Below are 72089 nucleotides of genomic sequence, written 5' to 3'. Positions count from 1 at the left end.
TTCTTTGAACTCATCAATTTCGAAATGTTCATCCGTTCAATTGATTAGGAATTCTGTTGGAATAATTTCTGAAATCATTGCGTTTTTTAATGCTTCCTCTAAGCGGTCTTTTGTATTGAAGCAAATAAATCAAGGAAAATTAAAATCTCTGTGTCATACTCGATGGATAGATAGGCATGATGCAGTAATACTTTTCAAAAGTTCCTTTAAAAACATTATAGAATGTTTGGAACATATAGCGGAATGGCGTGAATCAGAATCTTCTTCAAGAGCTGAATGTTTCAAGACTTCTATATTGACCACACATTTTCTAGTTTCCCCTTATTGCTTGAGCGAAGTTTTGAGCATTACTGTGAATGCAAGCAAAATTTTACAAACCATGGCCATTTCTCGACAATATGCAGCTAATTTAATAAAATCCATTATTGAAACATTAAGAGACAAACGTCAAAATGCAACGAGACATTTCCACGTTATTTTTGAACAGGTGAGGAATATAGCATCCGAGTTAGGTGTATCAATAATACTGCCCGAAATAACAAAATCACAGGTTCATCGGTCCAATCCAGAATGCAATGACCCAGAAGATTATTATCGAATATCAGTATTCATTCCACTCTTGGACAATATAATTGATGATCTTTGTACTTTCGATTTTAATATTTTGGTACCAGAAGTGGAAAATTCAAAAAATATTGAAGAAATTCAATCAGCAATTGGCAATATCTCCAAATATTCATCAAAATTAGAGAGTATATAAGACGACTATATAGTTTCAGGTATTTCTGGGGAAATTGATCTATACAGACAGTTCTGGCAGAACGTTAGTGAGGTTCCCACTTCCATAGATGACGCTTTTAAAAAGTTTGATTCTGACATTTTTCCTTTAATTAAAAAATGCATGATGTTGAATTTGACCTGGCCAAGCAGTGTCGCTTCAGCAGAGCGAAGTTTTTCAGCCTTAAGGCGCCTCAAAACTTGGCTCAGATCCACAATGAGTCAGGATCGTTTAACTGGTCTAGCACTATTACATGTACATGTCTGGGACTTACCCATAGAAGCTAATGCAGTATTAGATCGATATGTCAATAAGAAAAACCGAAAACTAGAATTTATCATTTGATTTATCTGTTGCATTATCTTCCGTACCATTAGTGAGATATACTTTTCAATTAACCTACCTATATTGGGTATGTGGTATGATAAGTACAACGAATATCATTGTTTATTTTTACTCGCCTTGCCAAAGACAAAAAATGTTTTTCTCTGAAATCTTAAGTTTATTTTTATTGAAATTTTTAGTTATTCATACTTTCTAATTTTATTTATGTTAAAATTGAAGATTTAACAAATCTGACGTTTTTATTTCACAGTTTTCTAATAATTCAAGTCTTTGTGAAAGGTGAGTTGGTGAAAAGACCAGTATGCATTTTTTTCTTGTTGAAATGGTGGTATGGTGAAAATATTTTTCTCCGCAATTACCCCCCCTGTAAACGAAAGCTGTATACGCGCCTGATCATCCACATAATCAATTTGATAGGAACCAGTGTAATATTTCATTGAAGAAATAACATATGAGCAGTAGGGGAAGGGTGGGTATAGTGGCCACTGCGAGCATAGTAGCCACTGGCTATTACTGCACTATACGATGCTGTTACATAGCGACGGACGCGTCAACTATTCAATTAGTACGCCATCTGACAAGTGTTGTAAGTCGAAGCTGTTCTGATCACGAGTTTAAAAATTATTGAATATTTTCGTATTTTCAACGTTTTGATTTAAGGTAAGTGTAATAAATTGACTATTATATCTAAACTTTCATACATAGTATTGGCAACTGATAGTAACGTCTTGAAAGAGGTGTATTTAGGCTACAAAATGATGTGTCTGTATAACGCGTTGCTCGATTCGTTTAGCAGGTAGTGTGACATATATGTAATGGCGGCGAAGAGGGCAAAGTAGCCACGTATATGGCCTCTATGCCCGACATAAAGTAAAATATACAATAAATTACCATTATTTTATAAGATTATTGCAGCTTCATTTTAGATGAAAACGCTGTGTTATTTTCGTATGTTAATGCTATTTAAGATATACCTAATACCTACCTAAAACGTTGTTTTTTGCCAGGTGTAGAGATGGTGTCAAAATATCAGAGGAAGAGTCAGCAGCAGTCATGGGACCCCGCAGCGATGCAAAGAGCAATCGATGCCGTGAAGAAAGACGGAATGCCATATCAAACGGCTGCTAAAACTCACAATGTACCCAGGAACACACTGAAACGTCGTGTACTAAATAAAAATCAAGACGCGACCAACAATAAAAAAGTATTAGGCCATTTTCGAGCTGTTTTCAATGAAGACCAAGAACAGCAGTTGGTAAATTATCTCTTTGATATGGAAGTACGTTTTTTGGAATTAATGTAGCTGAATTGCGCAGCCTTGCTTGGAATAACATACATCACAATTTCAATAAGGAAAAGACATTAGCAGGCAAAGATTGGGTAACCGGGTTCAGAAAGCGCCATCCTGAACTTGTGTTGAGAAAACTTGAGGCAACATCAGCAGCAAGGGCGCGAGCATTCAACAAAACAAATATAACCAAGTTTTTTAACATTTTGGAGGATGTTCAAAAACAACACTTGTATCCTCCTCATAAGGTTTACAATGTTGATGAAACTGGACTTGACTGTCCAGTCGAAGTCTTCAAAGGTTTTTGCTCTAAAAGGGCGACGGCAAGTCGGCTCTCTTACATCTGCAGAGAAAGGTGTTCTCACCACATTTGTAATTTCTATGTCAGCTGGGGGAGTTTTTATTCCCCCTTTTATCATCTTTCCTAGGCAGCGAATGAAAGTGGAACTTCAAGACGGTGCTCCACCTGGAACAGCTTTTGTTTGTCATCCTTCAGGGTGGATGCAAACTGAGATTTTCACACAATGGTTTGACCATTTCTTAAAGTTTGTGAAACCATTCGAAGACGACCCAGTGTTGCTCATACTTGATGGATATTTCACCCACACCAAAAATCTAGATTTCATTGAAAAGGCTAGAGAAAATCACACAACTGTAGTTTGCATTCCCCCCACTGCAGTCATAAGCTGCAGCCACTCGACGTTTCTTTCATGGGACCTTTCAATACTTATTATATCCAAGCGATTGAGAGATTCTTACGTAATAATCCTGGTAGACTAGTGACACAGTATCAGGTGTCTAAACTTCTTGGAGAGGCATTTCTCCTTGCAGCTACTCCAACTATTGCGATAAAGGGATTTGAAAGATGTGGCATAGTTCCAATAAACAGACAAACTTTTACCGACGTGGATTTTGCTGCAGCCATGGCCACAGAAATCTCTGTTCAAGCTTCTTCCTCTCTTCAAGAAGCTGAAAAGCAAGAATTAGGGATTGAAGACCAACAGGAAACTTCTACTGTGGTGCCAGAAAAACAGTTTGCAGATTGACTATACAAGATTGCTGGACGTCACGAGACACAACCTGCTAGTATAGAGAATCCGCCTTCTGGAGAGATAGATTGCCGACCAGCAACCTCGCCAAAGCCAAGTACTTCAACATGCCAACCCAGCCCACTGCCTCATTGCAGTAGGACTTCATGTGATTTAATCATTATCTCCAAGACCATTAGGCCTAATACGTTTGCTGTAAGCCCACAGGATATTGTTCCAATCCCTAAAGCAAATTTATCAAACGAGAAAATAGACGAAAAAAAAGAACAGCTGCAGTTTTGACCTCAATTTCAAGATGGAACTAGTAACCGCAAAAGCAGAAAAAGAAGAAAAGGAAAGACTCAAGAAAATAAAGCTGGAACTGAAAAAAGAAAAACAGAGTAAGAAGAGGAATGAAGGAAACAAAAAAAAGTTAAAGGAAAGCAGGAAATGAAATCAAAATCAGCGAAGCGTGCTTTGTTTAATGACTCGGACAGTGACGTGAGTGATACTGACTGCCTTTTCTGCGGGGACTTATATTCCAAGTCAAGGGAAAATGAAGGATGGATAAGGTGTTCAGGCTGTTTACGATGGGTACATGAGGCTTGTGCCGGCTGTGAAGAAGAAGACAATGACTTTCTTTGTGACGTTTGTAAATAAACTCAGTGTGAAACTTTCTTTTCCTACGACGGTAATAATGTTTTTATTTTGAAAATACACTTTCATTTTGTATACAAATTCAATTTAAATTTTGTATTTTATATCGGACAAAGTGTCCACATCATGGCCACATATGACCCACATAATCAATTTGACAGGAACCAGGGTAATATTTCATTGGAGAAATAAAATGAGCAGTACAAGGATTCACGCCTGCTTTCCTGAAAGAAAGTTATGAATTCCTGCTATTTGAATACATCTTCTATAAATCATATTTCTGTATGACCCACGTAATAGGTTTGATAGGAACCAGTATATTATTTCATAAGAGATAAGATACGAGCAATACAATTCACATCTGCTTTCCTGAAAGAAATTCATGAAATCTTGCGATTTGAAGACATATTCTATAAATCATATGACCCACATAATCAATTTGGTAGGAACCAGGGTTATATTTCATTGGAGATATAAAATACGAGTAGTGCAAGAGTTAACATCTGCTTTCTTGAAATAAATTCATGAAATCCTGCGATTTGAAGACATATTCTATAAATCATATTTCAGTAAGACCCACATAATCAATTTGATAGGAACCAGTGTAATATTGTATTGGAGAAATAAAACATGAGCAGTACAAGGATTCACATCTGCTTTCCTGAAAGAAATTCATGAAATCTTGCGATCTGAAAATATAATGTATAAATCATATTTCAGTAAGAACCACATAGACACTTTCATAGGAACCAGAGTAATATTTCATTAGAGAGATAAAATATGAGCAGTACAATTCACATCTGCTTTCCTGAAAAAAATTCATGAGATCTTGCGATTTGAAGACATATTCTATAATCATATTTCAGTATGACCCACATAATCAGTTAGATAGGAACCAGAATAATATTTCATTGGAAAAATAAAATATGAGCAGTACAAGAGTTCACATTTGTTTTCCTGAAAGAAACTCATGAAATCTTGCCATTTGAAGATATATTCTATAAATAATATTTCAGTAAGACCCACATAATCACTTTGATAGGAACCAGTGTAATATTTCATTAGAGAAATAAAATATGAGTAGCACAATTCACATCTGCTTTCCTGAAAAAAAATCATGAAACCTTATTATTTGAATACACCTTCTATAAATCATATTTCCGTATGACCCTTATAATCAATTTGATAGAAACCAGTGTATTATTTCATAAGAGATGTAAAATATTGGCCTCTGTTTTCTTGTTTCATTGAATCTTGCCATTTGAAGACACATTCAACAAATTGTATGTCATCATCATCCACATAATCAATTTGACAGGAACCAGTGTAATATTTCATTGGAAAAATAAAATATGAGCAGTACAAGAGTTCACATCTGCTTTCCTGAAAAAAATTCATGAATTATTACTATTTGAAAACACCTTCTATTAATCATATTTCTAAATGTCCCATATAATACAATAATAGGAACCAGTGTACTAGCTCCGTAAGAGATATAAAATATTGGCATCTGTTTTCCTGTTTCATTAAATCTTGCCATTTGAAGACACATTCAACAAATCGTATTTCATCATCTACATAATCAATTTGATAGGAACCAGTGTAAAATTTCATTTAAGAAATAAAATATGAGCAGTACAATTCACTACTACTTTCCTAAAATAAATTCATGAAATCTTGCGAATTGAAGACATATTCTATAAATCATGTATGACCCACATAATCAAACTGATAGGCACCAGTGTAATATTTCATTGGAGAAATAAAATATGAGCAGTACAAGAGTTCACATCTGCTTTCCTGAAAGAAATTCATGAACTCTTGTGATTTGAAGATATAATCTATAAATCATATTTCGGTAAGAACCACATAATCACTTTGATAGGAATCAGGGTAATGTTAGAGATATAAAATATGAGCAGTACAATCCACATCTGCTTTCCTGAAAGAAAGTCATAAATCCTTACTATTTGAAAACGCCTTCTATTAATCATATTTCCAAATGACCTACATAATAATTTAATAGGAACCAGTGTACTATTTCGTAAGAGATATAAAATATTGGCATCTGTTTTCCTGTTTCATTAAATCTTGCCATTTGAAGACACATTCAACAAATTGTATTTCATCATCATCTACATAATAAATTTGATAGGAACCAGTGTAAAATTTCATTTAAGAAATAAAATATGAGCAGTACAATTCACATCTGCTTTCCTGAAATAAATTCATGAAATCTAGCGAATTGAAGACATATTCTATAAATCATGTATGACCCACATAATCAATTTGATAGGAACCAGTGTAATATTGCATTGGAGAAATAAAACATGAGCAGTACAAGGATTCACATCTGCTTTCCTGAAAGAAATTCATGAAATCTTGCGATTTGAAGACACATTCAACAAATCGTATTTCATCATCATCCACATAATCAATTTGATAGTAACCAGTGTAATATTTCATTAGAGAAACAAAATATAAGCAGTACAACAGTTCACATCTGCTTTTCTAACAGAAACTCATGAATACTTGCGATTTGAAGATATATTCTATATATCATATTTCAGTATGACCCACATAATCAATTTGATAGGAACCAGAGTAATATTTCATTAGAGAGATAAAATATGAGCAGTACAATTGAAGAGGTGAGTGCATGAAGGGGTTATGTACCAAAATGTAAAATTTCCGGCTTTCAGAGGGAATAAAGGAGTTATGTGTTATACTTTTTTCTGCGCTGAGTCCTGCTCTGTAGAACCTGTATTAGCAGAGATCCTAGAGCATGAAAGAGGTATGTTTTTAGAGCATTCGTAGTTTGCAGGGGATGAAGGGGATATGTAACATAAAAAAGCACATACTTCTAGTATGCACAAGTAACAAGTGTTTTCCTAGTGAAAGAAGGTGTTATGTTACAATAAATCGCACATACCTCCTCCATGAATTCATTCAATTATTCTAATATACTTTCCTCTCAGTGAATAAAGGGGTTATGATACACAAACACCACACATACCCCCTTCATGCATTAAAAGGTAAGACAGATGAATATTAAGAAAGAATGTATGTGTCAAAATATTGAACATAACCCCTTTATGCGCTATGAATTGCAATATTGTACTAAAGAGAAATAGGCATGTGTGAATCATACCTCCTTCATGCACCAGTCAGCTGCTGATAACCCAATAAACTAGTAACATGATGCTTGTTTAGTGTTGCTAAAAATTTGTGATTTTCATTGGTAGTTTCATATAAAATTGGTGTTAATATTGTTATAATGGCTACAAGAGGCCAACGTATGTTAAACCTCGTTTTGTCATCTACTATTAACACTGAAAATGAAATAAATGTTGCAAGTAACAGTAATGAACCAGATCCTAACCTACAAAATCAGAAATCAGTAAGATTGGAAGTAGAAACAAACAATAATATTCAGCAAATAGGTAAGTACAAGTTTTATTCATTACAATATTTCATTGAATAATGATCAAATACTTTACTATGATAGGCTACAGTGAAACGATCCTTTTTCGCAGCTTAGGCCTACCTAGTTTCGTGTTATGCCGCTAAAAATATCTTAAGCCAATTTTTACTATTTTCAAGTGACGATTATAGACAGAAGTTTAGACATAAACGTGTTTTTTTTCAGAAATAGTGACACCATCCACATCATTGCCTACAAATGAAGGAGATTCACGTATCACGAAAAAATCAGAAAAGAGGTCATTTCCAAAGAGGAAAACGACGAGAAATGTTGACAACTACAGGAAACTACGTAAGACTATTACTTTACTTTCCTTCAATACTAGTATGTGAAATAATAGTGTACAATATAAGTTGAAATGAAATTTGGTTAAAGGGATTAGCGGTCCCTGAAAACAACGTTCAGGTGAGAAAAGTGGGGAAAGCGAATTTTCCAAATGTTATTAAACTTTTAATCGTGATTTTTTTTGTGGTCCTCCATCACGAAAAATGGACTATCTTTTTTGAGTTGATTGAAAACTGTTCAATATTTTAAAGTCTTACAAGAAAAAAAATATCCCATTACAGAAAATGCAAGATCTTCATGTGTTTTGCTACCATAATAAAAACATGTGCACTCTTTTTCGTCTGTTGTAGATAGAGGAGACGATTCTGAAGAAAGCGACACTCTTTTTGGTGATCCTTCCAGCGATGAATATAGCCCGGATGATAACGATCTTGATGAATCAGATTACGAGGACTCTGACAACCAACCGAAAAAACAAAAAATTCAAAAAAAAGTGGTGCGACAATCAGAAAATGAAGTTTGTACCAGACAATGTGACACTGATGCAATTGATGATCAAGTCGATGTAGTCCAAAGTGGAGATGGAGATCTTCTAATGGCTAATGAAAATTTTATAAATTCTGAGGAGCCGCAAATTCACACTGTAAAGCGAAAGAAGAAAATATTTTCTCCGAAACTCAAAGTAACTAAAAAAAGGAAAAGAAATCCTAATGAGTGGAAGAAAATCAAACGAATCTTAAACAGAGAAAGAGGCGAGTCCTACATAAACTCGAAAGGTGACCTCAAACCAGCTAAAAGCGTCTTTGTAGGGAACCTGTGTCCTGACAAATGTCGCTTGAAATGCTCAGAAGTTTTCACCTTGGAAGAAAGGGAACAAATCTTTTCGTCATTTTACAAACTAGACATTAATGCTAAGAACTCTTTACTATTTAGTTCAATGCAAAGAAGCATTCCACAAAGGAAGCGAACTGGTGCAGTCAATCATAAAACTGCGACATTCAAGTATACTGTAACTGTCGGGGGAAAACAAACAACTGTTTGTAAAAGGGCCTTTGTCAAACTATATAATATAGGCACAAAAAAGGTTGAATTAATCCAAGCCTCTATAAAGAGTGGTTTGGGAGCTCCTGCACCTGACAGACGGGGAAAACACAAGACCAGACCAAACAAAACACCAGATAATGTAGCGGCTTACATCATTCAGCATATCTCTAGTTTTCCTGCCGAGGAATCGCACTACTCAAGGAATAAGAATATTCACAAGAAATACCTTCCTCCATTACTTTCAATTCCAATAATGCACAAGCTATACCTCGAAAAGTGTTTAGCGGATAAGGTAGATGAACAGTTTAAAGTTAAAGAGTGCACTTATCGCTTCATTTTTAACAATGAATTTAACTTGTCTTTTGGACACCCTCAGAGCGATACCTGCAGTACGTGCGATTCAGGTGTTGCTAATGAAGAACATGTGGAGACCTATAAGTTGGCTTTCGAATCTCAAAAAGCAGACAGAGAAGAGGCCAGAAATTCATCCAATACTGTGTACATGACATTGGATCTGCAACAAACAATGCCTCTACCTAGACTTAGTACTTCTAAGGCATTCTATCTACGCCAGATGTGGTTTTACAATTTGGGATTGCATATCATAGCTAAGGATATTGATAGAACAATATGTTGCACATGGACTGAAAATCAAGCAGGCAAAGGTAGTAATGAAATTGTTAGTAGTCTTCTTAGAGCAATAGAAGTCGAAACTAATTTCAAAGAAAAGGATCACTTGATACTCTGGACTGATTCCTGCTCAGGGCAGAACAAGAACTTTTTGATGGTGTGTATTAATCAATACCTTGTTGGAAAAGGATATTTCAAGACGATTGATCACAAGTTCCCAGAGGTTGGTCATTCTTACCTAGATTCCGATAGAGATTTCGGGCGAATCGAAAAACGTTTGAGAAAACATCAAAATATTTACACTCCAGATCAGTATCGCGAAGTTATAGTATCTTCTAATAGAAAAAATATGGTGATTGATATGAAGGATCATTTCAGGGACACAGAAGATTTATCAAAAAGAATGAAGATTTTCAACAAGAAAAAAGATCTCTTAAAAGAAAAGGTCTGTTTCAGAGATGGCATCAAATGGTTTCGAACAGAATCTTTTGGATCATATCTCTTCAAAGAAACTTATGACGCCCACACACCCTTCAAAATGGTCATTCTTCACAAACAACCCAGAGATGACGATCCACCATCACTCCCGAATGATTTCGTCATCCCCAGGATCTTCAGAAAATTCAACTCAATGACAAAAGAGAAAATACAAAACTTGAAAGAACAGCTCTGTTTTGTTCCAGATCAACATAAATGGTTCTATGAACAAGTGTTGAATGAACAAGATGGAAACGTAGAATAATAAGTATGTTGAAAAGTGCTATGGTTTAGGAAGAAAGTGACAAGAGACTTGTGTCACTTTACGTTTTGATATTTCCAATGAAATGTGTTCTCTATTATACTTTGTTAAAATATGCATAACAAATACATTTTTCTGAACAGTTATCTAGTACTTATTTTTTCCTAACTACTAATCACATCACCCATAAGATAGCTAAAAATGTACATCTGCGTAAATGTATGAAGGAGGTGAGTGAACATACCTGTCTTTACAAGAATAAAAATAAATGAAAAATAAAATTTCCTTGTGAATAAAGGAGGTATGTACAAATTCTTTTTTATTTATACTTCAATAAGCAAATATTTAAGTTGATCACCATGCCAACATAATTTTATACTATTTAGGAGTACAATAATGTAATTTAGAGCAAAAATGTACATAACACAAAAAAGTTCCAGCCCTTGAACTTTGGGACTATTTATCTCAGAAAGACCTTTTTGTAACATAACCCCTTCATGAACTCACCTCTTCAATTCACATCTGCTTTCCTGAAAAAAAATCATGAGATCTTGCGATTTGAAGACATATTCTATAATCATATTTCAGTATGACCCACATAATCAATTTGATAGGAACCAGAATAATATTTCATTGGAAAAATAAAATATGAGCAGTACAAGAGTTCACATTTGCTTTCCTGAAAGAAACTCATGAAATCTTGCCATTTGAAGATATATATAAATCATATTTCAGTAAGACCCACATAATCACTTTGATAGGAACCAGTGTAATATTTCATTAGAGAAATAAAATATGAGCAGCACAATTCACATCTGCTTTCCTGAAAGAAATTCATGAAACCTTATTATTTGAATACACCTTCTATTAATCATATTTTCGTATGACCCTTATAATCAATTTGATAGGAACCAGTGTATTATTTCATAAGAGATGTAAAATATTGGCCTGTTTTTCTGTTTCATTAAATCTTGCCATTTGAAGACACATTCAACAAATCGTATTTCATCATCATTCACATAATCAATTTGATAGGAAGAAATGAAATATGAGCAGTACAACAGTTCACATCTGCTTTCCTGAAAGAAAATCTTTAAATTTTGCTATTCGAATACATCTTCTATAAATCATATTTCCATATGACCCACATAATCCATTTGGTAGGAACCAGTGTATGGTTAGAGAAATAAAATATGAGCAGTACAGCAGTTCACATATGCTTTCCTAAAAAAATTCATGAAATCTTGCAATTTCAAGATATTGTGTTCATATTTCGGTATGACCCACATAATCAACTCAAAGGGACCAGTTTAATATTTCATAAGAGATATAAAATATGAGCACCTGTTTTCTGTTTCATTAAATCATGCCATTTGAAGACACATTCAACAAATCATATTTTATTATGATACACATATTACATTTCATAAGAACCAATGTTACATTTCATAAGAACCAATGTTACATTTCATAATAGTTATATTAGTGATACCATTCTCTGCTCATCAGTTCTCCAGAATAAAATTTAATTTTAGTATTTGTCCATCTGGTGAATACACAAAACCTAAATATTTAAAATGACCCACATTTCTAGACTGGCCCTTTCCTATTCAGACAAAAAGTAACAACTTAATCTGCAGACTCGAATTGATGGAAATGAAGACCAGAAATATACAATGAGGTGGAAACAACAAAGAATACTGATGAAGAAGCGACAAACATTCATGAACATAATATGAGAAATAGTAGCCTCCACATTTAGAAAATCAAAATGCAGAAATATATTGAACAGAGTATATGATGAAATACTGATGAAGAGAAAAAAAAAAGCAAAAAGAATAATCATATTTAAAAGTAGGTGATTGCTAGTCCATTTTCATATACTGATATAAATTTTTCAACAATATTGAATTACATATATCCAAAGCTGATTTGAAAATGATTGAAACTTCTGGCTTTAAAAACTTATGGAAACACATAAGAGTGATGCATGAATTATTCATTTTAAAATTTTAAAAAATAGCATTAGCTATACAAATAGGTATACTTCAATTAAGTTATACCAGTTGAAACCATGACAAATTGTTCTTTATCAGTAACTTCTTTCTTAGTACTTATACTTACTACTCACTTACTCATAATGAGAAATACCTATTCTCCAACAACTCCCACAATTGAGGATATTAGGCATATATTATATTGGTCCTCAGAGGAATGTTATAAATGGATTCCTGATCCAATATTTGACCAATATCCTTCTTTGTAGGATGTACTGACTTCCAAGCAAATTCGTGTACTTTTATTTCAATCATTTACATGGGAAAATATGTCACACTAAGATCAAGATAAAATATTTACATCAATGAAAAAGAAAATTACACTCTAAGTGACTCATCTGCATCCTTAATATACTACCACCTGCTGCATCCAGAAGTGTATCTTCATGTTAATCCTTCTTTCCGTATTATAGGCCCACAATCTCATCAGTTCTTGTGAAAGAATTCTGAAAAAAAATATTGGTTCACTTTATTCCACTAAAAATAAGTCGTATATACATTTTTTCGTTATCACTCCACAAAATAAAAAACGTAGATGAAACCTTCATGGGGGAAAATACTAAATTTGAATCGAAATGTTACTGCTCAGACACATTACAGACAAAATAGATACACCGTAATTTATCAACACTTCTTATTGAAAATGTTTCCTGAATATTTCACGAAACAAGGATTTTATGTATTTCAAATATTCCCCTCATCATCAAACTGACAGAAAAACGCTAAAAAACACAATTAGTTGTCAAGTATGTCAATTCAGAAACTTTAAAAATACTTGACAAATCACTTATTTCTGTTTAGTTCTCCATAAGTTTTCTTTTAATTCAAAGTATCTGCACCATCATATCTTAAAATATATTCAGATACCACGACTATTTCCGGCTTGATTGGTCACGGTATGCAGGCTTGACGTGTCATCTCCAACTGCAGAAGATATTATAAAAGGCGGTAGGGCAAAAGACAGTGTTCTAGTTATCATAGTACTAGTGTCCGACCGAAAGTTCGGTTTCGGTCGAGTTTCGGCAAAAGAACGGGTTTCGGTTTCGGCAGCAAACTTGCCGAAACTACGACCGAAACTGCATTCGGGAGTTCCCGCGCTGTGATTGGTCATGTTGGGCGCGTTGAATTTCATACAAGCGACGAAGACGTTTTGCCGCGTCCACGTGCCCAATAATGTCATGACTTACTTACTTTGTGATTTACTTTGTTTATTACATAAATATCAAGTACCTATTTTGATATTAGGTAACAACTCAAATAAGTAATTTTATGTTTAATATTTTTGAAAACCCATCAATAATATTCAAAAGAAGGATCTACACCTACTCAAATAAACACCTCACCATATGTATTTTTAAAGTGCAATTAATATTTTTTCTTAAATAAGGGTTTGTTATGTTGATTATCAATAAGTAAAAATGTCGAAGACTGCATAACGTTGTGATTTAAAGATAAAAACATAAAGATTGACTGATTATAATAACGTTTTCTTTATTTTCCCCTCAAAACGAAATCCTTGTAAGGAATTTTCGGTTTCGGCCGAAACTGAGATCGTTGCCGAATTTCGGTTTCGGTCGTAAAAACCAGTTTCGGTCGACACTACATAGCACATATTACCGAACTGTTTGTATGTGCTATGAGGACAAGCAGAGCCCTTCGTCTATTGCCTCATTGCTTTCGATATTTACAGTCGTTGTAGGCGAAACGTCAGTTGAGATAACCTAAAGACCAAGTCGAACAAACCAAGAAAATGGCTTCAATCCAGTTATTCCTAGCCATGAAAGCTCACACCCTTTGGAGTCTAACACAAATTATTATGGCGAACCAAATGAAATTTAAAATAAACTGTAAAGGTTAATTTCTTTCAAAAATTTGACAAAAGAAACAAAAGTAATGACAAAAACTTTCTACTTGAATTCATAATCACTAAAGGAATTGTTTATAAGAAAACGTATTTTAGACGAGTTTTATGAATCAATTCTTCCTGAATGTATCTGATAATGACACATTCATTGAGAAATAATGAAGTTCATGGTTACAATATGAGAAGAAATAACAATTTTTATATTATTAAAACTAACACTAAATTTGGAATCAATAGTTTATGTCGTAAAGGCTTGAACGAATTTAATAAACTACCACAATTTGTAAAAAAATCTGATTCAATAAACCAATTTAAATCATCATTAAAGAAATATATTGGTGACAGCTCATTCTATTTGTTATTTTTGTTGGTGTTTCTTTATACTCCACTTTCAAATTAGAAACAGACGATAGAAATGAATTGAAACCGCTCATGCAAAAATTCCAAGAGCATGTCGAAGGCAAAGAAAATACTAATTACGAAAGGTACAAATTGTTCAGCACCAAACAGGGGGAGGCCCAGTCAACTGAACAGTTAATAACTGATTTACAAAAGCAAGCAGCCAAATGCAAGCTAGACACCCTGCAAGACAGCTTAGTAGTAACGATGATAGTCTGTGGGATCAAGAATAACAACGTCAGAGAAAGACTTCTACAGGAAGACAACTTGACCCTTGACAAAGCAATAGAACTGTGTAGGATAATTGAAACATCCAAAGTAAGAAGCGAAGTCATGTCGGGAGTTACGAACGGAGCAACGTTGCAGAATGAAGAAGTGTTAGCGGTAAATAAGGTTAGTAGAAAGATAAAGACAATAAAAAACTATACCAAATGTGGAAGATCACACCCAGTTAATAGTTGCCCAGCATATGGCAAAAAGTGCAATTTCTGTAAAACAATAAATCATTTCGAAACAGTTTGTAGAAAGAAAAATTATAAGCGAGTAAGTGCAGTAGTAGAAAAAGATACAAACGAAATGCATGAAATAAAAACAAACTTAGATAATAAGACCGATTTTCTATTTATAGGCTCTATTTCCGAGATAAATACAGCAATGGTAACCAATCTGTGGGAGACTGAATTACAAATAAATGAGAAAACTATTAAATTTAAATTAGATACGGGTGCTATGGCAAATGTATTACCTATAAAGAGGTTAGAGTCATTAGGGATTGCTAAAGATAAAATAAAAAATACACAGGTGAAACTACAGTCGTATACGGGAGGAAATTTGAAAGTTGTTGGGAAATGTTCACTTCCATGTCTGAAAAATAATAAAATAAATGAACTTGAGTTTTATGTGGTAAAGTCAGATACGAAAGCAATCCTGGGGCTTGATTCCTGCATACAATTGAATTTAATTAAAAAGGTAGAGTCAATAAATACTGATAAAAATAAATATTCAGATTCAATAAATGAATACAAGGAAGTTTTTTCAGGTATAGGATGTATTAAAAGTACCTATCACATAGATATTGATAAGAATGCAAAACCAGTTGTTCATCCTACCAGGAGAATAGCTTTACCTCTTTTGAGTACCTTAAAAGAAACGCTAGATGGTCTTGCGGAACAAAATATAATAGAAAAAGTCAATGGTAGCTCAAAATGGGTGAATGCTCTGGTAATTGTTAGGAAACCTGATAATAAGTTGAGAATTTGTTTGGATCCTCAAGACCTAAACAAATTAATTAATAGGGAATATTGTTCTATTCCTACTTTAGAACAAATCACCCATAAATTAAGAAATGCAAAAGTATTCAGTACACTGGATGCCACCCAAGGTTTCTACCAAATTCCATTAGATAAAGAAAGTGCTGAATTATGCACTTTTTGGGCGTTATAAATTTCTACGGCTACCTTACGGAGTATGTTCAGCTCCAGAGGTGTTCCAAAACAAATTCAAGGAAATATTCAACATCCAGGGTGCCGATACTTATATTGATGATATTATAGTGTGGGTAAAAGATAAAAGAGAACACAATGAAAGACTGAAACAGATCTTTGAAATCGCAAAAGAAAGTAATGTTAAATTTAATTTAAATAAGTGTAAGTTTGGACAAACACAAATTTCCTATTTAGGACACATAATTTCAGGGGAAGGCATTTCTCCCCAGAAAGAAAAAATTAAAGCAATAGAAAATATGCCGAGACCTGAAAATAAATTAGACGTACAAAGAGCACTAGGAATGCTAACATATGTAAGTTTATTAAAAATGTTTCAGTAGCCACAGAGCCACTGAGAGTTCTTATGAAAAAAGATGTAGTTTTCAGATGGGAAAATGAACAAGAAGAAGCGTTTCAAAATTTAAAAAATGCTTTTGTGAATAAACCCATATTACAGTTTTACAATGTAAATGCTGAGACTGTGGTATCGGTGGATAGCTCTCAATCAGGTCTAGGAGCTTGCTTACTTCAAAATAACTTCACTTGTGCTTATGCTTCACGTGCGCTCACTGAAACACAGACTAGGTGGGCCCAAATAGAAAAGGAACTTTTTGCAATTATTTTTGGACTAACCAAATTTCATGAATATGTTTATGGCAAAAAAGTGATACTGGAAACTGACCACCTACCGTTAATTTCTATCTTCAAAAAACCACTAGATAAATGTCCAGCTCGACTACAGCGTATGCTGTTACAATTACAAAAATATGATTTTCAAGTTAAACACAAACCAGGCAAACAATTAATAATTGCAGATGCCTTATCTAGAGCTTTTTTGAAAGATGAGTCAGATAATAGCTTGGACAGTGACATACAGTCACAAGTATGCATGGTAGTATCAGTGTTGAGAATAGCAATTTTTCATGACAAGTTCTCTTTAATATGTGTTCTGTGAGTAGATATAAGCTTCTTGAAAAATAAGTGTTCTGTGTTAGTTGGTTGATGTATGTAAAAAGAGTCAATGTAAGAAATATATATCAAGTATTGGGATAATAAACGAATTACAAGGAAATAAACTTGAAGTATCTTTCTCACTTTTAACAAACAGTGATACCCAAAAGAAAGCAGTTCTTTCATCAATCAGAAATAAATGTAACTCAGGGCAAATTGAATGAATTAGTACAGAAAACTTCGGAAGACGATACATTGAAGTTACTAAAAAATGTCATCCTAGAGGGGTGGCCAAATACCATCAAAAAAGTTGATGAAAAATTAAAAATATTCTGGAAATACAGACACTTCAGTGTCACCAAATTCCAAAACTCTCATGGAATAAAGTGGGTTGTGATTTATTTGAATTGAAAGGGGAAACATACCTTTTAGTAATTGACTACTACTCAAAGTACATAGAAATTGAGAAATTATATAAAAATACTATGAGTTATCGAGTAATTGAAGTTCTTAAGTCGATGTTTGCCAGGCATGGTATCCCTTTAACTAAATTGTACCCCCCCCCCCATCTTTAACTCAGATGGGGGGCCACAATTTAGTTCAGAGGAATTCAAAAAATTCACACATGATTGGGAATTTAATCATGTCATGTCTTCCCCGACATATGCTCAGTCGAACGGTATGGCAGAGCGTAACATTCAAACGGCAAAAAAAATTCAAAAAAGTATTAGAAGACAAAAAAGGTATATACCTAGCGTTACTCTTGTATAGAAATATGGAAATCGATAATAGTCATTCTCCAGCAGAGATTTTAATGTTACGAAAGTTGTGGTGTATAATTCCTTGCAAAACCAACGAATTAAAGCCTAGAGTCATAGACATAAATAGGTATAATAAAGTCTTGAAAAATAAGGCAGAGAAAATGACCCAACAATATAATAACAAAGGTGTTAAAATACTTAGTTCATTGAAAAATAACGCTAATGTATACATACAAAAAAAAGCTAACAGTGATTGGTTACCTGGTACAGTGCTGGAAAAAATTAGAAAAAAACATATAGAGTTAAAATGGAAAATGGTTCAATCCTAATCTGTAATAGAAGGTTTATTCAGTTGAACAAAAACAATTCTATAATTAACTACCACCCTGCCAGTCCTAATGTTATGTTACCTAAAGGATTAGAAAGTAAGGAAAATATTAATTATTATATAGAGCTAGAAAATGAGAAACAAATATTGTAAACAAAAATGTTGATCAAGATATGGGAGATACTGTAGAAAATGTATTAGATAATGAATTTGGAGGGGAAAACATGAATATTGTAAACGAAAATGTTAATCCAGATATAGCAGATACTGTAGAAAATGTACTAGATGAAATACTTGGCGAGGTGAACGCTAGTAATATAGAAATAATAATAGAACCAAGTGAATGTGAAGAAATAGACAGTGAAAGTGTTCATATTGACAAAAACAATGAAAACACAAGCAATGAATCTAGTATCACCTCTACAAGTGATTCAGATTCTGAGATGACATTTTTAATGAAAAATAAAATATCTAAGAAAGGCAGAAAAATAATCAAGTCTCAGAAATTGAATTCCAATCAGCGTCAGCAATAAGTTAGTTTTGTAAAAAGAGGGATGTTATGAGAACTATGTCAACGAACATACCTAGGTTGACGAACAACGGACATACCGAGGTTAACGGGGTCGAGTAATGTATGTGGCGTCGAGATTATGTATCTTATTTTATTATATTAAAAAAGTAGTTTATTTAAATCCAGAATTGTACGATTAATACAAAGAATATAACAATTACAAATAATCTTACAACGCAAAATACTGCTTGGTAAGTCAACAGAAAAATTTTTCAAGATCATTGGCACATTTGACAATTGTGATTTTATTTTTGTGATTCACATATATTTTTGCTGCTTCTGTAAAGGTATTCATAGAAAACCTTTCAATGGCTCTTGACATGAGTTCAACTAGAAGTTTGGTTAGATCTTCTCTAATTACCATCCCAGTTCCTTTAAGTAGATTTTTATTGTGGTAGATTTCTTGTCTGAGCTGATATGTTTTGAGTTTCATCAGAATGCCTCGTGGTTTGTTACTTTTGTTCGGTTTTCCTAAGCGGTAGCATATATCAATATCTTCATCAGAGATTTTCATAGTGAGTTTGTGAGTCAACAGTTCGATCATTTCATGTCTGATGTTTTCATTGTGCTTTTCTGGGTAGTTGAAAATTATTAAATTGTTCTTTTCAGTTTCTTGCTCCATGTGATCCACGGTATCTCTGAGATAATTATTGTCTTTTTCAGTTTATCCAGAGATACATTCTGTATATTTATTTGGGGTCATATCCTTGTTCAGCCTGCTTCATCTCGGTATTTAGTTGTTCAATTTTTTGTTTCATCTCGGCAAGTTTATTTGTTATTGTTTTTGTGATAGAATCTGATACACATGTTGATAAGGTTTTTGTAAACTCTGGGTCTTTCATACATTGTTTGAATGCTAAATTTACAGCATTTTGAATTTCATCTCGGATTTCTCTTGTGATTACCATATTTCTCAAGTTTTGATATCACTATATTGGAGAATAGTATATGATAGAGTGATATGCCAATTTATATTATTAAGCAAGCGGTATTTCTCCTTTTATTGAATAGAATACTAGGAGCACACTGAAACACGTCTACTCACTGTCGGACATTCAAAAATAATAATAATAAAGTAATGATTCATATACCCAAAAAAAACGCAATAAATGGGACAAGAAATCAAGAAAGACCTTCTAAGTTGGTTTCAGCGAAAATGTCAAAGGGTATAGACTTTATGACCCAGAAATAAAAGATGTTGTGATAAGTCGAGACATCATCATAAATGAAAAACACAATGACATCAGAATGACCATTAATGATGAAAATTCAGAATCATCAGATCCAGTGGGAGATTCGGAGGATAATAATCAGTACTTCAGTGGAACATCAGAAACCTCAAGTGTTACTGATCAGTCAGGTGAAAATACATCAGACAGTGACTTTATTCCTGATGAGTTGATATCTGTAAATTCAACTAGGAAATCACAAAGGGTGCCAAAGCCAAAAACATTTGATGACTTTGTAAGTTACTTATGTATGGGAGATGATGACGATCCAGATTCAGTTGAAGAATCTATGTCCAGACCAAATCGAGACTGTTGGACGCGAGCCATGCAGGAGGAGCTACAGTCATTCCAGGATAATGCAGCTTGGGAATTAGCTGATATTCCAGAGGGTTTTCCAATTGTAAAATGTAAGTGGGCATTCAAGTGCACAAGTGATAGTACTGGTGGTGTGAGATATGGAGGTAGGCTTGTAGCCAAAGGCTTCACACAAAGACAAAGTATAGACTTTGATGAAACCTTTTCACCTGTAGTAAAACACTCTACCCTAAGACTATTATCTGCTCTTTCAGCCAAATTAGATTTGAACAATTTTCATCTCGATGTTGTAACAGCCTTTCTTAATGGAGATTTAATAGAAACAGTATTTATGATGAAACCTGAAGGTCTGGAAATTCAAGGTTCTGAAAATAAGGTTCTTGGTATGAAAAAGTTGATTATCTTCTTAATAGGTTAGGCTATAAAAGATCAAACTTGGATCCTGTTTATACACCAAGATGAAAAATAATCTAAAACTTATTATTTCAATTTATGTGGATGATTTTTTCATATTTACCAATGATAAAACTGAGTCAGATGACCTGAAATTGAAATTAGGTGAGATTTTTAAGATCAAAGAGATCAAAGAGAGAAATTCAAAAATGTTTAGGTATGCGTGTAACTAGATATTCTATATATCTTGATCAAGAACGATATGTAGGTCATTCACTAAAAAGATTAAACATGTTCGAGTCAAAAACAGTTAGTACTCCTATGGAGATAGGTTTGAACTTGGAGAGACCAAGTGGTAGTGAAAGTACAGATAAGGTTTCCTATCAACAACTGATCGGAAGCCTTATGTACCTCTCTGTATTAACAAGACCTGATATTTCTTTTGCAGTGAGTTATCTGAGTCAATTTAATAACTGCCACACAGAAACGCATTGGAAGCAAGCCAAGCGAATTTTACGATATTTAAAGCAAACCAAGAATTATGGATTGAATTTTTGTAAAAATGATGCTTTTCTTGAAAGTTTTGTTGATGCCGATTGGGGTAGCAACACATGTGATAGGAAATCGTATACAAATAATTTCTGAGCTGCTGATGATGAACCCCATAATAAGATTCCATATGTGAGTCGTGACTGAATTTCAGCATAATTTTTTTTAGTATGGACAAGTTGAGAACTCTTCGTAGGCATTTCAGTTGGTATATTTTGCTGTTTAGTTTGGACATTGTTTCTCTGATATGGAATTCCCAATATAATGTGTCACTCATAATTATACCTAAAAATTTTATGTTTTCGCATTGTTTTAGTTTTACTTCTCCCATTTTAATTTCTAAGTTTTCAATCCTCTTTTGTCTAGATTGAAATATTGAAAAATTTGTTTTACCAGAATTGACATATAATTTGGGTACGTCACTGATGATTGAATATTAATAAGTATATCCTATACAGGGGAGATAGAAATGCACGAGGAAGGGGTTTATGCATTTATGTAAAAAATAAATATGTTTGCGATTTGATTGTTAAAAATGAAGGTAATGCGTGGGAGCAATTGTGGATAAAATTAACTATAAATAAAAAGAGTTATGGTATCGGAGTGATTTATAAACCTCATGATCAAGCTGAGAATGATTTCCTTGATGAGTTTGAAGATTCCCTAGGATCTATATTCTCAAGTGTTGATGAACTAATTTGTATGGATGATTTTAATATAAATTTTTTTGATGAAAACGCCGTTTTTACGAAACTTAATAATATTTTAGATGTCTTTGATTTAACACAGATTATGGATGAGCCAACAAGAAAAATAGACATTTCAGAGACTCTTCTTGATTACGTTATACTTAGGAAAAAGCATTTGATTCAAAATGGGGTAGTTGAACATGGGATTTCTGAATATTTCATAGTCATTCATGGTTCATTAATGATTTGCGAAATATATCATTTTTCCGTATATTCGATCAAGATAATGTGGATGAAAAAGTATCATACTTGGTAAATTGTTTAATAAATTTATTCGATAGGCATGCTCCAATAGTTACATCTAGAATAACGAAAAATAAAGCCCCATGGCTAACATTTACAATAAAAAAATGATACACGAGAGGAATAAAGTATTAAGGAAATTCAAGCAGACAAAGTCACCAGCTCATCTACAATTTTATAAGGATTTGAAAGATTATACAAATCAAGCTATAATAATAAGGAAAAAAAGGGCTTATTTTCTTCATCAATTTAATAACTCATCAAAAAATATGTGGCAGACACTTAGATCATATAATTTTGTTAATGAAAGGAGTGAAATTCTGGTAAACTTAAAGAATCCTAGTGGGATTAATAATTTACTGGGAGGCTATATAACATGGCCTCCAGTGGTGTTCATACAAATGAGCTCGTCGAGAAAATGTTCAAATGCCGTCAAAAAAGCTTGTAAAAATTGCACTTTGTGTAATATGTGGTAGTGTATTTCACAATAGTTGTATTGAAAGAAAAATATACTTCAGAATTGATGAAACACGAGTAAAATGTGAAGATTGCCGTGAAATTAGTAGCGACAACACCATTTTGAAATCGGATTTGGTAAATGCACTAGAAGAAAGAGTGAATTTTCTCAGAACAGAAAATATCCTATTACGGAAAATAATTGAGGAAAAAGAAGAAAAATGTAATTTTATAATCGAAGCAAAAACCTTGCACGAAGACAAATCACATATCTGCAAGATGAAAACAAAAAATATCGATACAAAAACAATGTAACAAAAACCGTCAAACAATCTATTCCCAAGGATGTAAACAAACCGAAGTTAGCTGCAGAATACAAAGGCACTACTCGAAGTCAAAGTGAAGAAGAAAAATTTATAAAATGTATAGAAAAATTAGATATAATAATCGTATAAATATATATTACCAAAGATGCATCAATTCATAATTGAACTCAATGATTAAACCATCACCCCTTTTCCTATCTGGATATAAACAACTAAATGAATAGCAATGCTCTCGCCTGGCTCGCTCGAGTTGACTATGACTGACTAATTCCCATCCAATCTCTTGGGCCCCGTGTTTTTTTTTGGGTAACGCGTTTTTTTCCACCCATGTCGATAGTGGTTTCTTACAAATGTCATATGGAACCTTCGAAAAACTTGAATCTCCCGTCATTCAGTCAAACTGAAATGTCAGAGATGACAGTAACTGAGGAGAAGGAAAACATTAAAAATAAGGAAGGTGACGGTAGGGGAAAGTGGTCACCATTCGTACGCGGGGCACATTCGTACAGTTGGTATAACAGAAAAACTAAACGGCACACAAACACATCTTTGCTTATGTGCATAGACATATCGACCGCCATGTTACCAGCGGAGTGTCGCGCCAGTCGCACCACAGCGGTTCAGCTGATAAGACTTAACGTGTTTTTGCGGGCGGTGTCTTCTTCTATTCCTGGCCTCACTCCAGTCTTTTGGTTTCTGTTGGTCATTATGTTGAATATATCTTGTCTGTTGTAATTTTTCCATAGTATCATTGGAACTTGAGTTGTTATTAGGATCTTCTGGGTTGAAAAGGTTTATGACCTCTTGCATAACTCTGAGTTGTTTGTTTAGTAAGTCCTGTGTAGTATTAGATTGATGGTTATTCCCCTCAATAGAATTTGGTATTTTGTTTCTCCCTGTATATACAACTACATTCTCATTGTTGATAGGATCCTTACTTATACTTTTTGTAGCGTAGGAGTCCCCTGTTTTTATCTCATTTATTGTTTCCTTTGTAGTGCTGTTTTATACTGAATGTTGTTTTTACCAATAGTTGGATTTTTGTTCAGTTGCAGTAGGCCAGATACTTTCTCGTCTAGTAAAAGTTTATTTTTTAGTAAAATTGCATATTTTGCGTCTTTTTCAACAAGAAGTTCCTTCAGTAGATCATTTTCCCTCTTCAAGGAATTTTTATCGCTTGCGTGTGTGATTTCTGAGGTTTTTCTTATAGGGTGTTATTTTCTTGAGAGACGTCACTGCAACATATAATTCTACAGTCATCGATTTTTTCGTGTGTTTTTTTTCTATCTAGGCAGCTTCTATGGGATATTCTGCTACATTTTACACATACTGTTGCTGATGTTACTTTTGTTTTACAACATTCATAGTACATTTTGAAACGGAGCTCGTAAAAATAGGTCTAACCCGTGGGAGTACTTCGACACACAATGTGTAGATCATGCAAAGAAGTAACTTTCAGACACTTATTGGAAGAAAAATCCTTCCTGCTGGGGACCGAATCAGGTTTTTAGACTTTTCTGACCTGAAAGACTACTCACCATACAAACTAATTGGCTTCGTTAAGAAGCTGGGTCGGGTTTGAATAGGTGTGAGCCACAATAAACCCTTGCGGGTTGCGGTGAAGGGTCTAATAGACCCACTCACTTTGGACTTAATCTAACCTAACTAAGTTGTCTAAAAAAACGAGTTCAAATTGTCTTCTCCAGAGAGTCATTATTATCATGACTTTAAAAATGCTAATTACATAGCTATAAATGATTTTTTGGCAACATTCAACTGGAATATTACTTTCGCATACTTAGATACCAACACAGCACCACAGGAATTTTATAAGATTATTCAACAGGCTATTGACATATTTGTCCCATTGAAACTTTTCAAAACGTCCAATTTCCCAAAATGGTTCTCATCAGAACTGAAACAGATAATTATAGAGAAAAAGCGAGTTCACAAAAATTACAAGATTTACAATCGAAATGAAGACTATATAGCTTTCACACAACTGAGATCACAGTGTAAAATTCTTACGAAAGTTTGCTATGACTCCTATTTAGAACATGTTGAAAATAACTTAATTAATGACCAAGCAGGTTTCTGGAAATTTGTTAATGATAAGAAAAATATTAGTTATATGTCAAATGCAATGACTTATAATGACTACATGTCTACTGATATATCGAGTCCCGTCGACTTGTTTGCTAGATTCTTTTCTACAGTTTACGTGGAATCTGATCCAGATCCTACGCAATTCTTGTATGAAAAAACTTTAGATTTATCATTTTGTACATTAGAATTAGCAAAAATATTTGAAACTATATGTAACTTGAAATCAAAATTTTCGAGTGGACCTGATGGTGTTCCTTCATTTTTCCTTAAACAGTGTGTATATTTTGTACATTAGAATTAGCAAAAATATTTGAAACTATATGTAACTTGAAATCAAAATTTTCGAGTGGACCTGATGGTGTTCCTTCATTTTTCCTTAAACAGTGTGTATATACTTTATCAACTCCTCTTTTCATTTTATTCAATAAATCACTGACCAGTGGCACGTTCCCTGATCTTTGGAAACAGAGCTTCATCTGCCCTATTCATAAAAGTGGATCGAAAGAAAAAGTTGAAAACTATAGGGGAATATGTCTTCAATCAGCTATTCCAAAAGTTTTAGATCAGCTTGTTGCCAAAATATTAATGAATGTCTGAAGACCCTTGATCTTACAAAAGCAACATGGATTTACATCCGGACGTTCCACAGCATCAAACTTATTATATTATCAGCAATATATAACACAAGCACTTGAGAGGTCTGTGCAGGTAGATGCTATCTACACTGATTTCTCAAAAGCTTTTGATAGGGTCAGCCATAACTTATTGATAAAAAAATTATCTGCCATTGGTTTCTCCGGTAACATTCTATATTGGATAAGCAGTTATCTTATTGGACGCTCTCAATCAATTAGAGTGAATAGTACAGTTTCAGAGCCTCTTTTTGTAAAATCAGGTGTACCACAGGGTTCACATTGTGGCCCTTTGTTGTTCTGCCTTTTTATCAATGACATTAGCTCAAATATAACTAATTCAAAAATCTTGTTATTTGCCGATGACCTGAAAATTTTCAAGGTTGTAGAAAGTGTCCATGATGCTAATCTTCTTCAGAGTGATATAAACTCCATTTCTGATTGGTGTGAAGCAAACTGTCTTTATCTCAACACAAAGAAATGCTACTCAATGATGTTCAGTAGGTCTCGATCACCAATCAAATTTAAATATTTTTTGAATGATGAAATGTTGGAATGTAAAGAAGAGTGTAAGGATTTCGGTATATTGTTAGATGCCAAGCTTTGTTTCAACAACCATGTGAATTCTGTTTCTATGAGAGCTCTAAAAATGCTCGGCTTTATTGTGAGATCATCAACCAATCTTTCTCCATTCACAACCAAAGTATTATATTGCTCTTTAGTACGCCCTATCATAGAGTATAACACCATCATCTGGAGTCCCTACTACCATAAGTATAAACAACAATTAGAAAATGTGCAAAATAAATTTCTAAGGACCATGGCATACAAACTAGGGTTGGTTATAGGTGAATACAGTTACAGTGAAGTGATGAGTATATTATCTCTGTCGAGTCTTGAGGATAGAAGAACAACTGCGACATTGGTTTATCTATTCAAAATTATATCTGGTCTCATTGATTGTCCAGAAATTCTATCTCTTATCAACTTCAACGTTCCACAGAGGTTCACTAGACAAAAAAAGCTATTTTTTACACTGTATCACTCAACCAACTATGGTTATCATTCTCCTTTATCTGAAATGTTGAGACTGGGAAATAACTACTGTGATAAAGTCAATTTTTTCTGTGATAATCAAAATACTTTCAAAAAACAAGTCTCTCGCTTATTAGTCATATAAATGTATTTTATTAGTTAATACTGTCTGTTTTTATTGTCTTTTGTAATAGAGAAAAAAGTATTTTGTCATTGACCCAAAACTTCAACTGGAAACTTGGGATCTCTAAATCAAAAGATTTTGTATGTACATGATAAAAAAAAATTTGCTGAAAGAAGGATTTTAATCATCAACAGACTCTTCATGTAAGTGATATGTAGGAATATTTTGTGTCGCTCAAAAATTATTGACTTTTCCATAAAATATATAAGTAATAATGTCATCATTACCACTCACCTCAATTTAACCATTATATTTGACATAAAATGAGATTCCATGTGTCAGGCATAATATTGATACGTTCCCGGGAAATTCAGCTTTTCATCAGAGCACTCCAACCATACATCACAGAATTTTCCAGGAAAATACTCCAACGAAACACCTCACATACAGTGTCAGTAATTATCAATAATTAAAGGGAGTATCTCAATGTATTTTGGCTTTTTGACCTACTACAATCTGAAATACAAATGAATCCAGATAAACATAGAAATGAAATTAGGGAAAACTGAAAAGTTCACCGAAAAAAAGTACTGTCTGAAGAGTCTAATAAGTCGGACAACTTATGTTTATAAGTTCTGCATATTAAATAGATAGATAGATTTTTATTTGATCACGTTATGAAAATACATTTATGACAAGTCATAGACAGTTGGTACAAATTAGTAAGCAAATAGTAGATGTACCCCAAAGGAGTATCCCACATGAAATGTGTCAGTGAAAAATGGAATGATACGAAATGAGAAGTGTTTTATGACTCAATGCTTTTTTCAACTGGGGAAGGGAAAACAACTGTGTCGACATACTTATGATGCACTGTTTGGAACTTTTGGTGTAGTAATGAATATTACTGGAGTTTTTTCCCCAACACCAAATCGTTATTTTCAACACCTCGACACGTGTTTCGATCACCAAGTGATCATCTTCAAAAAGGAAGATTAAAAGAGTCGAGAGTTTTTTACAGAGATGGTCTATATGTGATTCCCATCGAAGCGACTCATCTATAATTATACCTAATAATTTAACTTGAGCTTTGATTGCTACCCTTGTATTAGAAGATATAGTTATTTTCTGTTTTTTCCCTGTAAGGTTTCAGTTGCTGGATGTAAACTAGTATTCTGCTTTGAAATATAAACTGACGTTTCAAAAAGTATCCTTTTCTTTCTCAAAACTTGAAATTTTTTGGGAAAGGTTTTGGCTTTCAACTTCATCTTTATATAAAAAATGAGGAAAACTTTCAAAGGAAGGAAGAAAGCATGATCCACACATCTTTGTGAAGAGTTAATTTCGAAATCATTTGTGAACTTCCTTCTTTGGAAGTTTCCCACATTTATTGTATGAAGATGGAGAAGTGGAAAGCCAAAACCTTTCTTTCCCAACAATTAATCTCTATTAAAAATTTACCCCTTTCAATTTAATTTTTTTTGTTCTGAATAGATATCAAAAGAAATATAATTTCTGACATGCCATTGTCCCAATAATGTGTCGAGTTCGCGATCTGTCAACCAACATGTCTTTTAAGTGTTGTAAATCCAAAGTATTAAGTTACTATGTATGCAAATTGTGCTCAGGCATTTATCATAAGAGTTGTCTGACGAAAAAAAAAGGACAAAATTCGATATTTGAGCGAAAATATCATCAACTGCTGTAATGACGAGGCTAGTTCAATCGTTGAACAAGTTGAAATAAGTACACTGGAAAAAACCATCTGCGATCTAACTGAGGACAGTCTGAACAAAGTAAACTACATAAAAAAACTAAAAGAAGAACATCAATCCTTTTTGCAAGAAGCTGTTAATTCTGAGTATGAACTGAATAATTTAGTTCAGCAGCAAAAAATAATCATCAAAGAACTACAATATAAAATATTCGAACTACAACAAGAAATTAAGAGATACCAGCTACCATCAAAAAATGTATAATATACACAAACAGCTGATAAAAAAATCCACCACAAAGACATCTCTATATCAACGGATTTGTCACTTGAATATTTCAGTGGTGTAGATAGGAAAAATTTAAAGGATATAGCGGCTCAAACCAATTGTGATTTATATATTCCAAACAGAAATTTACCAATGGTCAACAAGAGAGGTTCCAAGGAAATCACAACAAATAAAAAAACAAATATTACCCTAATACCGGCTACTAACGGAAGAAAAATGGCAGAGTTTCTAGTGAGACAAGCTAAAGGACAGTTTTCCGCCCAGTCCATCTTAAAACCCCACTGTAATGAGAGAGAGTTGATAAACACAGCCATCGAAATTATTAAAAAAGGTGGTGAAAATGATATTGTCATACTGTGGTCTTCAAATTATGCTTCCAACTTGAAAAACCTGGCCAATATATTTCCCAATAATGTAACTGCACCACAACTCATTGTTATTACGGAACCTTTCAGATATGATATGAGAAACATCAATGAACACATATATAATAGTAACTTGAAGCTAAAAACGAAACTATATGAATCTAAAATGGCAAATAGTATTATAGAATGCAATGGAGTAATTAAAAGGTTCAACTATAATTCTGACGGATATTCACTCGATAATTCGGCAAAGTGGTTTTTGTGCAAAGCTATACTTCATCATATCAGAACTCACTTTGACTTCGGTTATGGCAACGTTACTGATATCCATCAATTAAAACAAAAAAATCAAAAACCACCCCCAAGATCAACCCCATTGAATCACCAAGGAATGTGTAAAGATATAGCTGACAACCCTACTGATAATACCGATTTACCATATCGTAACCAAAATCAGTCAATATCTCCATTTAATGAACTCCAAAGTGGCAACTCAGGTACCAGTGCAGGGCCAAGTCATGATAATTTTTTATACCCCAGCCAGCTTCTGTGCAGATAGAAGATTGTGTGATCCACGATTCAACTAACATTTGTCCCATTAAGTTTTGCCATGTGAACGTCCAAGGTTTTTTAAACAATTATATCTCAATTGAGTTGTTTGTGAAGGCTGAAGACATAGATGTGTTGTGTGTATCTGAACATTGGGTGAAGGAAGACTATGCAAAAAACAAAAATTATTTTGGTAACTATACAATAGCATCTACATTCTCTAGGAAAAATCACATACGTGGGGGAACTCTGATTTTAAAACCAAGTCGAGTCAAAAAGTTACCGAAATTGAACCTATTAAAGACCTCTCAGTTGAATGTGAAATTAAAATGACTGCAATTTATTATAAAGTAAATAATTATAAAATTGGCATTGTCTCGGTTTATAGGCCACCAAGTGGCAAAATTAATATTTTTACTAAGTGTTTTACTGAAGCTATAAAACTAGCTACTGACCGTTGTAACTTCTTAGTTGTCTGTAGAGACTTCAATATAGATTTTCTGAAAAATGATTTGAATACCAGGTTTCTTTTTGATATCTTTGATTCTTATAAGTTAGATAACAATTTCCTGGGAGCAACCAGAATTTTCTAAAACCAATATGCACACACTAGTTCAAATTGTCTAGATTATATGGTTACTAATCTCCCTCAATCTAGCTACGATATCAAGTTAATGCAGCCTAATATAGCTGACCACTTAGCTCACATATTGATGTATCGAGTACAAAATAATACCACTCACTCCAATTGCAACAATTCCTCGTTAATGAGGCGTCAATTACATCATTCAAATATTGATGAACTTCAGTACAGGTTACTGAATGAGGACTGGAGTCAAATTTATCATTTGCCAATATATAAAGCATTTGAACATTTTTTCAATACACTATTCTGGCACTTTGATGTATCCTGTCCATACAAAAATACTTCCATCAAAAGGGCACGCAAGTGTTGGATATCTAATGATATTATTGAGGAAGGAAGGAATCTAAGGGAAATATTCTGGATAGTCTCAAACTCTGAGGAAACTGAGCCTCATTTGCTCGAAGGATGTAAATTGAGATTGAGAAATCACAAACAAAATGTAAAATCAGCAAAAAAAAGGTTTTTTAATGCCAGAATTTGCGATTCTGAAAATAAAACCAAAGAAACGTGGAAGATAATTGTTTTAGATCACTATTAATTTGAATAGGGCCAAAATATTGATACAACCAACTCAATCGCAAGCTGTTTTATTTCACACTGCGGCTCGGGAAACGATGCCTTATACAAAAAAACATACTTTTTATATTAACACTTTTTACAATCTAAAATATACCCAGTGTTCTAAATAACTTAATATCTAACACCTCTTCCCTAAAAATAATGTCACCCAAAGAAAACTTCTATAAATTCTAATCACATTCTTAACCTATCCGGTTGTTTCAACTGACTTCGACGTCTCAATATCTTAGGGGAATAAGTTTCAGATGTACTTACATTTTCACTAACTATGTTTTCGCTGCCATTCCTGTTTACCTTAGAATCTACATTATTAACAGTTTCTCCTTCGTTCAAATCAGATCGGGGAATGATTGAAACAGGTTCAGGTTTTGTTGCAACTGACAGTCTAGATTTCATTTGATTCTTATGCCTTTTCCATTTCATTCCACAACTTGTTTGAACCAAGTATGTTTTCAAGCCAAGAACCTTCTGGACTATTCCTGAACACCAAGGAGGTGTACCAGATCTGAAATCTCTTACCCATACGTGATCATTTTCATTGAAAAATATGTCTCTTTTATTTTTGTAATATGATTTTTGATAATTTTGTTTATTATTCACAACATTTTTGACAGAAGGCATTAATAGATCGAATTTAGAGCGTAAAGAACGACCTATTAATAATTTTGATGGTTTTTCACCTGTTGTGGTATGAGGTGTATTTCGATATTGAAACAAAAACCGATTTATAATCAGATGCAAGTCAGAATTTGTATTTTGGTCTCTTGCTTTCAAAATAGCATTTTTCATTATCTTTACCCCGCTTTCTCCCAAACCATTTGTTGCGGGATGATAAGGAGCACCCGTAGAATGTTTTATGCCACTAGCTGACAAAAAATTTTGAAATTCTTCAGATGTGAACGTTTTCGCATTATCAGTGCAAAGTTCACGTGGTAAGCCAAATCTGGAAAAAAGTTCCCTGAAAAATTTTATGGTTGTTGAAGCCGTGATATTACCAACTTCTACACATTCTATCCACTTCGAAGTTGCATCTTCCACCACTAAGAAGTTTTTGTTGAACAATGGTCCAAAAAAATCAGCGTGCAATCTCGTCCATGGTTCTCGCGGCCAATTCCAAACTGTTAGGGAAGCCTTTGGAGGATTACTTGAGAAGCGTTGACATGATTCACACCCTCGTGCCGTATTTTCAATTTCCCCATCCATCGATGGCCACCACACATATGAGCGCGCCAAAGATTTCATTTTTACCATACCCATATGTGATGAATGTAGTTCTCCCAAAATTAACTGTCGTAATTTCGGAGGAATTACTAATCGATATCCCCACATAAGGCAGTCCTGTTCTACCGTTAACTCATTTTTACGCAAAAAATACGGTTTCATGTTTTCTGCTGGACATCTATCAGGCCAACCGTTCCGAACATAAAAACTTATTTTGCTCAAAACAGAGTCTCTGAACGTTTCTTTTTTTACCACTGTGGAATTTATGGGTAAACACGATTCTTCAACATATTTCATATATGAAATATTTGGATTTGAACATAAGGTTATTTTACATTCCTTACCTTCGTTTTTTGAAGGTGATCTAGATAAAAAGTCAGCCGTATTATTTTCAGATTTCACGTACTTAATATCGTATCTGAACGCTGAAAGAATATGCGCCCATCTTTGTAAACGATTTGCTGCAAAAACTGGCAACCCTTTTTTATCACCAAAAATAGCTATTAATGGTTTATGGTCAGTAAATAAATAGAAATGTTGTCCGTATAGGTATTGAAAAAATTTTTTTACACCAAATATTATTGCAAGAGCTTCTTTTTCAATCTGGGAATAACCAATTTCCGCCTTATTGAGTAGTCGCGAAGCAAAAGCAATAGGTTTTTCTGATTTGTCGTCCATAATATGACTTAAGGTTGCACCTAATGCATATTGCGATGCGTCCACAGTTAATTTAATTTTTTTTTCTGGATCGAAATGTGCTAATACTGATGAAGATAATAACATATTTTTAGTTTTCTCAAAACTTTTTTGACAGTCCGAAGACCAAAACCAAGTTGTTTGTTTTTTTAGTAAGTTATACAGAGGTCTCATTATTTCAGAAGCGTTTGGAATAAATCGACAATAAAAATTTACCATTCCTAAAAATGATTTTACTTCTGTTATACTTTTTGGAATTTGAGCCTGCCTGATTGCCAAAACTCTATCCTCCGAAGTATGTAAGCCATTTTTATCAATTATGTGGCCTAGATATTTAACTGACTTCTGAAAAAAACTACATTTCTCTTTTTTCACCTTCAAACCACACTCCTGAAGTCGCCTCAATACTGTTTCAAGTCTTTCTAAATGTAAATCATCATTATCCGCGGTTATTAGGATATCATCTAAAAAACAGGCAACGCCCGGCATGACAATCATCTGTTCCATAATATTTTGGAATAAAGATGGAGCCGATGTTATGCCATAGGGTAACCTGGTATATGAAAAAAGTCCCTTGTGAGTACTAACTGTTACAAGTTTTCTGGATTCTGATGTTAGAACAACTTGTTGATAGGCCTCTGAGAGGTCAATTTTTGAAAATTTCTTTCCCCCCTGTAACTGAGAAAATAAATATTCTAACCGTGGCAATGGATAATGTGGTATTTCTAGATGTGGATTCAAAGTAATTTTAAAGTCACCAGTGTTCTAAATAACTTAATATCTAACAATAATACATCATGAACTTGGAAGGAAGAATGGTAAATCAGATACTCAAATTTCTTTGCTTGGGGACAGTGACTTAGTAACGGATCCTCATGCTGTTTCAAATCTATTTGTTGAATATTTTTCCAAAGCAGCTGTTAATGCGGCATCAAATCATTTTGGCCAAAATTTGTCTCTTCCATGTACTACCTCTAAGGCATGTAATCCAACGGAACTGTTTATTTCTCTTCCTATTACCGACTATGAAATAGTCAGTACTCTTGATGGAATGAAAAACAAAAAATCTGCTGGATATGACGAACTATCTGTAATTACTCTGAAGAAAATAATATTTGCTATTATTGAACCATTAACGTTCCTCATGAATCAATCTGTTATACAGGGCTATTTTCCGGAGGCTCTCAAAAAAGCCATTATCATTCCTGTGCATAAAAAAGGAAGTCCAACGAACATCGAGAACTATAGACAAATTTCACTCCTGAGTTCAATTTCCAAACTTTTCAAAAAGTAATTGCAGTCTGAATAACGAATTATTTGGAATATAATAATATACTGTCTGATTCACAACACGGATTTCGGAGAGACAAATCTATCGAGACAGCTTCGTATCACTTACTAAGCCACATACATGATGAAATAAACAAAAACAAGTGTGTTCTATCTTTATTTTTCGACTTATCCAAAGCCTTTGATATGGTGTGTCCCGAGTTTCTTAGCCGTAAACTTCAAGACATAGGTCTTCCGGGTAATATTAGAAATTGGGTCTTATCTTTTGTGAGTGAGAGAAATATGATAGTCAAGTGTAACAGGACATCCTCTACGGCCAAAAACGTTGAACTTGGCGTACCTCAGGGCTCGGTACTAGGTCCACTACTGTTCCTCTTATATATCAATGACCTACCCCAAAATATAGTAGATGCTCACCTAACAATGTTTGCTGATGATACTACCATAACTGTTTCTAGAAATAATGTTGAACAACTCATCAGCAAATCAGACATCATAATCGATATATTCAGTGCATGGTGTCAAAGAAACAAACTTATTTTAACACGAACAAGTCTGTATCGTTGAAGTTTCACTTTAGTAGAGATAACCCAGTAAATCCGATCATAAATGGTATCGAAAGCTCTTTTGAAGTGAAATTCTTAGGTACCTACCTAGACTCACTTAAACTGGGAAAAGCAAGTCGGTCACACTTGCTCTAAAATGAATAAAGGTTACTATGCCCTTAAGCAACTGAAACCAAGTTTAGATGAATCCGGCCTGCTCAGCATCTACTATGCTATGGCCTACTCTCATATGAGCATGAACATACTTGTCTGGGGTATGGCTAAAGATTTCTCTCGAATATTTCTAGCCCAGAAAAGAATAGTAAGACTTATCTATAACATAAGCTACAGGGACAGCTGTCGACCTATCTTCATAGAGAAGAAAATTCTTACAGCTCCTTCCATTTTCATCTTCAAATCCATAATGTTTGCCAGATTAAACCTACACCTATTCAGAGAAAACTCTACTATAATACACGTAATGGTGACCTTCTTAGAATTCCCCAACATAGAATGACACTTTTTAAGAAGTCTCCTCAGTACAATGCCATTACTTGCTTCAACAAGTTACCGACCGAAGTTAAAGGAATTAGAAGCGACATAAAATTTCAGGCAATCATAATAAATATTTTAATAGATAAGTGCTATTATAGTTATCAAGAATTCTTGAATAACAACCTCACAAACAACTCATTGTGAATTTATGTTTGTAGATGTAGATATATATATATATATATATATATATATATATATATATATATATATATATATATATATATATATATATATATATATATATATATATATATGTATGTGTGTAAATATATGTTATATATTCCAATACAATGGGTCTTTTATAACCCTATTGCGCATTATGTATAAAGGTCACCCTGAAACTAGTGCGTCTTATTTAAAAGTGCGGATTCATTTCCTGTGTTTCACAGATGCTAAATCATCACTTGGAAATTTATAAATTCAATTCTTCGAGACTCGCCCGCATTACTAGTGCGGTCCCTGACTAACGTCGCATCTCCTAGAGTCCTGGCGCGATTCAACACGGTTCTAGTACGGTCACTTGCTATCGTAATATCGACTAGTTTCCTGGTGAACCTAACCAGTATAAGTTAAGAAAGCAAACAAAGCAACAAACAACGAAACAATAAAGAAGTAACAAGTAACAAATAAAAAGTGTTTTTAAAAAGTCTTCGAGCAAAGCTACGATACAACATATATACCTATATTTTTAAATGGGTGTGTGTGTTTACGTGTATGTGAAATTTTAAGTTATGCGTTAATAGACCTAGATTTAGGTACCTTATTTTTACATAAATATACCTGTGTGCTTTATATTTCATATATTATATTTTATATTTTAACATTTAAATTTTAGTTTTTCAACTTATCTATGTGAAATTTCTGGCTGACGTACCATATATACAAATTGTATCATAAGTGGTAGATAAAGATATTATTATTATATGATTATTATTAATGTGGTGTAATGAAACAAGACCAGGATATTTGTGGGTTTCATCTAAAATCCATCCATGCATCTACCAAAAGTGTGTAAAAGTGGAATAAAGACACTGAATAACATTCTTAAAACAAAAAATGAAGGTTATTTTATATATTCTTGAAAAATCGTGAAAGTCTAGATTTACAGTAAAAAATTACCTTCACTATTACTTCTGGTATCAACCATGTGGGGAAATATTCAAAGTCATCTGAGATATTGATGAAAATAAGTATGTTCTATGAAGTATTTATATAAAAAAAACACCTACAAGGAGTTGACGATTGAATTGCGTGGAGTCGACATTGTGCTGCTTACCCAGGAGATTTCGCCAATAATAAAATCAGGTGTGCTTAATCCTTACTAATAATTAATCTTTATTTTGATAAATATCATATTTCATAAATTTTATAGGCTGATTTAATTAATATTCATGAGTGTTCAATTGGGTGGCGGATCTCCGCCACCCATAAAAAAAAGGATCCTTTTACTGATGACAAAAACCCAAATAATGATAAGGAAAATGAAACTAATATATCTGAAGAAACTGTTGATAGGGAAGTTGAGGAAATAATGTTCTTCAGTAATTCAAGGCCATCACTATCATTAGAAAAGGAGATGGAGGAAGACAGCCAAGAAGAAAAAAGAGAAATTATTTTTTATAAAGAAAATGACCTTGGACCTTATCTGGTGATAGTAGAGGCTAATATTTCAGGAAACAATATAGGACGATTTAATCATTTAAAAATAGCGAATGAAATTTGCGACCTAAAATTAGATCATATCATTAGGATTGAAAACAAAGGTACCGATAAGATAGGGACAGAATTCAATAACAGATATTCAGCTAATGCTTTAGTAATAAATGAGGATCTCGGGAAGAAAGGATATAATGTTTTCATACCATACAACAGGGTTACATGCAAGGGAATAATTAGAGGAATCACAGCCAACTTCCATGATTCACATTTAAAAAAACTAATTAAAAGTCCTTTTAGAGTTTTAAGAGTTTAAAGAATGAATAGAAAAGTGGTCAATGGAGACAATGTAGAATATCACCCAACAAATACAATACAAGTCACATTTGAAGGTATAAATCTTCCCAAACATGTGGAAATATGTTATATGAGCTTTAATATTATCCCTTTTATACCCCCAGTCACTCATTGTTTTAAATGTTTGATGTATGGTCACACAAAGAAGAACTGTAAGGGAAAACGTAGATGCTATAGTTGTATGGAACAACATGAAAATGAAGAGTATAAAAAGTGTCAAATCAATAAATGTTTTGATTATAAAAGCGAAAATCATAAAACACTTAGCAAAGAATGTCCGGAATTTGATAGACAAAAAAATTAGGGAAAAAATGAGCCTAGAAAATATTTCATTTCATGAAGCCATACAGTTTTATCAGAAAAATAGCCATATAAGTATCAATAATATTAATGAATTCCCCAATTTAAGGAGCACTGTAAGCTTTACCCAAAATAATATAATAAATATGGCGCAAAGAAGAGATACATTGTATAATAATAATAAAAATGAAAGAACTTTGTCGCAAACAACAAAAACCAAAAAAAATAATAATCATAAGATGAAATGCAAAATTTAAAATCTATTATATCCCAATGGACAATTATCTCAGCCAAAAACAGGAGTTATGTTAAACAGGACTCAATTCCAGACAAATGCAGGATCTTCACAATCTTGCCATGATGGCAAAATTCAGATGAAGAATATAATATTTTAAAAAAATTCCAAGATTTACTATCAGGTTTACCTGGAAGTATCAAAGCTAAAATAATAAATTTGATGAATACCTATGAATGGTTAAAAAATGTTCAACATCCTGACTGAGCGAGTCAGGATAAATATTAAATACTTAAATCTAAACTTACAAAGGGGGACAACAGGGGAATAAGAATAATGATAATTATTCAGTGTAATATTAAAAGTATAACTTCTAATAAAGAGAACTTAATTAAATTAATAGAAGAAAATAATCCAGACGTATTAATATTAAATGAGACATGGTTAAAAAAAGATAAACAATTTCATATAAAACATTATAACATTTTCAGAAAAGACAGAAAGGATGGTTTTGAGGGTATAGTCATTATGACAAAAAACAATATTGATGCAATGAAAATTGAATTAAAATGGGATGATAAGGAGGAACAATGTCAATTCATTATAATAAAAATTAAAGATATTAATATAATTAACTCATATATAACTAGTAATGATATGCCAAATATCGATAAAATCAATCACATGCTGGGTAAATTAGAGGGTAATATAATATCGATTGGTGATATAAATGGACATCATCCAATGTGGGGTAGCAGGTATATTAATAAAAATGGAAAAATCACTCAGGAAATTTTAGAAAGAGAAGACTTAGCCATATTAAACGATGGAAGTGCCACTCGGTTTTATTATCCCCAAGATAATAACAGACCATTAGATCTCACAATAGTCTCAGGTTCCATTGCCCTGCAATGCCATTGGAAGGTTTTGGAGGATAACAGAAACAGTGATCAGTGAGGTTGAATGGTATAATCTCTGAACCTTATGCAGTAAAATCAGGAGTACCTCAGGAATCCCATCATGGTCCCTTGCCCTTTTGCCTTTTCATCAATGACATTAAGACTAAAATTCAGTATTCTGATTTTCTCCTTTTTCTGATGATTTGAAGATCTTCAGAGTAGTGTAAAATATGTATGATGCTAATCTTCTCCAAATAGATCTCAATAATATAGCAGAATTGTGTTATGCAAATTGTCTTTATCTTAATAATAAGAAATGTTTCTCAATGGTGTTTAGTAGATCACAATCAGCAATTCGATTTGATTACCAATTAGAAGATAATATGTCAGATAAAAAACAAGAATATTAAGATTTGGGAATATTATTAGACAACAAGCTTTGTTTTAATAACCATGTGAACAATGTCTCCCAAAGAGCGCTCAAAAATAAAAAAATTTGCTAATAATTCAAATTCATATGGTAATAATAGTAAGTTAAATAACATGACAACCGCAATAGAAATTTTGAATAATCTTTCAATATGTGATACAGTTCCTGATTTCACACTACAAACAGATCACTTACAAACAGAATCTTTTACACTTCCAGAATTTAATCTAGCACTGCATGGAAGAAATACCAAATCTAAACCTGAATTAGATGGACTTACATATAATATGCTTATTCATGTACCTGAAACTTTTAAATATAAATTATTAGAAATTTTTAATGAAATATTAAGAGGGGGAAATTTACTTAAAGAATGGAAGGAATTTTTGATAATGAGTTTCCTTAAACAAGGTAAACCTGGTGGAGAACCTAATAGTTATAGACCCATCGCGCTTGCATCCTGTGTAATGAAACCAAATTCAGATTAGAATGGCAAATTGAAAACAAGAATATTTTATCAACCTTCCAATATGGATTTCGTAAGGGAAAAGGAGTAATGGATAGTATAACATACTTAGTGTCATATGTTCAAATAGCATTTGGATTAAAACAAGTTTTGTAGCAATTTTTTTGGATATAAAAGGAGCCTATGATAATGTAAATATTCATAAATTAAACAATTCTCTAATTCAATATGGAATTTATTCTGATATTAGTAATTTATTTATTTATTTATTATTTATTATTTGTTCAATTACAATGAAGTAAAATGCCCAGATGAGCGTAGAACATGTCAGTGTAATAAATATACAGTTAAAAACATTCAAAAATTGAAATCAATTAAATGTGAGACATTTTAGCAGGTAAAATCTGAAGGGATGGTATCTTTAAAATATTCATCAGTTGAGTAGTATGCTCTATTTAGAAGAAAGTTTTTAAGTTTATTTTTGAGTGTTGTTTTAGAGAGGCTTCTTAGTGCATTTGGAAGTTTGTTATAGATTTTTATTAGAGTATACGGTATATTTTTCTGAATATAAGTAAAATTAGGAATATTAGTAACCAAATCTGCTTTATTTCTTGTTGGGTAGATGTGTGCTTTATCAAAGTCGTTAAAAAGCTTTGGATTGCTTTTAATAAACATTATGCTGTCAAGAATATACTGACTGTATAGGGTCAGTACTTTCTTTTCTATGAATAAAGGTTTACAGCTATCAGTTTGTTTGGATTTATAAATAATTCTTAGGCAACGTTTTTGAAGTGAAAAAATTTTTTTAACGTTCACAGATGCACCCCAAAAAATTAAGCCGTATTTAAGTCTTGAGTGGACTTGTGCATAATAGACAGACATTGACGCTTGAACATTTATTGTTTTAGTGATGACTCTTAAGGCATAGCAATGCCTTGCAATATTTTCTGACAAAGTATCCAGATGAGATTTCCAATCCAGTCTAAAATCTAGCTCAATTCCCAGGAATTTTGAACTTTTACTAGTTGTTATTGTTGATTTACCATCCGAAAAAGTATAATCATTTTCAGCTGACTGTGAGAATTTGATTGCCTGTGTTTTATTAGGGTTCAGCTTTAGGTGATTTTGTGCAAACCAAGCTTCCAGGGTACTTAAAGCATCGAACACATTTCTTTCCAAGTCATCTCCATTTTGTTCTTCAAGGATAACGGTTGTGTCATCAGCAAATTGTATAGTGTTTAAGTTGTTGTCCATTTGTAGTTCATTGGTATAGAGAATGTACAGCAATGGACCTAGAATTGATCCTTGTGGTACCCCTCTAATTATTGTTAGTTCATCAGACCTTATAACCTCATTTGTGATGTGACATTTTTCGACCACGTACTGTTTTCTATTATATAAGTATGATTCTATCAAGTTAGCTGAGGTTCCCCTGATTCCATAAGCCTCAAGTTTATTTAGCAATGTTTTATGATTGACATTGTCAAAAGCTTTTGAAAGATCTAAGTTAATCATTAAGCTATGTTTCTTGTTGTTTTGACTATTTATGACTGAACATAAAGCTTGATATATTGCTCTTGTTGTCGATTTACCCTTTCGAAAACCGTTTTGTGTATCACTTAATAGTTCGAATGTTTCAAGGTAGGATATAAGGCGATTATATATGATTCTTTCAAAAATCTTACTAATATTTGATAGTAATGCTATAGGTCTGTAATTTTTTATTTGATCCTTGTCACCCTTTTTGAAGATTGCTTTTATATGAGCTATTTTTAATTTGTCAGGAAATATTCCTTTATTAAGCATCATGTTTATAATAATTGCTAGGGGTGTTGATAGTTCACGTGCAACATATTTCAAGAGTTTTACCGGGATTTCGTCATAGCCAACCGATTTTAGATTTTTTAGTGACATTATTGTAGAGATTACTTCATGTTCAGTTGTTGGTGCAAGAAATAGGGTTATATTTATTGGATGTAAACTTGTATGTTCATTTGTTGTCATGACGATAGACTTAGAACATTGATTTATGTAGAAGCTATTTACTTTGTTTAAGATTAATTTTTTATCTTTTTCTTCTTTATCAATATTTCTTAGAATTGAAACGTTCTTCTTTTCTGTTTCCCCTGTGTACTTTTGTACCAATTTCCACATTGCTTTCCCTTTATTGGTAGCGTTATTAATAAACTGGTTGTCACACAATTTTTTTGACTCTCTAATCACTTTTTTAAGTATTTTGCAATATTTATGTAAATAGTCTTGTGGAATTTTTCCTTGGAGTTTCATCTGATAAAGTTTTCTTTTATTTTTGCAGGACCTTTTAATGCCACTGGTCATCCAGCTTTTACAGTCTTTAACATTTCTCGAGCATTTTTTCAGCCTGAAAATAATGTTAACTAGATTTTTGATTAGGTCATAAAATATGCCATATGCTATGTTTGGGTCGTCGGTAGAAAGTATTTCTTGCCAATTCATGGAGGTCAATTCTATTCGAAATTGCTCCATTTTCGCCCTAGAAAATATTCTTTTGAGTTGTGTGGTACTATGCCCTTCCTCATTTGAAATATCTAATGTTATAACTTGTCCTTCATGATCAGACAGGGCAGTATTCAAAACTTTGGAACCATATGTTTTTTTTGTGCTGACAAAAATGTTGTCTAGATGTGTTCGAGTTTTTTTTGTTATCCTTGTTGGCTCAAAAATTGTTTGTTGCATATCATAAGTTGTTAAGATGTTTAAAAATAAATTTTGTATTGGATTATTATTCAATAAATTTATGTTAAAATCCCCACATAAGATCAAGTCATACATTGCATACTTTGACAAACACACATCTAGTAGTTGGTTCAATGAATTGAAAAATATATCAGTATCTCCAGAGGGAGGACGATATACGCAGGTCAGAATTAACCAATTTGACACACTTACAACTGATGAACATTCTATATGCCCTTCAACACTATATTGACAAATTTCAGTACATTCTTCAACATAAGTACTTGTGTCTTCTCTAACAAAAATACTGGATCCGCCATGTATGCGGTGTTCTCGGGAAAACACTGACTTGAGTACGTAGCCATTAAGTTTCATACAACTTTCTTCTTGTTTTGTATACCAGTGTTCAGTGAAACACATAAAGATAGGTTTCGGGTTTAAGTTTTCAAGTAAAAGTTCTATTTCCAGGGTTTTGTTTTTTAGGCACTGTATATTCTGATGAATGATTGTGACTTCAGTATTTGAAGAATTTGTCTGTAGGTTAGCTGGTACATCACTCTGTGTTCCTTTTTGTTTCATTGTCAAGCCGTTGTAAAGGTTTGGGTTGGTCACTAATACTTCTTGATAATTTTTGTGGTGATGTTTGTGTTTATTTCTTAGAGGCCTATTTGCAGTTGGGAGAGTCGGGGATATAAAAAATTACTAGACTGGGGATGAGTGATGATATCTTCGGAGTTGCAGGGGTTAATGTTATTTATTTCATTATGAATATTTTCTGAGTGGTCTGCCCTTTCCTGATTATTTATTTTTGGCTGAGATTGTACAATGGTTTGCTTCGAATCTACTTTATTGAAGGGGTTCAGTAGTTCTACAATTGATTTACTGATAAGGAATTTCCCACTCTTGTTCAGTGTGATGCCATCTCTATAATATTAAACTTAATATTTAAGTTATTAATAAACGGGAAAAACATAGTCTTGGACAAAAAAGGAAAGAAACATGGCCCATTAATAACAACTAAAGGTCTTCCCCAAGAATCTCCTCTGAGCCCAACCTTGTTTAATGTTTATATTGCATCATTATTTAAAAAAATTCTGACTTATAGTAAATTAATAGCATATGCAGATGACTTAATGGTAATGGTGAAAGGATAACTGATATTAATAATAAAATTAATATAATCTTAGGTATTATACAGCAATGGATGGAAGAACATGACTTGATTTGTTTGAAGGTAATTGACAATATTTCATGATGAATTTCACTAGTTCGGACTTCCATTGTCTACTATATAAAATGATTTGAAATCCCTGAAACAACTAAAAAAGAAGAAATAAAAATGAATAGCTGAAAATAACAATTATATTAAGCAAAATAAACCTGAAATGAAATAATAGTGAAATAAAATATAAGTAAAATAGGTACAATTGAATAAATAAAAATAAAGAAATGAAAAAAGAAAATAAAAATAAAAAGTAGAAATATTCCAAGCCACGTTAGTTCAAGACGTTTCGATTGTTATTATCTACAATCCCCTTCGGGTGATGACTCAGTCAGACGATTGTAGATACCTCTATCAAGTAAACTAGAACCTATTGTTTGTGTCTTTGTCAACCTAATAACCTTTAAAGCACATGAAGAAAAAGACACACAATACTAAGAAGTGGACAAATTGAATAGAAGAACTGAACAAATTTAATGGGTTGTTCATGGGCTTAGCTCAGATAAAGACAACCCCAGGTCACAGCATGTGCCCAGGTATTGAGCTGGACCCAACTGCGCCTAGAGATGTTAAAAAATAATCGATTTCTATTCAAATCGATTATTATTTTCTGATTATCGAATTTTATAATCTTTTTTTGTAGAAAATTTAATAGATTTTTAAGAACTCGATTAAATAAATAACGCCATCTATGCGATGGATGAAAAACAATTGAAGTTTTAAAATTTCATAAACAGTGTTATTTATGAATATGCGGTGGATGAAACAGCCCGAAGTAAGTTCAATATTATTTACAAAAAGCGGCGCCATGTGTAGGTAAGGTACGTATGTAGGAGAATGCAATGCATGTTGTTTCAGTCAGTGTAGTGAGTGAGGTGAGATAATATCGTTGTTGGTAAACAATAAAAATGTCTTCTAACCTTAAAACACCTAAAAGCGAAAGTACTTTATAACGAAAAAGGATTCTTCAGCAATATGTTTGTACTGTTCGAAAGAATCGAAAACTTGTAGTACTATACTACAAATTTGAAGCAGCACATAGTACGAAAACATCTCACTGTCTTACAGGTAACATGAATACTATAATTTATAATGAATATTGTGGTCCTTATGGTAGCAAAACACTGGTGTCTGTAAAATTCCTTAAATAAAACGAAAAACGTCATGCAAATCATACGTTTTATAACGTCAACATTTTCAATAAAAAATGAATTATGGTAAACTCTACATTAACAAGGTTTTACAAACTAAAAAAAGTTACTTTCAGGCCTTGGAAGACGTTGAACAAAACTTAAAAATGAGGTGATTTATCAGAATGTTTATATTTTTGTGGTGACAGATGATGATAAACTTTGTTTTTCTTTAATTCACCAAAAAACCCGATAAAGATAAACTTGACTTGTTGCCTTTTTTTAGTGTTGTCAGGAATAGAAAATAGTTTTGAGAAAATTAATTTTAATTTTTGGAAAATACCTTGTTAATTTTATTGCCGTAGAACTCTTGTGAAGATAACAATCAAGATATCAACATGTCTGGGAATTAAGATGAACCAATGCAATCTCTAGCGACTGAAATTGAGGCTGGACCTTCAATGCCAAAGCATGCCAGATTAAGCATTGGAGCTTCTTTTGCAAAAATTTCGGCATACGCCTTAGATGGAAATCAAAATAAGGAAATAACTCAAAACATAGCAGAAATGATATGCCGGGACAGTATACCCTTTAGTATAGTAGAAGGATCAGGTTTCAAGAAATTGATGAAGACTGTAGCTCCTTTGTACAAGGTTCCCTGCCGTAAAACTATCACAGATCTCATAGACACTAAATATGAAGAAAAAAAACCCTTATCATACAAACATTTCGATTAGGTAAAAACGTTTCCCTTACAATCGATGAATTTTAGGTGTAACAGTACACTTTATAGAAAATTTTGAAATGAAGTCAATTCACATTGCATGTGAATTGCAACTATTCATGATTGAACGTTTCGTGTTAATGAGCTCCACTATAGGATCTGTTTTTATAAATCACCCAAATGCGCCCCCAATGCTTCAAGCAAATGAAATTGTCGTGCCAAAAGAAATTGAAAAAATTTATAGCCTTTTCATAGCGTCACTGAACAAATGAGTGCAGACAAATACGTGACTTCTAGCAAAGCTATACCTATTATGAAATGTTTGAGAACTGTGTTAGATACAGTTACTCCAACAAGTGGTTTGGCAAAACAACTGAAACAATCCTTACTATCGGAACATAATAAAAGATTCGAAAACATCCAAAAAGTGCACCTTTTTTCAGTTGCTACGTATTTGGATCCTAGATTAAAAATAGTTACTTAGATGATGACCCTTTATCCTTATCAAAAACAATACATTATACCAAAAAATGTTTAAACTGTAATATAAATGATAATAATTCTGAAACGGCTGATTCTGAATCATCTGTTTCATTAAAAGTGATGGTTGATGGACAAGATATTTGGCAGGTACATCATGAAAAAATATTGGCCTTGGCTTCAAACTCGTCAATGGTCAAAAATACCGAATTGGATCCATACGTTGCGGCACCGCTATCGGATCTTATGGTAGATCCTCTCAGTGTCTGGAAAAGCTTTGAAGGGACTTTTCCTCAGCTAACCGACTTGGCTCTAAAGCATCTCTCTGTCAGGAAAACACGAAACCGTATTTTAGGAAAGATATTATCAAAATTATTGTTTTTAAACTGCTTACCTGAAAATCTATGGTAATAATTATTGTACTCGAATGTGAAATTTTTGAACATTTTGTGACAATACGTTAAAGTTGCCATTAAGCTTTTGCACGTATCGCTTTATTTTATTTTAATACTACTCTTACGTAAAACAAGACTGAAAATTCGTGCAAATTTTTTTTTTTGCCTTTCAATTGTTCAAATTTCAAAAATAACGAAATATTTGTTTCCCATTTCAGTTTTTAAGACCACAACATGGTTTTTCAATTATCGTTTCAAGTATTTTATTTTATTATTAGTCAAATGTAAAATAGTACTGGACATTTGTGACAATAATTATTTTGAAATTTTATATAGTTTATAAAGTTAAAGGTTAATGAACGACATGTTTCATATTTTGGTTTTTGAAAACACAACAAAGTCATTTTGTTTTTAATTATCGTTTTAACTATTTTATTTTAATACTAGTCAAATGTAAAATAGAACTGGACATTGGGGACAATAATTATTTTGAAATTTTATATTTTATTTATGAAGTTGAAGATTAATGAAAGACATGTTTTAAATATTTGGTTTCTGGAAACACAACATACTTAGTCGTTTTGTTTTTAATTATCATTTAAGTATTTTAATACTAGTCAAATGTAAAATAGATCTGGACATTTGTGGCAATAATTATTTTGAAATTTTATATTATTTATAAAGTTAAAGGTTATTGAAAGACATGTTTTATATTTTGGTTTTTGAAAACACAACATAGTCGTTTTGTTTTTAATTATTGTTTAAGTATTTTATTTTAATACTAGTCAAATGTAAAATAGGACTGGACATTTGTGACAATAATTATTTTACCATTTTTAATTGTTTAAAAAGTTAAAGGTTAACGAAAGATTTGTTTTATATTTTAGTTTTTGAGACAATAAGATTATATTTTTGTTTGGATGCTCATCATTTCATTCTTATTATAATAAAACGTTCAGTGGTAATGTAAATTCCTATGAATAATAATATTGTTTGGTTTTTTCATTCCTTACTTTAAAAGTTAAAATAAACATTCGCTTCGATTTTTAATTTTGAATTGAGTTATTTCTTTATTCATATCATTTCATTTTATTTTCAATCTAATAAACTGTTAATATGAATATCTCTTAGTTTCATTATTGGAATATGAAAAGCATGCAGATTTTAATATAACAGAAAAATCGATTTTTTCGCAGAAATCGAATGTTGATTTTTATTGAAATCGATTTTTGACAAATCGATTAATATTGAATGAAGAATAATCGTTTTATATTTAATCGATTCTTTTCCACTATTCTCACATCCCTAACTGCGCCTGAATAGAAAGCAGCGGCCAATAAAGAAGGAAGGGAGGAAATACCTACAAGGAATGAAAAAACATTTGCAAATGGTGGTCTACTTACATGCTAAAGAAATGTGTAGAAATTCCTTCTGATAATCCATAAATATTATACACCCATAGAGCCCCGAATAATTATTCAATAAAAGAATATGTAAGTATAATTATTTTATGATTTTTAAATTAAAAATAAAACCAACGACGGTGCCCAGCAACTACTGACGACACATGACACGCTGTAGTGTTGCCAAGAGAAAAATATTCTTACGTCATTAAATCAATAACGGTTACATTTTCGAATATATGCATACATTCCAACTGCAATAACTGAAAATGAAAGAAGTTAATTATAGATTCGCTACAGTTTGCTATTCGATGAACATATCTATCTCTTCTCCAACTATTCTCAGTCAAAACTTCAGGAATGAGATATAGTGAATATTTGTCTAGCGACAGCAGCAATTCAGTAGATTCAACTTATTCATGGTTCTGGAAATGTGTGATTTTTCTTCATCTTTTTTATCCTTTCATCGTTATCAACTGGACTTTTTCTTAAATCATAATATGAGTGCGGAGAGTTTCATTTATTATAATAATACAAATCCACGAACGATGAAATTTTGTTAAGCACATGAAGAGTATTGAATTCAGTAAAATTCAAAATTCATAAAAGCTCCATAATTCAGACTCTATTTACCGCTTATATAGGCTATATAATACAGAAACACTTGTAACGGTCTAAATTTACTTGTAAATATTGTAGATATTGTTCGTTTATTTATTATGGAATCGACAGAATTGTCATTTATTGATGACGAACTTTTCGTCACAGCTAGGGACACATCTGGTTTGCCAGTGTGCCCAACCTACATTTTCAAAGAGTTAGATATCCAACTATTCTACTAGATTTTCCTACGATCAAAAATACTTATTTTCTATCTTGCTACCCTATTGGTCCAAAATAGTGACAGCAAGTTGTTAACGTAGTCGATTGTTCTTTTTTTTTAATGAGATTGATAAATCGAGAAAAAGGAAGAAAACCGAGGCCCTCGCACTTTTTTGGAGATCGGTGCCCTATTCTGTACGTGATAGTTAGCATTTTCCAAATAGACATAAATGTTTTCTCAAACATCCTGACGGGAGTAGGTTCATTTGGATAAATAATAAGTGGAAAGTGTGTATTGGGTATTGTTCCAAATATATCGTTGCGAATTTGGAAGGGATGACCCATATTTCCGCACTCTTAGGAGGATTAATAAAGCTAACTATACTGGCTATCGAAATTCCAACGTTTACATAAAATCATAAGAAGATCAGCAAAACAAAGGCGCAAGGTTCTGCCTCTTAACATTTACAAAGTTACGTATACGATCAGAAACAGAAAGGAGGAAAAAAAAAACAACTCTTCTGAAAAGAAGGGAATCTGGGAACTTACCAGCCTTCACGACAGTTCATTCAACGACCAGGGAGGCATCAAGACACGCAAGTAGTGGGAAAAGCTAGACACCTATAGATTATTGTTACTTATTCATTTTAAGAGAAATATCGAATTTAACCTTTTGCGTTCAACCTATATAAATAGTTGTATTTATACATGTGTGTTCAAACATTTTTGCGGCGTCTGCGCTCTGGGCCCAAAGCTTCTGACGTATTAATGCACAATATTATCGTGTAAACCTATATAGGTTGTACGGTATTGAATCTTATATTTTCATGTCCTTGTGTGTATATATATTGAGTTAGTTCTTTTGTCAACGGGAGTTTATTTATTTGGAGAGAACTCTTTCGAGAGTTGATGTGCAGAAATCGTGATTTTTTTTTTTTCTCATTTGTTATTTTTTTTTATAGAAATTATATTCCGGTGAATTTATTTGTTTTGTTTTCAAATGTTATCCATCGGTCACACCGTTGTACAAAGCCATAATAAGAGATCTTGTAATACAAGTTTGGTACTGGTACGTTGTCATTTGTTTTTTTATTTCACTTGGTAAATTGTTTGGTAGTTTAATACTCAGGCATTTTATATCGGCAATTAAATTTACCTGGCGCCCAAATATTGCTATCAACATACTTTGAACCCCGTCTCCACTGTGGTGAACCGATAGATGCTTGTCATAAAAATCATGACTGCATAAACCCGTAACTAAAAAGGCACGTTACACACCGAACCCATACCGAACCTAAAAACCCATTCAATAAGAAAATTTCAGGTGAAATTTGTGACTTATCTATAGGTGATAGAATTTTTTTTCTATTTTTTCCGTAATCTGCACCTCGGTTACTTTGGCAATAAAGTTCAGCAATATTTCATATTTTTTATTCTCTTTCCCGAAACAATGAAAAATGTATTTTGAAGGCATCATGAATATTTGAAATGACGGAAATTATAGAAAATTGTGGAAACTAAATGAAGAATCCGAGCAGGGAGCGGTATACCTCTGTCAACATTTCAATCGGACACCCTGCCACCTTTATATTTTGTTATAGCTTTAACAAAAGGAAACGAAGAAATATAGCAGTGACGAAATGAAAAACCGGCCGTCGGAGGCGGTACAAATCCACCAATATTTTTATTAGAGTCTCTGCCACCTTCATATTTTGTTATAGTGGTCACAACTGGAAATAAAAGAACTATGGCAGAGGTGAAATAAAAAAACTGGTCATCGGGGGCGGTACAGATCTAGCAATATTTTCATTAGAGACTCTCCCAGCTTCATATTTTGGTATAGTGTTAAGAAATGGAAATAAATAAATATGTCAGAGGTGAAATCAAAAAACCGATCGTCAAGGGTGCAATACTTTTCCAGCAATACTTTTGTTAGAGGCCCATATTTTGTTGTAGTTTATTGATTAAGTATAAAGAGAAATGGCAAATTGCAGATGGTAAAATAAATACAAAATTATAACCAATGAATGGCAATGCAAACTGAATTATATTATTCATTTTAATCTCAAAAAAATGTACATCACATCCTAAAAAATGCAATTATATTATAAATCAAAGTCAAAGCAAACTAAATTCCACAGCAAAACAATCTCAAAACACTAAATATCTTAAAAATCTATATCGAAAGACATTTGACATACACATCACACAAAATCATAATAAATCAAAAACAATACAAACTGAACTCTATATCACAATATAATAGGTATCAAAAAATCAATATGAATGAAATTGAAATCGGAAGCCTATTGGTAAAATGATACAAATTTTAAATAAATAAGATACACTGCGTAGGTATTGTATTCTATAGTGCTTTTCCTTAAAGTTCCCCGCTTTTATTTTCTGAATGGGTCATTTGAAAAATTTGAAACTTGGGATAATGAAATTGATGCTTGAATACTATATTTTGGAGTAAAATTGACGAATGAAAACTTCAAGATGGCGACTGGGCGCCTTTTGGAAAATAAAAATTGAATAGAAAGGGGGGTTTTGTGACACATCATCTTAACCCTTTTAACGAATACTTTATAACCCCAGAATATAAAGTCAATATCTTCACTTACTTCAAAATGGCGGCACATTTAATAATTACTTGAATACATCGATGTTTAACTTCATAAACATCTCTCGATACCGCGAGCAGGATGGATTGAAGGAGTCGGAGTATGGTAATAACCAATAAAATCACTACATACAATCACCTCCGCTCCACCATTACCATTTGGTTTCATTGATAGTTTGAATGACTTAGAACCCCAATGTTTGCAATAACCATACACTCTTATATAAGGTGAAGCCTTCACATTAACCGATTTAATGATTTATGGACAGGACAGGTGTAATTCACATTCTTGAGTTTTTTACAAAGTAGATAATTTTAAACAACAGATTTCAATTTGTTATTCATCCACATAGGTATAAGCCCATTCAAGAGAAGTAAAACACAAATTAACTTCTAAAATAATGCATTTCTTAAAAGAGAAACGTCTTTTGTTTTCCACTTCATTTTTGACATTCTCTGGAGTCTATAAATTTCTGCTGCCTTTGGGTAAAATTTGTTCCATTCCAATTCTTTGTCTGTCTATTGAGAACACAGAAGCACTGATTTTTTTTTTCACTCTCACTGCTTTGTAGAACAGTCTTTACCTCGTTACTTAATTCCAGTTGAGAATTTTTCGGATTCGAAATTCGAAATGGGAGATTCAAGTTGGTGCCAGTTTTCAATTGGTGTACTAGAACGACGATGAGATCTACGAATTGTCTGACATCGTTGTTTTATATATTTTCGATTTGATTTGGAATTCTTTTTCCCGAGAGGGACGCATAAACGAGCGTACACTGAGTTTTTTGGGCAGTACGATTCTTCCCTTAGTACTTTATCCTTGATACCAAATTCTTTCAGTGCCGAAATAATAACTTTATCTTCGAGTCGACCATTTCTTTCTTTCTCAATGGACGTATCAGAGCTACATACTGAATCCTCCATAAAATTAACTTTTATAGCCTCTGTATTAGATTTCACCAAGTTCATGATAATTCGTCTCTCTTCATAACTATTGGATTTGAGAAAATGTTTTGATACTTCATACACAATTTCATTTTCAATATTCAAATTATTTATCTCTTTCTGAAGCTTAAAACCCCTACCCATCAAAAATTCGACTAATGCTTCGACAGGAATAAGCCGTTTCCTCCCCATATTGAAAATATCTATTAGAATAATGAAATAAACACAGATCCAACATCAAATCCTTCCACTACATGTGAACTGATAAAGGCATGTGTAAAGGTGACCACATGTCAACTATTACCCACCTACGAGAGAGCGAGAGCCAAGCGACTATTGCAATGGGAATGACATCATACAAAACAGTAAATACTTTAATGAAATCAGTAGTAGTAATAGTTCAACTGAATATGCATCAACGAAATTCAGTAAAAGACACGTAATATACGACGAACTTTCAGAAATTCAATTTTTAGACTAAAGTACCTTTATTTTGGAAAATGTTGATTAGAAAATTTAAAAATTGTTCAGTATGAAAAAATAGGTGTAGCTTTGTAGTCATGGTCCATCTAAGTGAAGCTTTATTTTTTACCAATTTTTCAGACAATTAGTTTTCAGAGTTTGCAAACTTCATTCTTCAATAAACCGCATAAGAAATAATCCAGAAATCCGTTAGGGTTAAATCTGGTGAGCACGCTGGCATGGAATACTCTGAGTAAGGTCCTATTCATTTTCCATCAAAGTTTCATTTAGACATTATCGTATTCCTACATTACAGTGAACACTAGTTCCATCTAACTGATGTATAGGCGGCATTTGATATATACTGGGAGATATAATAATAATAATAATAATAATACAAATACAATTTCATTACATTACAGTTTTTATTTTACAAATTGAGTGCACCTGATTTCATAATGAGATCGTCTTGTGCCCAAATATTATTAATTAATTAGTTTTTGAACAATTGATATGTGATATATTATAAGCCTAAATAATATAATAACAAAGAAAATAAAGAAAATAATCTAAAATTATCAGGAGCTAAGAGACTAAACTAATATAAGAAATTGAGGAACTGAGAGAATTATAAATTGGCATTCATTATGAGTACTTCAAGAGCTCTAGAGTTCATGAGAATGAAGGACATCAGCTTTTTCCAGAACTGTTTATATTTATGAATATTTTTGAGGGACTCTGAGATGTAATTGTAAATTTTAGGGCCATTGAATGCTATCGAATAAAGGGTGGAATTAGGACGGGGAATATTTAAATGTTTCCGACCTTTTTCTCTTGTACTGTGATTGTGGGAAATCTCTTGGTGTTGCGTTCTATTTTTGTACATGAATTTCGCAATATGAAAAATATACAAATGTTTTAAATCGAGCATTTTACTTTTTATGAAGAGCTGTTCGCTGGAAAATCTGCGCCTTTCCCTCAGTATTACTTTCAAAATCCTTTTCTGTGTGACTTTCAAACAATTTATCTGATTAGTGTACGCAGCTCCCCATACTATTATTCCATAGGACATCACAGATGTCTCTATCGATTTCTTATAAAGGGTGGAATTAGGACGGGGAATATTTAAATGTTTCAGACCTTTTTGTCTTGTACTGTGATTGTGGGAAATCTCTTGGTGTTGCGTTCTATTTTTGTACATGAATTTCGCAATATGAAAAATATACAGATGTTTTAAATCGAGCATTTTACTTTTTATGAAGAGCTGTTCGCTGGAAAATCTGCGCCTTTCCCTCAGTATTACTTTCAAAATCCTTTTCTGTGTGACTTTTGAACAATTTATCTGATTAGTGTACGCAGCTCCCCATACTATTATTCCATAGGATATCACAGATGTCTCTATCGATTTCTTATAAAGGGTGGAATTTGGACGGGAAATATTTAAATGTTTCAGACCTTTTTGTCTTGTACTGTGATTGTGGGAAATCTCTTGGTGTTGCGTTCTATTTTTGTACATGAATTTCGCAATATGAAAAATATACAGATGTTTTAAATCGAGCATTTTACTTTTTATGAAGAGCTGTTCGCTGGAAAATCTGCGCCTTTCCCTCAGTATTACTTTCAAAATCCTTTTCTGTGTGACTTTCAAACAATTTATCTGATTAGTGTACGCAGATCCCCATACTATTATTCCATAGGACATCACAGATTCTACTAAGGATTTATAGGCTACTTTCATTGTACATGGCGCCATTCAATTGTTTATGAAGTAAGAAATTTGATATTCGGAATTGAGGTAAAAATACATCGAAGCCGATATTTTTTATAATGAAACACTCTATACAGATATATACAGAGTTTAACCGGAAATTAACACAAGTCAAGAATTTTCAATAGAAACCTGTATATATTTTCCAGCCATTTAATTGAATATAAGATAAATTTTTCAACAGTTAGCACGTGTGGGCATCTTTATTTATTCAATATGGCAGCATAGGAAATATATGAAATAAGTGCCACAGTGGCCTTGAAATATAACAGTTTGCTGTTATTTTCAACAAGTCGTCATTAGAAAACAAAATCTTCACTTAGGTCGGGTGTCTGATAAAAATATCTCTGGATCTGTACCGCCCCCGAAGGCTGGTTTTTCTATTTCACCTCTGACGTATTCCTATATTCCCAGTTGTGACCACTATAACAAAATATGAAGGTGGCAGAGTCTAATGAAAATATTGCTTGATCTGTACCACCCACGACGGCCGGTTTTTTTATTTCACCTCTGACATATTTCTTAATTTCCATTTCTTAACACTATACCAAAATATGAAGGCAGAGTCTCTAATAAAAATATTGCTGGATCTGTACCGCCCCTGACGGCCGGTTTTTTTATTTCACCTCTGACTTATTTCTTTGTTTCCATTTCTTAACACTATACCAAAATATGAAGTTGACAGAGTCTCTAATAAAAATATTGCTTGATCTGTACCGTCCACGACGGCCGGTTTTTTTATTTCACCTCTACCGTATTCCTTTATTTCCAGTTGTGACCACTATAACAAAATATGAAGGTGGCAGAGACTCTAATAAAAATATTGGTATATTTGTACCGCCTCCGACGGCCGGTTTTTTGATTTCGTCACTGCTATATTTCTTCGTTTCCTTTTGTTAACACTATACCTAACAAAATAGGTGGTGGCAGGGTGTCTGATTAAAATGTTGACGTAGGTATACCGCCTCTGCTCGTATTTTTCATTTACTTTCCACTATTTTCTATAATTTCCGTCATTTCAAATATTCATGATGCCTTCAAAATACATTTTCCACTGTTTCGGGAAAGATAATAGAAAATACAAAATATTGATGAACTTTATTGCCAAAGTAACCGAGGTTCATCGATGAACCATTAAGATCAATAAACCTCTGAAGAAGCCAGCCATTCGTGCTGGCGAAACGTTAGGAAGCAGTTCCAAACTACGACGGCCTTCAAACCGGAATGAAGTTAGTAACACTCAGTCTAAATGATTAATTTAAGACAAAAAAAATCATGCAAATTCCCTATGTTCATTTTTTATTTATGTAAAATGTGTAATGATTTTTGAAATAAGTTATACATATATTCAACTTAGGGAATCCTTTTTCGTTGAATAATTTTATTGAAAATATATTATTGTTTCATTATGACAACAGTTATAGGTCGTTCACGTTACGAAGTGAATGCAGTCACAAGATGACAAGTTACGGCGTTGCCAAAATGTGCACTATTTCGAACTTTAATTTTTTTTTTGTACTGTTGATATGTTTCATTGCTATTATCCTCACTTACTTTTAGTATTTGTTGGGATTATTTCGACAATGCTTTAGGCATATTGAATATACGCAGGTCTTATCAAAAGAAATGCTTAGTTCTGAAAAGAAAGACTGACAATGTTCGAGTTTTTTTCGATTCGGCAACCTCTGAAATTTTGCTAGCAGTTCAGCAACTTACAAAATGAAATGTTACTAGTTTCATTACTGTTGAACGCATTTCAGTGGGAATTTTGACGTTGTTATGATGGATATACAAAATTACCAAAAATGAAGTCATTCTCTTCTTAACGTGAACAGCCTATGCCTATATGAAGCTTGTTGAAGGCATGTTCTGAAAATTCATTTTTACAGAGCACCAATGAAAAATTTGATTAAACCCAAAACAATAGCAAAAAATCATTGTTTTTCTATGAATAATCAATCCTGTTACCCAACCAATCATTTTGGAAAGAAATAATGAAGCTCTTCGCATGAAAATGTGATCCATCGACATAACCTTTAAGGTTAGGTCGGTGATTTCGCCACGACTACAACGACCCCAGTCGACCGCGGCTAAAGTAGCATTTTGATGGTTTTGAGCGCTTAATGGAATGCACGGAAGCACTGCTCAGAGTAATGACATTACTCTGAGTGCGCACTGTTGTATTGTTTACTATTCTGTGGTTCTGTGCCACGTATGCATATTGGATTGTAGCCATTTTAGTTTTTGAATTCCCGTGGGAGTACATCAAGATTCAACGGAAATTTCAAGTTTGAGATTCCCGTTCACTAATTTGTTTTTGATAAGTGGGAATAGAATATATGGAATGAATATGGAATCACTGCTTCTTCTGAAAAATTACAACTTCTTTTGTGAAATTTCACAGCAACTTCAGCAATGGAATCTTATCCACAGGTGAGATGGGGTGTTTTTCAGTAACTTGAGATTGTATTTGATTTGAATACAGAAGGTGGCATCATTTTTGGTTTCAACTATGCATTTTTCAAGTGCGTACTACAAAGCTTTCTTGAAACGATCCAGGAATAACACAATGTCAATATTATCAAAACCATGTTTCTGTACCAAGAGGGAAAAAGGTTAAAGTGTATTGTATTCATTTCTTATTTAGTTTCAAAGATGCAGATTATTTGAAAAGATGTGCTGTTGAAAATAAAAAATGATCTACTGGTTATACTCAATCCATTCTATTAACCACTTTTTGTTTTCGTGAGAAAAATATGTTTTGAACATAATATTACTCTGAATTTTTGAAAGATTTGATTTGTATTTTTAGCTCAGCAGCTTTTGAGCTACAGCTCATTTAATACAAAAAATTCATTGTTCGAACACTCTGAAGGTATACAATTGTACATAGATATTAATAACAATAGTTTTAGGAACAAATGAAGAGATCTAGAAGAATCAGTGATTCTTGTGCTGGACTAACGTAAAAAATCCTTATCAAGTCAGTCATTTGCGAAGCATTGATCGCTGAACATATTTTTTTCTGTCTTTCATTGCAGGGCAACTAGTTGTAACCTGACTCCAAAAACAAAGCATTTGTGAACAAAAAGGAAGATGAAATTAGGTTTGTCTTTCAAGGAGAAATGAGTCTACAGAGAAATGAGTCTACAGAGAAATGAGTGGGTCAAAATATCACCGCCTGGTGCTGGATCATGAATGCTTTGTTTTTGGCCCAAGGCTTCAACCAGTTGTTTTTAAGTGAACGAGGAAGAATCTTTTCTGCAGTTGAATGTTGAAGCTTGGTTTTGCAACTTGACTGCTTTGGGTGATCTCTTTTATCTTTGATTCATTCTTTTGTTTATCCGACAGATGTCATCTTCACAAGGGGAGATGTCATCTCGCTTACTTTTCAGTTTGTTGGATTTTCCCAGATTTTTCAATGGCAAAATTATATAACGATTTTTATAACATTTTGACAGGTATTAATTCTACATCCGATACTATGACCAGTTTTCGAGATGCAGGGCATTGAATGTGGAGAATTACAGAAATATTAATGATTGTTGTTATTTATTGAACCAAATTGGTTTTTTTCTCCAAGTTGAGTAGATGGATTGTTAGTTGCACTCATGAGTTCAAATATAAGTTTTGTTCAGGTATACAAGGAAAGGTTCAGCTAAAAGGTGAATGTTACGCGTGTCATGATGTCACATATCACTGAAGCCATGTTATAGTCATTTATAAAAACGCAAATGGCAATCTTTGTAATACATGATACTGAAAGAGCTCAGTAGGATCAAAAATAAATAGACCACTTTCTTGAAATTTTGACCATCCATCTCTAAACACTGTCCCTTATTGGGTGATCAGTGATAGTATTCACAGTTGTTTTTGTTTTACTTATGCAAAGATATAATAATAATACTAATATCTTTATAATTTCCACTTGTTAGATACTATTTTAATATTTTAATCTAAATATAAATTGAACTAAAAGGCAGAGTTTACTTTTTGTAGAGACACGTCTCTAAAATAAACTGTTCTTCCACTCAACCTTCATAAATTATCAGTAATGATTTTACATATAGACAGTGTGTTTCATTTTCAGAATAAAATGTGAAGAGAAAAAAAAAGTTTACTGGGGTTGCTGTTGTTCAAGTGTTGCTCTATTACGTAGAGTTGATCTGTAAATTTAGAATATAATTTATTGATATCGTTGATTTATGATAAGTTTGTATATATAAGTGATGGTGCAGAAAAAAAATGATCATATTTCAATGAAATGAAAATGAAAAAAAAAAGAATAAAGAATGACTGGGGACTCACTACCTGATTACTGTCGATTTTGAAGTAAATATAACTTTAGGTGATTTTTTGGAATGTGAGATTCATTTGTGTTTTATCTTCTGGGAGATTTCATTATATATTCTGGTGATTTGAAATGAAAATGAACATTTGAATGTTTCTGTTCTGAAGGCTGGAGGAGTCAAAATAACGTTGAACTTGAACATTGAAACTGTGGATGTCGGAACCAAAAGTAATTTTTTTATGTAGATAATACAGGGTTTCATTCATAATAAGTTTATTCATAATAATGAATTTTGTATAACTCAGAAAAAATAATTAGAGGGATGGTTGAAGCAAACGACTGATCATGCAAAACCTTTTTTTCATTGATCTAGAGAATCTCACTGTCTCATATTTATATATACTCGCAGCTATATTATACGCTCATAAAAATGCATATAAATATACTACTGGGGCGGTGATAGATAGATAGATAAAATTCATTTGTTCAGGATAAAAATACAGTACCCCTGAAGGCATAGAACATGTCAGTATAAATATAAACATAAATCACAATAATATTAGGTTAAAAGAGGAAGGAAAGATGTACAGTATATAAACTGCACAAAAATATATGCATACATATAAAAATATTAATACATGTAGATATAGGCTCTTACGAGTACATGATTGTAGTAAAAGCAGTCAAATAGATCAAATAATAATAGTATCACTTAAATACTCATCAGTTGCATAGTATGCTTTTTCAAGTAGAAATGCTTTTAATTTTATTTTTAATGTTGTTTTATCGAATTCCCTCACTGTAAGAGGGAGTTTGTTGTGAATTGTTATTAGAGTATGCCGTACGTTTTTTTGAATAAATGAGAAGTTTGGAGTATTACAGGTCAAGTCTGACTTATTTCCTGTAGAGTATATGTGTGTCTTTTTAGAGTTCTCAAAAAGTTTGTTGTTTTCCTTAACAAATAGTATAGTATCAAGAATGTACTGGCTGTATAAGGTTAGTATTTTATTTTTTATAAATAAGGGTTTACAACTATCAGTTTGTTTATGGTTAAATATAACTCTAAGGCATCGCTTTTGCATCTTAAATATCTTGGGGACATCTGTCGAAGCACCCCAGAATATTAAACCGTACTTGATCCTTGAGTGAACTTGTGCGTAGTAGACACACATAGCAGCGTTTATATCTACTGATCTTGTTAGTACTCTTAGAGCATAGCAGTATTTTGTAATATTTTGTATTATTGAGGTTAGGTGAGATTTCCAGTCCAATCTAAGATCAAGCTCAATTCCCAAGAACTTTGTACTTTTGCAAGCTGATATTGTTGATCTACCATCTGAGGCTGAGTATTCACATGCAGTTGATTGTCGGGAAAACTTTATTACTTGTGTTTTGTTTATATTCAACTTTAAGTGATTATGTGTGAACCAATCTTCCAATGTATTCAGTGCTTCAAACACACTTCTGTCTAATTCTTCAATACTATGTTCCTTGATTACTACACTTGTGTCATCTGCAAACTGCACAGTGTTGAAATCAATAGCATTTGCTAGCTCATTGGTATACAAAATATATATCGACGGCCCTAAGATTGATCCTTGCGGAACTCCTCTCAAGATTGTTAATTCATCTGACTGTATGTTTTCGTTAGTGAGATGGCATTTTTCAACTACTATTTGTTTCCTATTTTGCAAGTATGATTTTATTAAATCTGCTGAGATTCCCCCGATTCCATAGGCATTAAGCTTGCCTATTAGTATATTATGGTCGACACTGTCAAAAGCTTTTGACAGATCTAGACAAATCATTAAAGTGTGTTTTCTTTCATTTTGACTATTTAGCACTGTCCACAAGGCTTGATAAATCGCTCGTGTAGTAGATTTGCGTCTTCGGAAGCCATTTTGGGTGTCACTCAATAACTCAAACTTTTCTAGATAGGCTATAAGGCGATTATATACGGCTTTTTCGAATATTTTACTAATGGTCGATAGTAGAGCTATTGGACTATAATTTTCAATTCGATTTCTATCACCTTTTTTGAAAATTGCTTTTATGTGAGCAATTTTCAATTTATTGGGAAATATGCCATTACTAAGCATCATGTTGACAATCAGTGTTAAGGGTTTTGAAAGTTCTTGCGCAGTGAATTTCAGTAGTTTTACAGGAATTTCATTATAGCCGACAAATCTGACGTTTTTTAGAGATAGTATTATGCTATAAATTTCACTTTCAGTTGTTGGTGTAAGAAATAGAGTTTGGTTCGCTGATGGTAAGCTGGAAGGATTATTTATTTTATTGTTTGCTGGTTTGGAAAGGATACTAGCAGGGTTATTTAATTTTGGATTCGCAGGTTCCGAGCATTGATTTATGTAAAAACTATTTACTTTATCTAGAACCAGTTTTTTATTTACGTTTTCTGTATCTAGGTTTCTTAAAATTGTATCGCTTTCATTTTTTGCTTTCCCAGTGTATTTTTTAACTAGTGACCATGTTGCCTTTCCTTTATTTGAAGCATTTGAAATATATTGATTGTCAGATATTACCTTCGACTTCTTGATAACATTTTTTAGTATTTTGCAGTATTGTCGGTATTGTTCATTTGATATAAGTTGTTTTAATTTCTTTTGATAGTTTCTTTTTATTTTTACATGATATTCTAATGTCCTTAGTCATCCAGTTTTTTGTGTCTTCATTTTTAGTATTAATTTTTTTTGGCTTGAATAAAATATTTATCAGATTCATTATTTTATTAATGAATATATCATAAGCTATATTTGGATCATCATTTGATACATGAATACAATATCAAACGCAAGGAGATCATTAGAACAGCTGAAATGAATTTGGTGAATACTGAAAAACAATCCGAAGCATTGTATGGCAAAATATATAATACTCTTCCGCAAGAATGAAATGAAACAACTTCTGTTAAATGTGGAACCGTATGATTTGAAAAAATATATTTTGAGGCAAATCACAAAAATTATTATTTTTATTGGATGTCTTTTCTTTCAATGTTTGTGTGTACCATGTATATAATGTGTTGTGTATAGAAATGTGTATGTGAAATAAAAATAATGTATTATATCACGAATGGAAAAACTTGTGAAGCGAGCACTTGTAAGCCAAGCATTTTACAACATAAATGATGTTGTTGGTGCAGTTTGGAAAATTTAACAATTTAACGAAATTGCACCTTTGTAGCTAGTTTTTCTACTTATGTACTATTATATTATGAAGACTTATTACTTATATTAACGATTTGCCAAATATGTTCACCTCATATATCGAGACAATTATGTATGCTGATGACACCACATTTGGCATCAGTATCAATAAAGGGGAGTGTCCGGCTACAATCCTTGGGGAAGTTATGGAACAAGCAAAAACCTGGTTCTTGACAAACAAGCTCATACTCAATGAAAAAAAAACCAAGTCTCATTTTCGAATCCAGGCTATTTTTCAATGTAGAAAACAACCTAGACATGCTGCACACTAAATTTCTGGGTGTAGATATAGATGTCAGGCTATTATGGAACATACATATATATACAATTTGCAATAGAATAATTTGTGCAGTATTTGCTATAAGAAAAGTTGAACAACTTATTAACCAATCCGCTGCAATAACTACTTATTATGCACTGTTCAAATCCATTATTAGATATGGCTTGTCTGTCTGGAGCTCGACAGCTCAGTTTCATTTAAATGCTATATTCTTCATTCAGAAGAGGGCTGTAAGATGTATCATAGGAGCTAATTTTGAAGACTCCTGCAAACCAATCTTTAAAACGTTGGTAATAATGACACTTTACTCTCTGATAATTTTTGTAAAGTTACTATATGACAAACAAAACATTATTAGTTAATCTGTTGTGTCCGATATACACGGTCACACTACTAGAAATGAAGATAATTTGATTTTACCTCAAACCCATTTACAAAGAATGGACGATACTATTGATATTAAAATGTACAATGCCCTACCTCTTACAGTACGCTCTCTGAACTATGGTAAATTAAAAAAACATTTAAAGACATTACTTACGGAAAATCCCCTATATGGTATTAATGATTTTCCATTCACTCTCTGGACCATAGAGCAAAGATGCCTTTCACGATTGTATGTATGTACTGTATTATTATTTTTATTGCACTGTATCTTCTGAAGATTTTATATTTTACTTTTGGCATATGTTAATTTAATGGTATTTTGTGACATGTTCTGAAGTTGTAGCTTTGTTATGACCCAAATAATAAATTTGAATTTGTATGAATGAGATTTGCACTATGTACATGTCTCCTATTAGCCATGTTCAACCGTCTGATGTTGCGTAATGTATGTGATATCCTCTAACGTCTCCAAATTCCAAAAAGAAGTCTGATGTATAAAGATGAATATTATATATATTTATATCAACTCAGGCCAATAAATGCGGGGTTTTTGTTTCAAAAGAGCCAATTCCTTCAACCTACTTCGTCATTTTATAACATAGTCAGTCTTATTGATTTTGATCAATATATTTATGTCCAATATTGTTTTTCAGGTGATTGGCTTCACAAATTTGTAGACAGGGCTGTGTACTATTCACACTTTGATGTTGGTTGAAAGGTTGTTCCATTTCGCAGATAGTTGTAATTGGATAGCTGTCAATTAGACCATCAACGAAATCATTGCCAGATTTTCAATTGCAGAAGGTAACTATTTAATAAGTCAAGTTATGTAGTCTATTTTTCTAGAACAGGGGTCTCCAAACTATGGCCCACGAGCCAAATCCGGTCTGCCAGTGTCATCAATCAGGCCCGCGACAGCCAATGATTTACTGTCATCAATCTGGCCCGCGACAGCCAATGATTACCTAATTGTTTTTACTATTGCTGTGATGAGTTGAAGAACAAAACACAGAATGATAATTACTCGGTTTTATTTACTTGCAAGGTAAAACTTAACGACAGAAATGATGACAAAGAAAACTTAACTTAAGTATGTTAAGTATATTATATTAAGCATATTAATAACTAACAAATAATTGAAATGAATCACAATAAAACAAAAACACTAATGAGATTTATGTAATTGTGATTTTCCACCGACAATACTTTGTAGTTGTGGATCAATTTTACTTGTACCAATTATTAAAAGAGATTTAAGGTGCTCATCGGTTAATTGAGAACTGATAACATTCTTTGTGTACTTATCTTGGAAACCGTTTTCTCACACAAGTAAGTAGTACCAAAAACAGAAAACAACCCACGAGCAAATTTATGCAAATTATCAAATTGTTCCAGTGGAAGACTCTTATAAAATTCCAACAAAGATGAATTTTGATATTTGTTCTTAAGCATATCACTGCACCGTAAATCAATAATTTCCATTTGGACTTCCGAAGCCAGGGTTTCAATGTCAGAATCAAAAGGATTTTGAAAAAACTTAATTTCATTCGCAATGACATCAAAATCTGAAAAACGAGTATCAAAATTTATCTTCAAAGAACTCAAAGTTTAGATTGCAAAATTGACGAGAAATTCAGTCTCTGTAGTGTGGCTGAATATTTCACATGTTTCGAAATGTGTGAAACATTTTTTACGTAATTGCGATTGAAATAGTATGTATGTAGTAGTATTAATTTTTGCCTGAAGGATTTGATATTGGTGTATAAATCAGGGAGAAGCTGATTTTCTCCTTTCAATCTCAAATTCAGTTCGTTCATATGATTTGTCAAATCGACATAGAAGGCTAACTTCCACGTCCATTCACTATTTTCTAAATCGGCAAAAGGGCGCTGCTTCTCATTTAAAAAAATTTCGATCTCTGCTCGAAGTTCAAAAAAGCGCTTAAGGACTTTTCCGCAACTAAGCCAGGGTACGGCAGTATGATATGGTAAATCATTTTCTCCAATCTGTTGAATAAACTCTCGGAATTGTCGGTGATTCAGCCCAGCGGATCTGATGAAGTTAACAACTGATATGACTGGTTTTAGAACTTCAGACATATCCAAACATTTTCCGTACAAGGAATGTTGATGAATGATACAATGTAAGACTAATGGTTTTGAACCACCATCATTTTCTACAGCCTTTGACACAAGTGCAACCACTCCTTTATTTTTACCATACATATTTTTGCCTCCATCAGTTGTTATAGATTTCAAATTTCTCCATCAAAGGTTCTTTTTATAAATGGCATTTTCAACTCCCTTAAAAATATCTGCCCCAGTTGTCGCGCCGTGAATACTATCAATATCAAGAAGTTCTTCATACACTTCATAGCTTTTATCTACTCCGCGAATAAAAATCAACACCTGAGCAGTATCTGACACATCCGTTGGCTCATCCAATGCTAGAGAAAACCACTCAAGATGTCCATTTTTGTCAGACAGACTGCGATGATATATTTTCTGCGATGTCTTGCACCCTCCGAGCCACGGTGTTTGGTGACAAACTGACACTTTTAAATTAATTTACCTTTTCGGGGCATATTTCTTCGGCTACTGCAATCAAGCCTTCTTTTATCATTTCTCCATCGGTGAATGGTTTGCCACGTTTTCCGATTTCAAGAGCCACACGAAAGCTGGCGCGAGTTGCAGACTCTTGTTCAGTATTCGCTTTGGTAAACAAAGATTGCTGCTGTATAGTTGGAGTAACTTTAAAGATGTTTTGATTCATAGTGTCGTTTAATGTTATAGTCTTTAAGAACAGCTGTGGTTTCATTACAAATTAAACATAGCGCCTTATTACTGGACTCATTCACTGTCGATTTTTCGTTTCTTTTCCATACTAACAAATCACACATAAAAACAATAAGTCAAATCAAAATACTTTTATTGAAAGGTGTTACTTTATTTCACAATAGACAGTTTCGCTTCCTTCGCCTTTCCTACGCAGACTAACTCGCAGTTGCGCCGCTAGCCTTTTTATATGCAATTATTACTGTCATCTCGAGGTGATCGGAATACACCACAAACCATCTACTATATAGACTCCCCACGGCAATGGTATTGGTCGAAGATGCTTTTGTAGTTCGTTGTTTCAACCTGTAGATGTCACAGCAACGATTTGTCAAATTATGAGCATGCATAGTTGACGACAATGCTGTCAGCTGGCAACGATTTTCAGCTCCCTCTATAACTTAGAATCGGAACTAAACAAATAAGCGGGAAACTTAAACGCAATCATTGAAACTTTTTCTAGAGATCAATTACCCTAACACCAAACTGATATTTTTTGCACTCGACGCGCGTTTCGCTAACAAGGTTAGCATCTTCAGAAGAAAATTGATATATGAAGATGCTAACCTTGTTAGCGAAACACGCGTCGAGTATAAAAAATATCAGTTTGGTGTTAGGGTAATTGATCTCTAGGAGAAGTTTCAATTTTTCACCAAAGGTTCCAATCTCATAGTTTATTAGCTCAACCGTTGTTTACTTTGAAAGTGTTACATATTCTAATTTGCTACTGAAATCAAAATAAAGTCTTTGGGATTGAAAGTTTTTGGCTTTCTACTACTCCATCTCGATACAAGAAATGTGGGAATCTTCCAAAAAAAGGAAGGAAGCAGTCAATTTCAAAAATTAACTATATAAAGTCATTGCTATGGTTGATTCCAATAGCAAGATAGAAATAATATTCATATGTAACAGTTCATGAAACATAATTCGCATATGAGGGTAAATAATTGTAATGTTATAAAGTTTGGCATAGTAAATAAAACAGGTTAATCAAATAAAACAATAATATAATATCAAGCACCTAAACTATTACATGTGGTGGCTTCTTCAGTTTTTTTTTAATTCTATTTAAATAGATTTTATATGCCTGAATCTTAACTGAATTAGTACCAGTATAGGGTATGGATTTTCCTTGCATAATTCTATTCACACTTTTACAGAAATGGTGCAATATGGTTCTAATTGCAATTCTCAAAATCAAATCAATAACGCTTAATTTATGTTGATTTTCACATGTTAAAAATTCAAAATCAACTTGTGCATTAACAATTTGTTTGATTAAATAAACCAGTGTTCTTGAATGTGGTTGTCTATCAAAACAAAAGTGTATACTTTTATAAATATCATAAAAACATGAAACAAATGAAGGGGATTGGTAACAAAGCCTTCTAGCCCAGCCACCACCATATTCTCTAATAGAAATGAGTCTATTTGCATGAGATTCATAATTGGTTGAAAACATTGTGTTTTTGCAATTTGAACATATTATACTTTTCCTGATTATTTTCAAAAGGAAGCCAGCTACATAACTAGTGGACAACTCATTCAACTTTCCAGATAGAGTGCTACTCTGATTATATGTTATATCTGCATATTGTATAGCTTCAGTAACATTAATGTCAGCGTTACGTTCACAAAACAGTCCCTTCAAAGAATTAAACAAGTTTTCACATTTGTCATCTTCACAATTGAATGAATTTCTGTAAAATGAGAGGGCTGTATTAAAAAGCACAGTTTTATAAATGCTTCTGAATTGGGAAGCTGAAGGATTGGTGTATAAGGCTCCAAAGCTTCTCAATTGACCAAACATATTTTCAAGCGGATCCTGGTTCAGCCGTCTTGTTAACAAATAATCAAAACCATTGGACTTCAGAACCTGCCAAATATTCTTCACATTTTTTATGACGAATGACCAATTCTTCAGGCTGGGAGGCCTTCTTTGATCATTTTTCTTTATTCTCTGAAACTCCATCCCATCCAGCAGTAACAGGGCTTCTTCATTCCAAAAACGAAGGTGATCAGAGGTGTCACTTAAACCACACCGTAATATTTTTCCCTTCTCTGGATTTTTTTTGAACCATTCAAAGAGTCAAATAAACGATCGAAAAAAAACAGTAATTCAGATGTATGCTCCACATGGATTCCGATTTTGTTTGCAGAATCTGCAATAAAACAACAATAAATGTAGTATACACATAAACCTATCAATGTTCAGTTTGATATGTAGGTTTCGTAGTAAAAATTGTATCTGATATAAATATAATTGAGCTATGCACCAGTACTAATCAAAATATTTGAAACTGAAATAATCAGATTTAATCCTTAACAAAAATTATGCAATGAAAAATATAGAAAAAGAGATACTCACCAATCTGACTGGCCAACTGAAGAGTTGATGCAAACCTCTGGCTGAAAATGTGAGCTGCATTCTTCACTTTCATTTTTCTAATTTTATTCTCATAGATGTGTTCATCAGTAATATGTGGCAGAACTTTTAAACCGTCAATTGGTCCGTTATCATTTTCATAAAGCTTTCGTACATGCTCCCATTTTGCTGTTTTCCTGACATCATTTTTTGAATAATGTAAATCCTTTTTGATAAAATTATTTCTCATTCCTTTTAACAAATGAGGAGGATCCAGAATAGGATAGACTTTGAATTCATCAATTTCGAAAGAATCTTCTCGATATGTGGATATGTTACCACATCTCAAATATTTCTCTTTGGTGTCATTCATTAGAATATTGATGACACTAATATTATTCTGATCACATATTACTGTCAGAGGTTTTAGATCGATGTTTATTAATTTTCTTATTATTTCAGTTAATAACTGTTTCATTTGCAAGGTTTTTGCACCCCCTCTACTGGAAAAATGGTAAGAGATAGGAGCTTTCCATTGTTTTTTCAAACCTCTGATCATAAACATTAGGACATGATCTGCAATGCAGCTATCAAAAATATCTCCACCCATGTCTTCAAAGCCCTCTACGAAGCCAGTATATTCATTGAAATGAAGACTAGGCAAAATTGCCATTTCATCAAACAGAACCGGTACATATTTTTCAGAGGAATTCATTTCTTTTGTCATTTCTTGAAGTGATTCAAAGATAACATCTTGGATGCCTGGTCTTCCAACTACTAGGGCAAGTAGCCTTCCTAATGTTGACTTACTTGGCAGAACGAATATTTTTGACAGAAGTGCATAACATTTGGGACTCTGTTTGTAAAGGGCCACAGAGAGTAACTTTTCGTCAAGAGTAAAACGCCTTAGTTTCTTGCACTTACTTGATTCTCGAAATTGCAATCGAATCAGTATTGCTGCCAAGGAATTCAGCTTTTCCATGTTATGCTCCAATTCATATTTATCCTTGAATGTTTCAGCTTCACGTAATCTTTTGCTAAGGTTTTTTTTTACTGTTCCTCATATTATTCATTGTTTTTTGCAATACTTTCACTGATGCATATAACTTTTTTTTCTTGGTGTGATTGCCTGCTTACAAACTCCTGAATGCTTCAGGAGCTGAAATGGTGACATCAGACAACCAATAGCATTTTCTGAAAAAGAATAATGTCAATTACTCCACCAATAAATTAATTGATATGAAAACTTATTCGTGAAAACGCAAGATATGGTAATGAAGAAATAACCAAACCAGTACATACCATTAGAGGAATCCGGTTCCAAAACCAATGTCAATGGCACGGTTGAAGAAGTTGACGACTGATCTGGATCGAATATATCAATTTCATCTGAAAATAAAATAGTAGGCAAACTTATTAAAAACTGCTTAGATGAAGGTTCAAAATAATTGTGGCAATGAAATATTCAAATTGAGATTTTTACGCATCTCAGAAGTCACGCTAATATGAGGATTGAGATGTCAGAACTGACTGTTAATGATGAGAAGAATAATTTTACCTGAATTGTTTTATTGTTTGGACGTTCAAGAATTGAATGGAGATGTTTTTCTTACCTCTCAAAAATAATGTAGGCACAGCCATTGTTTGAAGTCTACTCGACATCGATGAATGGTATTTAGCATCGAAATGTTTATGACAAATTCTTTTAGAGTGATATACCATTACTGGGTCCATTTCATTGATATCCCTGTCATTGATAGAGTGCACCCATATTCTGAATTTTTGTAGATATTTTCCAGGATTTGGAAATTTGTGTAGCGGTGCAGATGCTGAACACTTTGAAATGCAGCATTTCCTACACGACATAGTTGAAAACGAAGTTCACTAAGAATGATGAAAAAAATATTAAATGTGAGAATGTAATAACACTGGATAAATATGTTTATATGAGATACAAACTAACTTATCGGAGAACACTAATAAAAATAATACGTATCAAATTCCTTCCAAAGGAAAAATGTAAACAATCAACAATCGACATAACCTATAATATATGCAGAGACCCCTATAGGACGAAACAATGAACTACAAAAGCGACTTTGACCTTGATCATCTGCGTGAAACGTCTAGAGAGTAAGTTGTTTGTGGAATACACTAGCTAGAACCAGAACTTTCTCGAACCAACGCGGTAATTCCAAATATTTAATTACGCCTAATGCCACCTAGCGGGTAGCTGAAAAAGATAGTACATAGTACCACTACTCGCCACTAGATGTCGTTAAGTGTCACAATACACAATAATAATTGAAATGCAAAAAAAGCGTAAGTTTGCTTAGGTCACGCACTTTGCAACTATCCTAGTCTACAAATATAGTTAAGGGCAGAAATTGGCTCTTGGAACAAACTGAAAAAATCATTATGGCCCGAAGGCTTCAAAGTTTGGAGACCCCTGTTCTAGAACTAAATAATTTCAATATTGCTGTCGGATCTGAGAGATATGAGCGCAATACTTTCAAGTTTACCAAGATTACTTTCAACTTGATATGGTTGAGAAAGAACAGTTTTGCAGTCAGACCTGAAATCACCAGAAGTTTCTGTAGATAAATTTGAGCTGTGGATTCTATAGAGGTAATCAGATCCAAAGTTGAAACACATTTTTTAACAAGTAAAAAATTTAATCCTTCCGCTAATAGGAGTTTTTCGTTCATATTTGATTCTCTTGAAGACACATTTACCACCGTCTTTTCCACAAATGATCATTTCTCATATTCAAGAAAAAACGTGTTTGTTTCTCTTCATATAGCTTTTGGAATTTGGATTCTGTTTCTGGTATTGTAAAAATAAATATATGATTTTTGAATGCAATCATAGACATAATTATAATCAGAGGGAAGGAGATGTTGAATCATCAAATATAAACAAATATTGAAAGTTATTGAATTGAAGTCCTTAACCAACTGTGAGTTCATAACATATCAGTTCAATGAAGGTAAAGGAAATAATTTGAAAAGTATCAAATCCTTGTTTTATGAAATATTTAGGAACAAAGAAAATCTGGGCTGGTGGACGCTGATAGTAGTACTTTAGGTTTCATTTGATCATGGCCTACCAGCCTGGATTTTGTTCTCTTCAATCATGACTCCTCATGTGAAAGTCCATGTTCATGTATTATTTAGGAAAAATTTTCAACAAGTGTGTGGATAAATTACAGTGTATCTATTTTGTCTGTTCTGCTTCAAAACAGTAATATTTTTATTCAAATTTAGTATTTCTCTTCGTGTTAGGAATCACACTTCGAAAGGTAAGACCTCGTTAGTCCTTAGTTCGTATAAGTTTATCAACTTCTGAGAGTTTTCGTTCGTATGGGGGCAACATCTGATTAACGGAAAAACATATTTTTTTAAACAGAAAGGTTTTATCTGCGATTTTTATTTCAGGGGAGTGGGGAAGTGAAAACTCGGAAATGTACATAGGATTCATTTTTAGTGGATTAAATTGAATTGAAATTGTTTTTTTTTTCAGAATTTCTGCACAAGAACTGATCAATATGGGAATACACTTCGGTATGCTGTGGGTGGTAGTATATCAAGGATGCAGATGAGTTTCATTGATGTAAATATTTTATCTCGATCTTAGTGAGACATAAATGATTGAAATTTGTTTGGAAATCAGTACATCCTACAAAGAAGCATATTGGTCAAATATTGGATCAGGAATCGATTCATAATATTACTTTGAGAACCATTGTCACTGCGGATACATGCGTAATATGCTCTATTGTGGGAGTTGTTGGAGGGATTTTTATGTGTGCATTTACATTCTGTAGTAAGAAAGAAGAAGTATACCTGTTTGTATAGCTAATGTTATTTTTCTGAAATTTCCAAATGCAAAATTCATCCATTAATCTTATGTACCAGTAGTTTCACATCATTTTCAAAATGGCTTTGGATACATATCTATATTGTTGAAAAAATGATATCAATAAATTTATAACCCTCGATCTTATAAAATGGAATATGTGGGCAATACAATATGTAAAATTGCGAGATACAATATTCTCTTTCAGAAAAACAGATGTGAAGTGTTGTATTACTAATATTTTATATTTCTTATGAAATATCTTATACATTGGAATATGTGGGTCATACTGATATACAACTTGTGAATGTGTCATCAAATCGCAGAATACATGATTCTCTTTCAGAAAAACAGATGTGTTCAATATTTTATATTTATTATGAGATATAACACTCGATCTTATGAAATGGCATATGTGGGTCATACTGAAATACAATTTGTTGAATATGTCTTCAAGACGAAAGATACATGATTCTCTTTCAGAAAAACAGACGTGGAGTGTTTTATTGCTAATAT

The 72089-nt window shown here is 32.9% G+C and overlaps 1 protein-coding gene and 4 long non-coding RNA genes across 5 annotated transcripts; 2 read left to right on the top strand and 3 right to left on the bottom strand.

The window, feature by feature from the left end:
• The first annotated feature begins 7361 nt into the window (after positions 1-7361).
• Positions 7362-10420, top strand: LOC141483713 (uncharacterized). Its single transcript, XM_074178513.1, has 3 exons — positions 7362-7539; positions 7746-7871; positions 8216-10420. The coding sequence occupies exons 1-3, from the start codon at positions 7374-7376 to the stop codon at positions 10279-10281; spliced, it is 2358 nt and encodes a 785-aa protein (XP_074034614.1). The 5' UTR covers positions 7362-7373; the 3' UTR covers positions 10282-10420.
• Positions 10421-12562: 2142 nt separating this feature from the next.
• On the bottom strand, positions 12563-48010 carry LOC111516470 (uncharacterized). The gene is made up of 3 exons (XR_012466259.1): positions 47712-48010; positions 27145-27366; positions 12563-12781 (listed from the first exon to the last, which is right to left on the bottom strand). It is a non-coding gene; the product is annotated as an uncharacterized lncRNA (long non-coding RNA).
• Positions 48011-56535: 8525 nt separating this feature from the next.
• Positions 56536-68619, top strand: LOC141483460 (uncharacterized). The gene is made up of 3 exons (XR_012466104.1): positions 56536-56764; positions 63170-63320; positions 68178-68619. It is a non-coding gene; the product is annotated as an uncharacterized lncRNA (long non-coding RNA).
• LOC141483470 (uncharacterized) lies at positions 66341-68005 on the bottom strand. Its single transcript, XR_012466114.1, has 2 exons — positions 67719-68005; positions 66341-67512 (listed from the first exon to the last, which is right to left on the bottom strand). It is a non-coding gene; the product is annotated as an uncharacterized lncRNA (long non-coding RNA).
• Positions 68541-69091, bottom strand: LOC111516255 (uncharacterized). The gene is made up of 2 exons (XR_012466109.1): positions 69018-69091; positions 68541-68909 (listed from the first exon to the last, which is right to left on the bottom strand). It is a non-coding gene; the product is annotated as an uncharacterized lncRNA (long non-coding RNA).
• Between the last annotated feature and the right edge of the window lie 2998 nt (positions 69092-72089).

The sequence above is a fragment of the Leptinotarsa decemlineata genome, unplaced genomic scaffold (genome assembly GCF_025532065.1).
Source record: "Leptinotarsa decemlineata unplaced genomic scaffold, Ldec_3_MD MMD2_P_RNA_scaffold_14, whole genome shotgun sequence".
Lineage (NCBI taxonomy): Eukaryota > Metazoa > Arthropoda > Insecta > Coleoptera > Chrysomelidae > Leptinotarsa > Leptinotarsa decemlineata.
This window is presented reverse-complemented; position numbering and strand designations above follow the sequence as displayed.

Excerpts from the sequence above, each read along its gene's own strand:
- LOC141483713 (XM_074178513.1), top strand. The coding sequence starts at position 7,374 with ATGGCTACAAGAGGCCAACGTATGTTAAACCTCGTTTTGTCATCTACT. Across the intron at positions 7,540-7,745 it reads CAATAATATTCAGCAAATAG|AAATAGTGACACCATCCACA; the intron begins GTAAGTACAAGT and ends GTTTTTTTTCAG. Across the intron at positions 7,872-8,215 it reads TGACAACTACAGGAAACTAC|ATAGAGGAGACGATTCTGAA; the intron begins GTAAGACTATTA and ends CGTCTGTTGTAG.